Here is a 61,607-nt window from a genome sequence, read left to right as displayed (position 1 = left end):
TCTAATCCCCTCCCAAAGGCCTCGCCTCCCCGAACCATCACCTTGGGCATTAGCTTTCAACATACGAATTTTGGAGGGACGTGTTCGGTCAGTAACAACCCTGGACCAGAAAAATGGCCTCTACCTATTAGGTAATAGGATTGTACTGATGCTAATTTCCTGGCTTCATTAAGATTGCACCATGGTTACACAGTGATGTGAACGTTAGGGGAAGCTGGCTGAAGGGTATCCAGGAACTCTGTACTATTTCTGCAGCTTTTCTGTCAGCTCAAAATTATTTCAAAATAAGCTAAAAAGAAAATAATCCCTACTTCAGGGGGTTGTCAGAAAAACTGAGGAAATGCAGGTGAAATTTCTACAAATAAGAATTCTTAATACAAGCCCCCCCCCCTTTTTTTGGTCACAAATTGCTTAAATTTTCAAGAAAACACCAATGGTGAGGTCTGGAGTGTCCAGAATTAAGCTTGTTTTCCTAGTCCTTCCTGACTTGAAAGAACAGACTCCAACAAGAAAATGGCATAGGTAACCCCTAAGCTGGGCTCTATCGAAAAACCTTTCAGGGCCTCAAATCACTCTAACCCCCTCAGACACAGATGAAGGTCAATTTCAGAGAGGTCAGGAGGATCCTCCAGCAGGCGGAGGGCTCCATGGATAACCCTAACCCCAAAACTGATGTCCTGCTGGTATGGGCAGCCTGTCCTAAATTGGGATACCTGCTCGCATTAAGAAATTTCTTTCTCGTAGGGGCACCTGCGTGGCACAGCGGTTAAGCATCTGCCTTTGGCTCAGGGCGTGATCCCGGCGTTATGGGATCGAGCCCCACATCAGGCTCCTCCGCTATGAGCCTGCTTCTTCCTCTCCCACCCTCCTGCTTGTGTTCCCTCTCTCGCTGGCTGTCTCTATCTCTGTCGAATAAATAAATAAAATCTTAAAAAAAAAATTTCTTTCTCGGGGCTGCTGGGTGGCTTAGTTGACTAAGCATCTGCCTTCGGCTCAGGTCATGATCTTGGAGTCCTGGGATTGAGCCCCGCCTGGGGCTCCTTGCTCAGTGGGGAGCCTGCTTCTCCCTCTGCCTCTGCCTCTCCCCCCTGCCTCTCTCTCTCTGACAAATAAATAAAATCTTAAAAAAAAAATGTCTTTCTCCTTACAGCTGCCTGCTCTGGACCCATTAGAAATTGTCTCCATAAATGGTATGATCACAGTCTTATTCTGTGTTTCACACAGCATGGTCCTGTTGATGTCTTTCCCATTACCTCACCTGCTGTGTTTGACCTTCAGTCCATCACTCTGAAGGATTCAATTAGTGGCCAAGCGCTGCTGCTAACAAGATATTTCAGTTGTGAACTGTCTGAGTCTCCCACTGAAGATAGGTAGGTTGGTGTGTGCATGTTTTCTTTTCAGAAAGACTGAGCCCAAACCTCTTTTGTTTTTCCTTTTTGCCTCAAAAAAAAAAAAAATCATACTGGAGAGATTAAAAGTAAAAAAACCCCATCATTGTAAGATCCTGATTTTTAATCATGACATGAAATCTAGCAGTCCTTAAGGAAACCATTTGGTGACCCAGATATCAATGGACATCTCTCTCTGTTCAGGACACTGTAAGTGGGATGGGTGTGGATGTAACAGGATTGCATGGAGGAACTCCTTTTTTGAGAATAAACAGTTCTGTATTATGACTGTGGTCTTGGTTACAGGAATCTATACAGGTGACAAAATGGAATAGTCACACATACACTCACCAGCAAGTACATGTGAGCGCTGATAAAATCCATATAAGGTACAGTCTAGTTAATTGCATTGCACTCAGGTCAGTTTCCTGATATTGACAATGTACTGTGGTTAGGTAAGGTGTAAGATGGGTGAGGGGTACATGGGACTCTGTACTATTTTTGCAACTTCCTATGTGTCCATAGTTTTTGTTTGTGTTGAAATACCATAAACATGTTTGATAGACAAATGACAAACCGGGATGTCTCTACATCCAATATGACACAGGATTTTATGTCCATTGCATATGGGTTCTTTCCAATTAGGGAAGAAATGAGCTTTTCCAACAGGAAAGCCAGCAAGCATATGGACAGGCAGCCTCACACAGGGCTGGGGACCCCCCACTGACGGCTCGGATCCCCCAGCAGTGGTGTAGAAAAATGGCCCACGTAACAGCCTGGAAGAAACAAATGCCTCTACCTGCCACCTCGGAGACCTTGACCTTCTGCCAACAGACACTTGTCCTTTTGTAGCTGCCCATCATCCATCCTCCTTCCTGTTGGCACCCCACTTCCATTTCCGGGCCTCATTGTCGGGTAGGAATGTGCATGACTGAAGTTAGGCCAATAGATGCTGTTTCATGACAATCTGAGTACCAACTGAGTAAGGCAGGAGTAGAAGGTTCTGAGGAAGAGTTCCTGCTTGGAGACAAATGCAGGTTTCCAGCTGCCAAGGTTCCTGGAGCCCAGTGCCCTTTGCCACCAGTTTCTGTCCCATGACTTGTGACCAGTCCCCTCCTCCACTTTATTTCACAGAGGTTTAAGTGAAAGACATCTTATTCCCAAGACTGGGATTTTAAACATTCATTGGCTGAGCTTCCTACCTGTAAAACACATCGAGACTGACAACATCATTCAATTTGCAATATGGATGACAAGGACTGATTTCCTTCATAGGTAGACAGGGTCCACAAATCAATGAGGCCAACAGATCAAAAGAAAGGTGGGTCAATGATTACTAGTCAAAAGTGTCTTAAAACATGAAAATATTCCCATAAATAAAAGAAATGTGAGTTCAAATTAAAGTGAGATGCCGTGTTTCACCCCTAAGATTGGCAAAGATAAAAATATTTGATAGCAGTTAGTATGGCGGAGGAATGGGGAAACAGGCACACTTCACCCTTCTTGGAGCAGTTTTACATTGAGGTGTTCTCTTTGGAAGGCAATCTGGCAATACTCTGTGAAACTAAAAACAAGTATGCCTTTTGATAATTCTAGGAATTTACCCTATAAACTCAAACATATGCCCAAAATATGTGCAAGACTATTTGTTGCAGTGTGGCTTATACCGGGGGTTGGTCAATTACAGACTGTGGGTTAAATCTGGCTGGCTGCCTGGTTTTGTAAATAAAGTTTTATTGGCACCCAGCCAAACACTCATTTACATATCATCCGTGGCTGCTTTTGAACTAGGAGGGCAGAGTTGAGTAGCTGTACCCCAGGCTGTCTGGCCCACAATGCCTAAAATATTTACTCCGTGGCCTTTTACAAAGTAAGTCCGCGGACCCCTGATTTATACTGATTTAAACAAAAAAGCCCAGAATAACCGGTTATCCCTTGATAGGTGCCCGGCAAAATAAATGCTGGCACAGAGGGAGGAATAGACCCAGGTGTTTAAAAATGGACTGGGAGGGGATCACCTCTCTGGAACGAAGGCGTCTTTTCTCTTTGTCTCCTTCCGCACTACCGTTTTATTTGTTAAGCCATTAAAAATAAAAGCGAGACTCCCCCAAGTACGGAGAGGGTGAAGGTGCCAGGAGAGGCCATCCTGCTGTTCGGAACTCAAGTCACCGGAGCGCCGTCTGCTCGGGCAGCCTCCGGTGTCCCTAGGTCTCGGCCGCTGGGACAAACGGGAAGAGAGGCATGGCCCGCCCTCCTCAGTCGGCGATTCCTGATCCCCGAACCGAACCGCGGGGTCAAGCCTCTGCTCAAGCACAGAGACAAAACAAGCGAAGGCATCCTGGGCAGAGTAACGGGCCAGAAGGATGTGCCCCCTGGCGGATGCTGTTGCCCTGAAGAAGCCTGTGGGCTGCGCGTCCTGGCTGCATCAGGACCCGTCCCGGTCCTCCCTGGGGCCCGTCTGGTGAGGGGCGGGACATCTCCCAGCCCTGTAGCCTCTCAGGACCCCGCCCAGTCGGAGGAGCCCCCAGCCCCGGCCCCAGCCCCAGGCTTGGAAGGAACCTCAGGCAGGCGGCTGCGCTTCCATCTGGAATCGTTTACTGAGTCCACTTCTTACACGCATAATTATAAAAGAATAAGAATCGACAAAAATATTTTCTTTCCATAATATGTAGAGGTGGTTCGTTTCTGGTGGGGTGTTTTGTTTTGTTTTTGCTTGTTTTTCTTTTTGCCCGCCGCCGGCAGAACGCTTGGCAGGGAGGAAGAGGAAGGAGTAAGGGTAACCCTGAGGCGGGGAAGGGTCCACTCGCAAGGCGGGAGCCCCGAGTCTGCCGGGCGGAGAGCGGGGCCGCACGCGCGCTTCAGAGCCGGCCTGAGAGCTCCGGGGAGGGCGGGAGGCTCGCGGCCCGCGGCGCACCACGGCCCCGCGGGCTCAGAAGAAGCCCCCCCGCCCCCCGCCCACGCCCCGGGTGCTGGCTGGGTGGAACTCCGCGGCCCGGCGGCGGACCCCATTCTAGGTTTAGGCACCCTTCGCTTTGTCTCTTAAATAATCATCAAAAACGCCCCCTAAAAAAACACACTCTGAAGCGGGCGGGTCTGGAAGGAAAGGCAAACGCATGCTTCCGTGCTGCCGGTGCGCTGCGGGGCGGGCCCGGGCGCGGAGGCCCGGGCCGCCCAGGGTCCTCGGCACCGCGCCCCCCGCCCCCCCCCCCCCGCCAGCTGGAGCGGAGGCTCCAGCTCCCGGACAACGTGAGGGGAGGGGATGGCTTGAGGAAGTGCCTCTTGGATGTGGGCCTCGTCTCTCCGTCCTGGCAACCGAGAAGCAGCAGGCAAAAAACCCAGGAGCATTACAAAAACGAGAAAAGGCGTGGGGGCAGCGAAGCCGGAGGCTCGGGGGCCGGGGGTGGTCTGTCCAGCGGGGGCGGTGGGAGGAGGCGCCGGGGTCTGCGGGGGCCACTCGGGCCCTCCCGCCTGTTCCCCCAGTGGCGGCGGGGGCGGCGAAGCCACTTGTGCTCTGAATGTGCAGGCCCCCCACGGCGGGGGCTCAGAGGTATTCCTGTAGAAAGTGCAGCAGCGTGACTTCATAGTGCTCGCCGGACTCGGGGCAGCGGATACTGTGTCTCTCGTTGGGGTAGATCTGGGTAGACAGAGAAGGCAGGGCTGGTGACACAGAGGGACCCTGCCCCCAGCCGATCGCCGGCCGGCATCCTGCCCCTCCCCCCCCCAGCTCAGGGCGCCTCCTGGGGGGAGCAGGCACCCTGGACTGATGGACCTGGGTTCCAAACCCCCTCTGCCCCTGACCGGCTTGCTGTGCACTCTGGGCAAGTGACACCCTTCCTGACCGCAGCCACCCGCCTCCAAAACCGGATGAAGAATCTGGACCTCTCCAGGTCTTTTCGGGGTCTGGCCAAGCTAGTCTCTCAAACACAGAGCACATGCACATTCAGAATGGCACATTCGAGAGACTGCCTCTCTATCCCCAAGCTAGGAGCTGTCCCCCAAACCTGGGGAGGTGCAATGAACGCACCTCAGGGGAGGGGGCGGCGCATCACATCTTCGGGATGTGTGGTACAGTTCACTGGAGGCACTTGCATTTGACCAAAAGGCCACGTTAGGACTGCACGTGCCATGGCTCCCATGACAGGCCTCCCACCCCAGGCTCGGAGGGGGCGTTATCCCCAGACAGGAGCAGTGACTTGTCCGTGCCAAGGGCCACACCCAAGGAATCACCCAGTCCCTGAGACCTGGCTGAGCTGACGTCCAGGCCCTTGCGTGACCGTCACAGGAGCTTAGGTGTTGCCTCTGACCATGAAATGAGGGTTCTGGCACCCTAGCAGGTCTCAGAGAGATCCTCGGGGCTCGTGGGACAGGCTTGAAACCTGCTCCACACTCTCCCAAAGTACCCCACTGTAGTCCCAAGCTGGGTGGAGCCGGCTGGTACCAGGGCCAGGGGACCCATTCCTCACCTCTCCCTGCCAGCGAGGGACATGGCCACTGCCCCAGTTCACTACTCTAGAATACATCCAAATGCCCAGAGGTCTCTCCGCCATCCCTGGATGAAGCACAAGTCTAATCATACTGTCCCGCCTCAGAACTCTGCAAGGACTTGCCAGTCTGGCATCAAGACCCCATCTCCTGCCCTGCAGCCCCCCAGACCTCACTCCTACCCACTTTGGGCACCAGCACTGCCTGGGACAGACCTTTCACACCACCCTGGGTCTGGCTGCCTGGTTACTTTCTCCTCTACAACAAGTGTGATGTGTGAACAAGGAGGACCCGGGACCACCAGCCTCCCAGTCCATCCGTTCCAGGGTGCCTGAAACAAAAGGTGGGGTCCGCCCCACCTCCCTCACACGCTGCCCTGCTCCCACCCCCAAAGCAGTGTCTCATCTCACCTCCAACTTCTCATAGGGAGGCAGGGGCACAGGACTCCCGGCCCACCCTGTGGGCTAAATGCTCTCCCAAGAGAAGCCATTTGGCCCTCGAAGCCTCCCTGGCAGGCAGGAGTTATCCTGCCCATTTCCCAGAGGAACAGGAAAGGCCTGAGGTTAATGGACCTACTGCCTAAGGCCACCGGCGAGCAGGATTTCACGGAGGTGTGAGGTTCCATCCTGCCCCGCCTCACGCTGATCTGCAGCTGCCGCTGCCTATTTGGGAGGAGCATGTGCGGCTGGGGGTCTCCCTCCTGCCCTGTCTGGAAAGGCGTGCCCAGCCACAGGTTCCCGAGGCCTGTCCCTCCTGCCCTGCGACCCTCAGTTTCTCCATCTGTTGAATGGCAACATGGCGCCCCCCTGAGGACAGAGCCAGTGCAGACTTCTGCGAGGCAGAAACACTGAGGGTGGCAGCACGTGATAAAATCTGCCCCTCTCGCCTCTCTCGCTTAGCCGGCCCCCTTCTTGCTAGGACGACTGACTATGGCTCACATCCCACTGGCTCCCGTGGGCCCCTGTCTAGAGGGGGTCTCAAGGGAGGTGGGCCCAGACACCTCACACGTTGAAGGAAATCCTGCCGAGGCCCCGCCCCTCACCCCAGCCACGCCCCCACCGCTGAAGCCCTGCCCTTCGCCGCCAACGCCCCACCCCTCACCTCCAACCCCTGCCCCTCTTCGAAGACTGGCTCATCACCAAGGCCCCACTTCTCACTGACAAGACCGCCCCCTTATGGCAGAAGCCACGCCCCTTGCCCAACGCCCCACCCCTCGCCCGAGGCGGTGCCCAGGGGGCCCCGCCCATCACCACACCTTGGCCCCCAACTCCCTTCCCGCTTACTCCATCCACTCTGGTCTCCTGTCCCAGGCTGCTGTCTCCGACACTTTCCTGTGCCTGGTGTCTAACCCCTGGCCTCCCACACCTGGGCTGAGCTGGGTACCCCCCCCTACTCTCCAGCATCCTTAAATGTCACCTCCTAGGGAACTCTTCTCTGATCCCAGTCACCCTGAGATGCTGTCAGCGCCCTGCACCGTTCCTTCGAGGCAAATTTCTTGGTTTAAAGTAAAATGGTGTGGGCATGATAATTTCCCTAACACTGACCTCCTTCCACCAGGCTGAGCTGGGGTGGGGGTGCTGGCCTGTCCCCTCAGTGTGCCCGGCCTTGAGGGCACTACCAGTGATCAGTACATGATTGCTGACTGGATGTGGGGACCCGGGGGGGGGGCGCTGGGGAGGGGTGGACGCAGCTGGTGGGGGGAGCCCTGCCTTGGGGCCAGTGCAGCGGCAGATGACTCCACCCGCCCACCCTGCGGGCTCCTGGGGAAGCGCCACCCACCTGGAGCTGGTAAGGTTTTCCGGCTCGGATCAGCTGGGAGACGAGGAAGTTTGTGTGGAAAAAGTGCACATTCTCATCCAGGAAGCCGTGCAGGATGAGCAGGCGATTGGGCCTGGAAGACAAGGCTGGGTGAGGGTCTGAGGTGGGACCCTCTGCTCCCGCCCAGCCCCAGCGGCAGCCAGGACTGAGCAGCAGCTCAGCAGCCCGCGGCGGCGGAACCGAAAGCCTGAAAGCCGGGGTTGCCACAAGCAGGTCTGGAGCCTCCCTCACTTCCTTGCAGGCAAGGGGGGGAGCAGCGTGTGGGCGCGCTGTGCGTGGTACGCCCTGAGCTCCAGGGAAGCTTCTAGAGCAGTGCTGCCCCGTGGCCCTGTGGGATGATGGAATGTTCTAGACCTGCCCCACCCAATGAAGTCATCAGCATCACCACCACATGTGGCTACTGAGCACTTAAAATGTGGGAAGAGTGGCTTAGGAATTGTAGTTTTTAAGAATTAAGTGTTTTTTTTCAAGAGAGAGTGCACACGCCGGGGAGGGGAAGAGGGGAAGGGAGAGAGTCTTGAGTAGGCTCTATGCCCAGTGCGGAGCCCCACGCGGGGCTCAATCCCATGACCCTGAGAATCATGACCTGACCTGAAATCAAGAGTCGGACACTTCACCGACTGAACCACCCAGGCACCCCTAAAAGTTTGTTTTTTAAAAATAATTTGTTGAGGTGAAATTCACATAACCTTAAAAAAAAAAAACCCTCATTTTAAACTGAATGATTCAGGGGCTTCTGGTGGATTCACAATGTTGTGGACCGCCATGTCTATGCAGTTCCAGCAGAGCTCCCTGCCATTAGCAGTCTCCCCCAGCCCCTGATAACCACCACACAGTCTGTGTCTGTCTCAATGTGGTTATTCTGTCAGCAGCTCAACATGAACTGAAATTGAGGGGCCACATATGGCTCCTGGCTCCCGTACTGGACGGCACAGGCCCAGAGCACTGGGTTTCGAGCGTGGCTGTCCCCAGGCATCCCCAAGGAGCCCCCGCCACACTCCAGACCACGGAGAGCAGCCTCACCAGGAGAGGGGCCCAGGCGGGGCCAGCCTGCATTGAGAGTCCAGCAAGAAAGGCGTGGGCCCAGGGGGTATGTCTAAGCTGGTCCCACAGCCCCGGATGTCACAACCATGCGGACCTGAGACCCGACCACTGCATGTCAAATCCCACAAAACAGAGGCTGATGAGGTTCAAGACCAACTGATGGCCCCACAGCTGGACACGTGCTTGGGGAGGGAGGGAGGCCTGCGTGTGCAAAGCAGCGTGACTCTAGAGCCTTCCTTCCATCATTCTGAGGGCAGGGCCAAGGCCTCCTCCCTCCAAGAGCACCCTGGGTGCCGGCCTGCTTCCGTGAGGAGCAGTGAGAAGGGAAGGCCTCAAGGGGGTGCAAGGTGGCCGCAGAGAGGGAGTCGCACATTCGGGAGGTGCCGTGGACGCCCAGCCTCACAGACAGGCCAGGGAGGGGTGGCAGGAGAGAAATGGGGGCCTCGACGACCCAGAAGGCTGGGGTGGGTGGGGGCCTTACTCATTGGGGAGCTTCTCCACGTGCAGAGCTACAGAACCCGCCTCGTAGCCGAGCTGGTTGTTCTCCGGGACATCCATGTAGCGCTCAGTGTACCCTGTGTCGTAGGCCATCCAGACCGTGACCGGGGCGCCCGCGATGGCCACCTGAGGGCCACAGTGGACAGAGCGGGGGTCAGGGAGACAGACAGAGACAGAGAGAGAGGGAGAGGGAGAAGCAGAAGGAGAGGAGGAGAGGAGAGAAGGGGAGAGGAGAGGAGGGGAGAGGAGAGGAGGGGAGAGGAGAGGACAGAAGAGGAGAGAGAGACACACGGGTCAGGTCTCAGGAGCCCTCACTTGCCTGCCGGCTGTCCCGGGGCCTCCCCCGAAGGACGTGAGGAGCGGGCATGCACACGGGGGCTGGCAGGGGAGGGGCCCTCAGACCGTGTGTCCCCCGTGGATCGTGCGTTGTTGAGGGAGGGCGGGTGAGCTGAACGAGTGCGTTCAGGCCAGGATCGGCCCCTCCCTGGTCCCATTGCCTTCCTGCCTCCTCCTCCTCATCGCCGCCCCGCGGTGCCCTGACAGTGCCGCCGGCCTGGGGGCCCCTCCCCCGACGCTCTTCACACCATGCCCCACCTCTGCCCATCCGAGGCCGGGGTCCCGGGCTCAGCCTCCCACAGAGAGCTGCTGGCGGGGTTTTGTGCAGCCGGATGCCATCCTGGGGTCAGCAGTGGCGGGCAATGAGGAGGGGGGCTCGGCCCCATGGGGCTGCTGCGGGGAGAAACAGCCACGTGGCAAGGCCCCTGCCGAGATGCCTCTCCGGGGGGGCGGGCTCTGAGGGGCACAGGCGGGTGCCCGCAAACAGGGGCGGGGACGGGGTGGGACCCACCTTGAACACTTGGGGCTTATGGATCAGCCCCATAAGCGAGAGGAAGCCTCCGTAAGACCACCCGTGGATGGCAACTCGGCTCAGGTCGATGAAGCCGTACTTCTCGGCCACAAACTGCAAGCCCTCCACCTGGTCCTCGATCTCCACCTGGCCCTGAGGAATGAGGCCGGGCACCTCTCAGAGGCCTCCTTCCGTGTGTGCACCCCGCTGTCCCACCTCCGTCCCTCGTGGACCAGAAGCAGCTCTCTGGAAGCTACCCCTCTCTCCAGACCCTGTTCCAACCTGCTCTTGGGGGTGGTGGTCAGACAGGCCCGGCACCAAACCCGCCCTGCCACCTCCTGGCTGACTCGGAGAAAGCCATATCCCCTCTTCTGGACCTGTTTCCCCATCCCTAAAATAGGACATCAGCATGAACAGGACCACTTTAGAGTGGGTGTGAGGGGGAAACGAGGTAGTCAGTGTCCTGCACTCAGAGGCCTGGCCCATGCTAAGGCTTGATGAACAGCGGGTGTCATCACCGTCATTATCCTCATCACTACCACCACCATCCTCACCACTATCACCGCCCTCCACCACCGTCTCCATGCTCACCACCGCCACCACCATTGCCCTCCACCACCACCACCATCGTCTCCATGCTTACTGCCACCACCATCGCCCTCCTCCATCACCACCATCACCACCGTCTCCATGCTCACCACTGCCACCACCATCGCCCTCCACCACCACCACCATCGTCTCCATGCTCACTGCCACCACCATCGCCCTCCTCCATCACCACCATCATCGTCGTCTCCATGCTCACCACCGCCACCACCATCATTCCCATCATCACCATCGTCTCCATGCTCACCACCACCACCACTACCACCACTTCTACAACCACCAGTCCCTGTCTGTTCCAGCCATTGGGACTTCCTGCTGACGGGGCCTATACTGAAATGTTTCACTCATCGGGGTCTCAGGCACCAGGTGGGATGTGTGGATACCTGTCTCCCCATGGGTTGTGGCTCAGAGCAGAGAATCAAAGTGGACACTCTCCTCGGTTCCAAAAGGCTGCCCTATTTATGCCCGGCATCCTGGCCAGGACGGCCCTTGAGGAGGTGTTCCAGAGCTGCCCCCAAGCCCAGGGCTCCCCCCACCACACAGAGAAGACCCAGAGAAACTGTAAAGAGATGTTACCATTTGGTTTTTCAGGGCCCCTTCGAACCGGAGCCCTCGCTGACATGAGCCCCTGCCATCGATCACGACCACGGCGTAGCCCAGGGACGCCAGCGTGTTGAGCCGCAAATACTTGATTCCTTTGAAGGAGTTATTCACCAGCTGCACCTGTGAGGGGAGAGCAAGGAGGGGACACGGAGCTTTAGGGTGAGTGGTGAGGAATCCAGTGTGAGATACCAGGGAGGGACAGGGCCGGGGGTCTTACAGCCTCATCAAAGCTCCTGCACTTTACTGTGAAGGCTGTGGATGATCCTGGAAGGGGTCTAGCCACGGGGGAGTAGAAGGTCAGGCAGGGGCCCACTCTGCACCAGGCTGTGCTTAGGGCGGGCTCCCTCCTCAGCCAGGGCCTCTGCCGCGGCCCTTCCCTGGAATTACTCCCTGATTTTTTCAGCCACATTCTGTCTCCTTTCTACCTGCAGTTTTCTCTGAAAACAGACAAAAACTGGTGGTGTTCTTGGAGTAACTTGATTTAAACTAGTTCTTCACTTTGCCTCTACTGATGTTTGGAGCCTTATCAGTCTCCGCTGGGGGGGGGGGGTCATGTCAGATACTGCAGGGTGTTGACTGTCCCAGGCTCCCACCACAGCTGTGATGACTACAAATGTCCCTGGACATCACCAAGTGTTCCCTGGGGGACAGAATATCCCCAGGTGAGAAACTGCCATCTTAGATGAACCCAAATGCCAATCTGCCTGCCTGGACCCATCTTGTCCCCTTCTTAGAGAACTAGGCCCAGGGCTCATGGCCACCTCTGTCCCCAAGTAGGTGACCAGGGGTGGCAGTGGGTCACTGCTGGGCAGGTGGGCCAGACAGACACCTGGGGGTTAGGAGGGTTTCCCAGAGGGACAAGGGAGCATCAGCAGGTGAAAAGCGAAGGGAGTTGTCGGAGAGGGTGGGGTGTACAGGACCCAGAGGCAGGGAAGCAAGGGCCCCCAAGAACCCTGTGTGGTCAGCGGGGTTGGGGCCCCCTTGCACGAACCCTTCTTCTGGCCTGGCTGGCACCCAAGTCCTGGCAGGAAGGACGGGGGTGTGGGGCGCAGGGCTGGCACCTACCTGGGGGCCTCCATACACAAAGAGGACAGTGGGGTGCTTCTTCCCTGGCTGCACAGCGTGGGGCTTGTAGAGCATGCCGTAGAGCCGCACGTCTGAGCGCGTGTGGAAATGGAAGATTTCCGGGGGCACGTAGTCCGGGGGGCAGCCTGCACAGACAGAGCGGCTGTGGCTTTTCGGGCTGGAGCGTGCCAGGGAAGCCCATCTGGCTGAAACCCGTGTTCCACTGCCCGGCCCTCAGCTGTGGAGGCTGGACGGGAGGCACCCTGTCTTCTGTGCTTCCTGAGAGTTTAAATCAGGATCCAAGGGCAGCGGAGGACTCTGGTCCCACGAGTGTGTGCATGGCAGGCTGCGGTCCCGGCAGCCCCCCGACACTTGCTGATCTGATCTCCTATGGGGGTGGCCACGCCTCTGGGATTTGAGTAACGGCCAGTGCCATTGTCTGCTTCTCACTGATTTTCACCTTTATTTCTGACAAGCGACACTGGTTTTCCAATCATGACAATGAGGCAAACACCTTTCTTTAAGATTACCTTGAAAGTTTGTTTAGATAAATAGAGGAAGTCAATTTAAAAAGAAAATAAGCCAATTGTCACAGAGGTTGGGAGTCAGCAGATGCTTTCTGTAAAGGGTCAGACGGTGAGTACTTTTGTCCCTGTGTCTTAACTACATGGCTTGACTGTTGTGGCCCCAGTGTGGCCATAGACAACCCCTAATGACCGGGAGTGGTCAGGCTTGGCGCGTAGGCTGTGTCTGCCCACTTTTCATGAAGGTGGGCTACAAACCTGGCCAGACTGGGAATTTCCAGACAGGGTGCCTCAGTCCACCTGCCTGCAAGCCCGGGGCTGGGCACCAGGACCTGGGACTTCTCACTGCTGTCCCCCTTGCTGGGCTGGGTGTCTTGGTAAGACCCACCCTTCCCTCAGTTTCATCTGCAACACTGGGCCCAGGGTTCCTGCTGTCAGGTCCAGCGGTGATCTGGGGAAAGTCACAGACTGAGTGAGCTATTGGCTGGAGACTTCTACTGGGTCCCAGAGGGTGATGATGTAACAAGATGCTTTCCAGCCCACAAAACACCCTACAAACGCCAGGGATTCTTATTTCCTAGAATGTTCTGGAAATCTAGCCAAGTGGCAAATCTGGGGTCTGGGAAGGGCGTCCTTTTTAGTGCATGATTCCCGTGTGCTAGGTGCTGTCCGGACTGTTCGGCTGTCATCCTATGGAGCGCCTGCCGTGGGACTGTTTCATAGAGAAGGACACATTTGAGGGAGACTGACTGACTTGCCTACGATTCTGCAGCCAGCAATGCAATCTGGGATCACCTAAGCAGAGTCCTGGCTACCCTTCAGGCTCCTGGACAAACTGGCAAGTTACCTCCTGTTCCCTGAGACTGCGCTCATGCCCGACCCCCCAGCTCCTTCCACAAAAAGGCATCAAGATCTGTGCCCTGCGCAGATGCCCTTGGAGACAGCCGCCCAAGTATGAGGACGCCCCACACAGGGACTCCCCATGTCTGGCAACTGGCCACAAACAGCATCTGTGCTCTGTGCCATGTTGTTCTTAACCGCTGCGCAGAAATTAGAGACTGGCCCAGGTGGCAGGGCCCATAGGACAGGTAGGGCCACTGATAATGCTCAGTGATGAGCTCTCGGGGCCCTTGGACCACTGCTGCCTCGAAGCTGCCAGAACAGCCCCCTCTCACCGGTGTTATTTCACAGGGCCGCATCCCATTTTACAGATAGGCAAGCCGAGGCTCCCAGGGATTGTTGGGTGGGGGGGAGGCTTGGTCAAGGTCCCAGGGATGTGGGGCTACTCACTGGCCGCCTCCATCATGCTGGCCCAGAAGTGGGGCTGCTTGTGCAGAGGGTCGTCGTCGGGGCCGCTCAGCTTATAGACGTGAACGCAGGGTGGGGTGCCCACGCTGCTGTAGTGGCTGATGAACATGTCGAAGTTCTGTAGGCAGGACGGGGCACTGAGCACGCATGACGCATGTGCTTCCCGACCTCCCAGTCTGCTTTGGCGCCCCCTGCCCCCATCACCCGCCAACCCATTTATTGTCTTTGCCCCGTGTGGTCACTTGTTTAAACTTCAACACTCTTCCACTCACCTCAGGTTGATGCTATTACCGTCACCCCCATTTCTCAGATAAGCAGACTGAGGCCAAGAGGAATCTGTCCCCTGGCCAGGGACCTGCCCCCACCCCACCCCCACCCCAGTGGACTGACCGACCCAGGGTCATACCCAGATCCTTCTGATGCCACAGCCTGCTCAAGTTGCTGGTTCTACGGCCCACAGGCTGCTACCAAATGCCTGCCCTGGACTGAAGTAGCCCTGGGCACGTTCACTGCCTGACATTCTAGAACATTCTGACAGGCTAAGAGTGGGTGCCAGAACGGTGCCATCAGGCCCATCGAGGGAGTGCCCACCTGGCTCATGGAGCAGCTGTGGGAGAAGCCGGGTGTGGTGAGGCGCACGATCTCGCCCGCTGACTCGTAGCTGACCACATAGAGGTGGTGCTCCAGGGGCGTGTCCTTCGTACCTTGGAAGTACACCAGCTTCGTCGCCTCATTGACCCAGATCTGTGGGGGCACAGGGGCTCCTCGTGAAGCAGCCCCAGGCCGGGCCTTGGACTTCCCATGCCTTTGCTCCCATGGTAGCTGGGGGACAGCGCTGACGTCCAGCAGAGGGACCTACGCCCTTCTCCTCACCCCCACAGGGAACGCCCAGAGTTCTGTGGCCAGGACATTTGTTCCCTCCCCGCTGGCTTTAGCCCGCCAGCTGGAGGAGAGCTAGCTGGGAGAGAAGCGCCTCTCAGACCTGGTGGGGGTCTGATCTAGCTGAGCTCACCACATGTCCCCTGGTAGGACTTGAAATCGGAACGCCAACCCCAGACAGCCCCTTCTGGGCATGCCCAGAGCTGTGAGTGCGGAGCAGAGGGCACAGTGCCCGGGACAGAGGCTGAGGGAGGGGCTAGCCTGTGCCCAAGGGCCCATGAGCCCCCAGCCCTGGTCCCCAAGGGGTCGGCCCACCCCTCTGACCCAGGTCCTCAGGGCTAAGAGGCGGCACCTGCTTCCTGGGTGAACCCCATCAGACCCCAGTGTGATGTTCAGGTGATGAGACCTCAGGAAGAACAGGAAGGAACCCTGCTCTGGGGGTCAGAAGAGCCACTGTCTGGGGCCAAAATGGCAACGTGGAGGTAAAACACTTAAAGAAAGCGTGTTCTCTGATGCAGCATTAAGCTCCAGGAACTGCTCCTGAGGGCTTCGCTCGAGGGCTGACTTCAAGTAGGACAAACACGCTGTGTTCTTAATATTTAAAAAAAGGCGATGGCTTGAATGTCCAAAAAGATCGGTTTCAAAATTAGGGCACACTTCTCTGTGGCTACATAAAGCCGTATTTTCTAAAAAAAACCAAAACCAAAACCAAAACCCAGCCCCTCCAAATCCCCTAAAATAATGTCCTATGGAGGGGTGCCTCCTGGCTCAGCTGGAGGAGCATGCAACTCTTGATCTTGGGGTTGTGGGTTCGAGCCCCATGCTGGGTGCAGAAATGACTTAAGTAAATAAACAAATCTTTAGAGAACAAAACAAAAAACCCAAAGTCCTATACAGATGTGTGCACACAGAAATGCTCTGCTGGGGTTTTCACTGCAGTTGGCCACTTCCGAGGGGATGAGGCTTCGGGAGCCCGGTGGGGTGAGGAGTGAGGGGATCCCTAATGTGGGGTTACTTAGAACGGTTCAGTGTGATGTATCCTTTGTTGCCATCCTTTTAAAATAAATGCAGGTTTTCTAGAAACAGAGAATGTCGCTGGAAAACCCCCAGCCACAGGCAGTCCCTTGCTAGTCTTGTCACCAGGACCACGTGAGAAGATGCACACATGGAGGAGCCGCCCCCAGGCACCTGGACCCCCGGGGTCCCCAAAAAAGGCACATACAGCCTCCGGAGGGGATGTGAGAGGCCAGTCTTTTCCTTTGTAACTTTTAACATGCTGCTGTGCTGTCAATGAGACTTCAGTTAAGAATAAAAATAAAAATAAAAATAAAATGAAATAAAATGTTGCTGTGGCTTTTTAACATCTGGGTAAAAACCCAGGCATGCAAACGCCGCAAGGCCCACAGTGGTGGAGAAAGGGGAGAATTCTGGCTGGCAGGTACACCAGACGCTATGCTGGGGGCTCAGGGCAGTCCTGCCCCCTCGCCCTCCCGGGGACATCTGTGGTTGTCACACCTGGGGTGGGTGGGGCTGAGGAGGCTGCTGATGCCCCACAGTGCCCGGGGCGCCCTGATATGGGCAGTGCTGAGGGGAAGAGACCCTGCCGTAAAGAGGAGCAGATCAGAGCTCCCTGACGGTCGCGTTTTACAGATGGGGAACGGGAGCGTGAGCACCCAGCTACTTAGGGGCAGGGCTAGGCTGGGAGCCCAGGGGCGCCTCTTAGCAAAAATCAACCACAGCAGAGCAAACGAAGAGGCAAACTTTAACCTTTTGGTACCCGACCCTCTGACTGGCCTCACAAACAGGAGGTGAATGTAAAAGCTTACACCTTGCTTCTGTTCCAACAACTCACAGGAACATCCTTCCAAGGCAGTGACAAGGCATTCCGTCAGGCTGGTTACGCTATCAGCACCCGTATCTGTGCCAACTGGACCTACCAAGGTCCCTCCTCGCGGGCTCACTCAAGTGTGTATTGACCACTATTTCCCATTGCATGAACAGCTCTGTGATGCACGCACACGTGCTAACATCTCTAACGTCTGTCTTTGGTCCAGGAGACATTTATGCTGGTGTGAGACAGGGACCAGGAAGTCTGATTAAGAGCTCTCTCCATAAAATTTGGAACTTTGTAGAACTGGACCCTGGTGAAGAAGCTTTGGTCAGAGGCAAGTCTTGCCACATTTTTATGATGGTGCATTTGGGTGAGTGGAAGGTACACCACTTGTCTCTGCAGCTGCATCTTTGTCCCCAAACCTCCCAGGGACAGATGTCAGGGCAGGCCCTGCTTGGAAGCTGCAGGACAATCCCACAGTAGGCCAAGTGTCCCATAAACTGCTCTCCCAGGGAGAGATGGTTTCATGGAGCAGGAGAAGGCTCACAGAATGCAACAGGTGCACAGAGCAGCACCCCCCCTCCCAGACTGGGGTTGTCTGCAGCTGGCCAGAACCAGAGCCCTGTGGCCCTGGGTACGCTGAAGCAGTGGACGAAGCTGAGTGGAGCAGAGCAGGAGGAAGGCGCAGCCAGGAGGGAAGAGAAAAGCCACGGGCACATGGGGTCTGCAGGGAAGCTGCAGCGAGCGTACACAAGTATCTGGGCATGTGTGTGCACATAAGCGTGCGTGCAGGGCGGGTGGGGAGGGTTGCAAAGAGATTCTGGTACCTTGGAGCCGTGCCTTGCCAAAACCTCCCATTCACCGCTAGTCAGCGCGATCTCCTCCTTGATGGGGCATTTAAATTCATCTGGAAGTAAGGAAAGGAAGAGGTGAAGGGGGCCCCAGGCAGCCATGAGGGGGACTCAAAGGCCCTGAGGCCAATTCCACCTGAGTGAACTTGTCACAGAGCTCCGTGCAAGCTGGGCCAGGTGGGAGATGAGAGCGAGCTGGCTGAGCCTCAGACACAGGACGGAGCAGGGACCCACCACACTGGCCACGGGGGCTGTGCGCAGGTTCCAGCAACTCCCAGGGAAAACCAGACAGCGGTGTTTGTACTGGAAGCACCGATCTTAGAACCCTGCAGAGGCCAAACCGTCAACTTCCGGGCTCGCGCCCTGTGACCTCTCAGCACGTTTTCGGATTCTAGAGAACCAGATCTGGGTTAGAATGCATTGGCTGAGCAAAGCCGCGGCTGAGTCCTTATGACAGATTTTTCAGGTTTTTTGGGGGGCAGATCTTACTTTTGAATTTCCGCCAGGTAAATAACTACAGGATGCCTGCTGGCACGTATTACAAATTTACTGAGACAGTCTGTGAGTGTTCCGTTCTGGGCACAGCTGGGATCTGTGAGGGAGGCGCCTCCTGTGTCCCTCACTCCCACAGAGGCTGGACACGGCCGACCGGTTGCTCATTCAGATTTTTTTTTTTAAACACAGAATGCTTCGCGACTTTGCACGTCATCCTTGACAGAGGCCACGCTAACCTTCTCCGTATCGTTCCAGTCCTAGTGTGTGTGCTGCTGAGAAGAGCACTCATCCGAACTCTTACTGGTGCCGTTCTCGGTGGCGCCTACAGAAGGAGCAGGGTGGGGAGCACAACTGCACGCGGCCAGCGTGAAGAGCCCTGCCTCTGCTCCGTTCTCCTGCCCATGGGAGGAGCCGGTGCGCCCAGAGGCTAGCTGGCCACGCACTCCCCCCTTGCAGCCACGTCCCCTCAGCCTTCCGGGTGCAAGCCCGCACTTCTCAGTGGGGGGGCTGCCACCCCCGCCCACTCGGCCCTCTCTCTCTCGAGTCCTCTGCTGCGAAGGACACCTCGCGTGGCCTGGACACACCGCTCCTGCCAGTGCCGTCCCCACTTCTTGCTGGTCCTCCAGGCTCCTGACCCTCCTCCTTCTTCCCCAGCCCCACTGATGGTGCCTTTAAGGAACTCATGCCTTTTGGTCCAAAGTGACCAAGGTCTCGCCTTTTCGACCGTCCAACTGCCGCCTACGAGGCCTCAGCCACATGACGGTAAGTGCGAGCTGGGAGTGCAGGTGGGCCCACGCAGCATGGATGGGAAACCTGGTGTGCCCACCACAGAGGCCGGAGGGCCCCGAGGGGCACCCGCTGCGAGCTCCACCCAGCGACCACCAGAGGCTGGAATGAGGATGCGCAATGCGCCAAGTGAGGTCTCCCAAGGTGAGATTAGGTGGTGGTGGCTAAGTCAGACAGACAGACAAACAAGAAGGCACAACACCAGACAGCCACAGAAAACTCCCCTTAGAGATGGCCTAGCCAGCCTGTGCTGACTGCGTTACACCCCAGGTGACAGCAGTGACAACCCCAAGACAGCAGTCACTCCTCTGTCCCCATCTTACTCGACCCCAATCAGCTTGTGGTTTGCCTGTTCCTGACTCCTGGCTTGGCTCCCCCAGACACCTTGCACTCTCCGGTCTCCATGCCCCATGTGGCACTGCCTCAGGCTTGTTTGTGGGCTGCCTCTGAACTGTGGGGCTCCCCTGGGGTTGCGCCAGGGGATACTGGGCCACGTCTGGGGACATTTGGGGCTTTAACAATCATGCGTGCCCCTGGCACTGAGTGGGTGAGGGGTCAGGGGCACTGCTCAGCCCCACAGAGCCTGGGACACCCCCACTGAGGACAAGCTGGCTTGGGATCTACAGCACTGGCGGGGAGAGCTTGAGGGGCCCTGGGGTGGCTCTCAGCCCACACTGCTTCCCTGCCCAGACCTGTCCCGAGGCTGAGAGAGGACACCCACAGCCCACTGCAGATGCATTCTGCTCCTTGGAACTCCGAGCACACGGACCTGCCCACGCAGCATAGCCACTACCGGGCACTGCAATATGAACACGTCCAAACCCCAACTGGACGTTTCTCTCCTCAAACTGTCCCTCCCAGAGTATTTCTGTCTCACACTGACCCTCGAAAAACCCTCCAGGCAATTGTGCCTTTCCTTTCTCTCTCAGACCCTATATCCAATCCACCAGCACACCATGGTGACTCGGAGGTCGAAGTTCAACCAGAATCAAATCCACCTGCGTTAGCCCAGCATGCTGCCATGACCCATCCCTGTCACCTTTCCTTGCCCCTCAGGCTGTATTCCACACAGCAACCCTAGGAATAGCTTTAAACTGATATAAGATCAATGGTAAAAGCCCAAGCCCCCAACGCCCCACACGACCTGCCCCATCCTCTCTCTGTCCTCCCCTCCTCTGTCTCTCCCCCTCACTCTGCTCAAGCCACAAGGGCTTCCTCGCTGCTCTTCCAACATGCCAGGCAGCTATTGCCCCCAGCACCTTTGCACAGGCTGTGCCCTCAACTTGGAATGTGTGGGGTTGCCTCTGCCACCTGTTCCAGGTCTCTGCTTCATAACATGCTATCCAAGATGTCCCCTGACCTCCCATGCTAGAAAGAAGACCCCTCACTCTCTAGCTACCATGCACATTACTCTCGTTTGTCTTTGAATTATTGCCCATCTCTTCCACTAGAGAGTTCCATAAGAGCAGGGATTTTTCTTTCTCTTTTTATAATTATACCCCTGGCACCTAGAGCAGGGGTTGCACTTTTCCTATAAAGGGCCAGACAGCCAATATTTTCGGCTTTGCAAGATACATGTCACACTACTATCACACTACTCAACTCTGTCATCGTGGCATGAAATCAGCCACAGACACTCTGTAAATGAATGAGCGTGACCCTGTGCCAATAAAACTTTATTTACAAAAATAGGTGGTGGGCCGGATTTGATCTGTGGCCATGGTGTGCCAACCCCTGGTGTGAGACGGGCCTGGTGCACAGTCGGTACTACACAGATACCACTGACCGAACGAACGGTTGGCTCTAAGAACCCCCGCCAGGCCCTGAAGGGTGTTTGGGAAAGGCTGGCTTTTTCCTCATCCTGCCCCTCCCTCATGGGACTGGTCACAGGGCGGGGCCAGTGAGTAAGCAGCGCACTGAACCACAGACAGCCGACTGGGTGAGCGGTGGTGTTAGTCAGGCTTTGCTCACCTTCCCCAGGGCTGAGAGGCTCACTCCAGTCGTAGCCACTGGGCTTTAAGATGGCGGTGACTTTGTACAAGTGGCAGAAGCCAGTCTTGCACTCGTTGGCACGGATGAAGCAGAGCTCATCCTCTCCCTCTGATTGGGGGAAGGGATAGAAGATGTCATGAACCTGTCCGGGAAGAAGAGAGGAGGCATCAGAAGGTGGGGCTCTGGCAGGTGGCTGGACTCATGTGGAGGACAAACCCAGCCCCCTGGGGACTCCCACCTTCCCTGGCCCCGCCCTGCTGGGGATTTGGGGGCCCAGGTAGGGGGCACACCCAGCAGCTCTCCACCCTTACGTTGATCCACACATCGGTGACCTCCTCATACACGACGTGCGGCTGGACGTTCCTGGGCACTGTTCTGGCGAAGGCCATCCGCTCCTCCTCATTCTCGGTGGTGGGGATGAACAGGGCTGGAGGGAGCAGGACGAGCTGGAGCCGCTGCTGGGGCCGATCCAGGAACATAGCCCAGGCGCTGAGAGAGCAAGAGGAGAGAGAAGCCGAAGGCCTCAGGGCCCAGCGGGGGGAAGCCGGGTGACAGACACCTCCCTCCCCAAACTTATGTGGGACCAGAACCATTCTTCCTTTGCCAACACTTAACCAAGTAAGCCCCTAGCACACAAAGGTTTCCTGGCCAGCACATGCCCTCAGGGGAGCTCAGAGGGGTGACAGAACTCTATAACCTGACTATTCTGGAAACATCTCGTGTCATTAGACCTTAGAGCATTTCAAAAATGTTTGCAATTTCTGCCACATACACGATTCTTTACTTCCTGTTTTGTTCTGAACGAACAATGTTCTTTCCTTATTTTTGGGGGATATAAATTGTTTATTCTGTTGAACAACATGAATCCTTAAGGACTTGGGATGGAAGCAAACATCAACTTAAAAAAACAATCCCGTTGGTTGGTGGAGGCGCCTGACCGGGTCAGTCGGCGGTGAAGAGTGTGACTCTTGGTCTCAGGGTCATGAGTTCAAGCCCCACGCTAGTGTAGAGATGACTTAAAAAAAGAAAAAATCCTGTTTGGGAGCTACTTTGCCATTATGTTCTATCCTCAAAACAACTGCTTTGGAACAGAAATTTTAAAAAACTGAAAAAAAAAAAAGTTTTCTGTATCTTTTCCAACTGTAAGTGGACGTGTCTGAAAAAAAAAAAAACGGTTTCTGTATCTTTTCCAACTGTAAGTGGACATGTCTGAAAGGGAGACCTGTCAATACTGTAGGTGGGAAAGCTGGATCTCGGCACAACGAGACCACGGAGCCCAAACCAGCGAGGGCGGCCACAGTGCCGCGCGGAGCCTCCATCCAGGCTGTGTCTGGGACGCGCGTGCGGAGCACTCTATCAAAGGGCCAGCAGGTGAACAGCTCCGCTTTGTGGGCCCTGCGGTTTCTCTGGCAACAGCCAGTCCTGCCGACGTAGCGTGAAAGCTGCAACAGACCATCCGTACACAGAGGAGTGTGGCCATAAATCAGGTTTTATGGGCACTGAAACGTGGAGTTGGTATCACTTTCACGTGTGATGAAATACTCTCCTCCTTTAGATTTTTTTGTTTAACCCTGATCATCGGAAACACAAAAGCTGTTCTCGGCTCGTGGGCTGAACGAACATGGGTATCAGGCTGCATCCGGCCTGTGGGCAGCAGTCTGGGGCCCCATTTGGAGAGGTCTGTCCTCGCCGTGGCAGGAGGGTTACCACGTGACAAGGAGAGCCCTCCATGTCCTGCCGGCGACACTCACTACTTGCCGTCCCGGGTCCACCCGGCCCTGGCGATGTACTCCACCTTGGGGAAGAGCGCACTGAAGGGCTGCACCAGCTCCTTTTCCTGCGTCGCCACGATCTAAAGGGAAAGCAGACTCGGGTCACACTCCAGCCTGAACACACGCTGCCCAGGAGGAGACGGGCGCTTCTGGAGCGGACGCGGTGTCCCCCACGCTGCCTGGTGCCTCCGAATGGGGCTGGATTCGGAAACAGGGTGGTTGCCAGTGTCATCAGTTAAGGTGGTACTGGAATAGGGTGGCCCCAATCTAAAAAAAGGGGTGGTCCCCCTTTCATAAAGGAGGGGTTTGGTTAGGGCCTCATCATTCCAAAACCAAGACCTAAGCCCCAAATCATGAAAGTAGTGTATCTTATGCTTTTTTTTTTTGAAACCTCACACAAAAAGTCATTCTGACAAAAATGCACAAGAGTGTCCTCAGCTTGTCTAAGCGCTTGAACCTCTGGCGTGTGGGTGTTTCCCTTCCGAGGCCTGGCATCCATCTCGGGCATAGCCTCTTTCGCCCTCCTGGCTGTGGGGTCCTGAGCTCCCCAGGTGATGAGGACACTTGTCCTGACCCCAGGTGACAGAGAAAAGTGTCTGGAGCACTGACAGTTCCAATGAAATTATATATGAGGATCTGCCCAAATGCTGGGGAGGGGGAATGGCCAGGTCGGAGGTCAAGTCCCCCAGACGACTACCCGACGAGCTCTCTGTTCTGGAAACCTTTATGGGACCTTCTGCTCAAAGGTGCTCATCAGCACCGCCTCCTCATGCAGAGGCAGGGGAGGCCGGGTTCACTGCTCATTTTTGAGACTGAGGCTCAGAGTGATGAGGCTACTGAGGCAATGCCTTTTCGGGTTCAGTTGGCCAAGGAGAGCACCTGCCCTTGGAAAGGGGGCAAGTGGACTGCTGATGCTGCCCAACTGTCCACTGTTTTCAGCACCTCCCCAGCCCCTCCTCTCCTCCATCCAGAAGCTTCTCCTGGGCACCCTGGCCACTCTCACCTTGCCCTGACTATCAGTCTGAAACTCGGCCAGCTTCAAGGCGATCTTAGGATTCTTGCTGCCTGCAGAAATGAGAGGAAGGTGAGTCCAGCAGGTGTCGCCCACGAGGGCTCAGAGCAGGTGTATGGGGTGGAGTATGGGGCGATGCCCCAGCAAAGGACAAAGCCAGTGTGGGAGGGAGGGGGAGGAAGGGACCAGGTGTCCAAAGGTCTCTCCATGGGTGTGTCGTCACCCCTCTGGTCCAGGCACAAAGTCCCTCAAGCAGGCCTTTCTGACTTTGGACCTGGACCTTGCTCCTGACAGTGCTGTGATAACCGTCTTTACCATTTAAGAACACGACCCTGTGCCAGGGAGGGGAAGACAGGTTGTGCAGGGACACAAACATAAGGAACACGCCTCCCTGCCTCAGAGAGCTTGAAAGCTGGTGGTAGAGACAGGACACATCCACAATAGAACCATCAAGGTCACAGAAAGGTGGCCACCTGTCCCACATGACTCAGCCGGGTCTTGAGCTGTCGGGAGGCAGGCGGCTGATTGGTTGGGATGACCAAATGGCACTTTCCAGAAGTGGGCTGGGGTCAGGTGCCAGCTATTTCTGCGGTCAATCCCAACTCTGGCATGCACGGCTGTAGCACCTGGGCAGGTCGCATCTGAGTGTCAGCTCTCCCGTCGGTCCCACGGTGGGAGGGGGTGGGAGGGAAGCTGGCGTTTCCCACTTACACCAAGGGTTGGAGACATCACTGGAAGGCTCAATCGGGCACAGCATGTAACAGGTGCTTACCACATGCTTCCAAGGACGTCAAAACCAAGCTGAATCTGGCCCACGTGTGTACTGTGTGCAAATCGCTAAGTATTTTTAAATAATTCAAAGAATGTTTAAGAAGCAGGCTGCTTCCTGGAGAAATCTGGATTTCTGCTCTCTTGAGAAATGGGGCAAACTTGAGTCTGTGTTCTCACGACGTGACAAGTGTCTGACATGCCCTTGGATGGGGCCTGTACCCCCTCACCCCTGCCCGCCCCCCACCGTCTCCTGGGCCCTGCGGCAGAGAGTGGGTACCACCCATCGTGGCCCTGGTCCTGCTATAGTTCTCGAGCCCAGTGGGCTTCTCTGGGTCCTGTGGGGTATCCTAGCTGGTGCATGCCTCCTCTGTGAGGCCCAGACCGCTGCCCTGCGCCCTCACCTGTCCTGGGGTACCGGTAGGAGTCTGTCTTCCTTTCTTCTAGCGCAGGAGAGGGCACGTGGATGATCTCCACCTCGGACTCATCGACTTCCTCATACAGGATCCGGAGCGTCTTGCAGCCTTCTGAACCTGGGAGGGGGCAAGGGACGTTGCTGGGGGTGCCAAGCGTCCCTGCTGCCAACCAATCCCTCTCCTGCATGCTCAGGGCACTCCGCTCTACCATGGCAGGGCCCCGAGAGCATGAGCCTCAGGGCTAGAACCCCCAGCTCTGCTACTTACTAGACCACGACCCTGTCACATCTCACCCTAGGGCCCGTTTCCTTACCCTGACAATGGGAATAAGAACTGAGCTAGTCCCAGCACAGAATGGCATGGGAGGTGGCCCTACGGGGTGTTACGGGCTGAACTACGTCCTCACTGAACTCCTGTGCTGGGAGCCCCCAGAACCTCAGAATGGGGCTGAATTTGGGGAGAGGGCTTCAGAGAGTTAAGATGAGGTCATTAGAATGGCCCCGATCCAATGTGACTGGTGACCTTATGACAAGAGACGAGGACACAGACGCAAAGGGACAAGCATGTGAGGATGCGGGGAGAAGACAGCCATGTGCACGCCAAGGTCGTGCACGTAAAGGAGAGCGGCCTCGGGCGGAACCGGCGCCCTGACCTCAAACTCCCCACCTCCAGGACTGGCACAGTAAATGCCTGCTGTTGAGCCACCCCATCCGTGTGGAGCTTTGTTCTGGCGGCCCACACAGAGGAACACGTGGGGGACGGCTCAACAAGGCTGAGGGTAAAAAGCATTATGAGAAGTGCATGAATCACCGGGTGGTGACAGTTTAGTCTGGAATGCGGGGCTGGCGGACGTCATGGGGAAGGAGCCCGGGGCCATTCCTTCCGAGGCTTCTGAAAAGGGTCCCTGTCTCTGCAGTTTCCTGTACTCTAACCTATAACTCCCCACGGATGGACCAGGGATGGCTCCAGGACCAGCAGCCCAGCCCTGCCCAGTGGAACACCAGAGGGGCTGAGGGGCTGGCCTGAGGCCATGTGGTTTGAGACTGGCCGCGCAAAACCAGTGCCTAGGACTTCTGTGCCCGTGCATTCCACATGGAGGATTCCTGGGCCTCAAACGTGGGCACTCTTAGGTTGCCGTGGTCTAAGAAAAGCCCTGTTCCTCCATGCAGGACAGCACAGGAGGTGACCATGGCCGTGGGGTCTGGGAGAGGGCCACAGTAGGTGGGGGGTGGCTGTGGCATTCGGAAGCCTTCCTTAAAGGGGTTTTTCAGCCATGCCGGCATAGCAGAGAAAGGACCTGTGAGATCATCTAGGCCAGCGGATCTCAACCAGGGGCCATTCTGTGTGGTTGTCAGAATTCGAGTAACACATCAAGCAGAGGTCAGGGACGCTGCTCAACAGCCCCCACCGCCCCGGATGGCCCCCAGCAGAGAAGGATCCGGTCCCGATGACCAGAGCACTGAGGGAGAGACATCCTGCTCTTGGCCACTGACCCTGTTTTACGGACCAGGATAAAGTGGTCTCACGCTTCAGGCCCGCAGGGAGCCACAGGCTGAATGACCTGACCCAGGGCCCTAGTTCCAGAGGCACAGACTACAGGGGCGCATGATGACCCTGGGCCAGGTGGAAGGAGAGGGCGCGGCGGCCTGCCCTGTAACTGGCGAGCCCGACCGGCTCCCAGCAGTATCCGCACGCCTCAGGTGCCTCTCTGGGTGGGCGACCCCTCCTTTTCCCGGGAGCCGACGTCAGTGTGTGCTGCCGGCTGCTTTCCAACACAGCATTTAATGTCTCGCTTCTGCTGATGGTTAGGACCGTAAAGACTTCCCTTTCAGTCAATTTAAGGACGAGGTGAGCTGAACTCGAGGCAGCAGTGCACGGCAGACAGGGCTCTGACGGCGCAGGCCGGGGTCCGGCGCCCGGGAAGCACAGCTGTCATGGCCGTGCGCCCCCCTGAAGCTCCCCGAGGCTTGAAGGCCACGGAGAAATCAATTAGCAGGACAAGAGGGTCTGACGCTACCGGCACATATGCCAGAAACAAGTCCCCCACCCTTAGAAGACGTATCTTGCTTAACTAAGTACCAGAAGGGACGAGACAGCCCCACGGTACGTGGGCAGAGAAAGAGATACAGAAGGACCCATGATCGGCTTCCTACATAAGCTGCTGGCAAACCCCATCGAGACTGAAGCCATGTGCAGCTTCAGCTCAGCTCTCTCACAGCCGGAACTTTCTCAATGGCAGGGCTTCTGATCCTCGGCGCTGCTGACATTTGGGGCCAGATCATTCTTTGTGAGCTGGGCCAACCCGGCCACAGTTGGACACTGAGCAGCAGCTCTGGCTCCGCTACTCAATACCTGTACCCCCAGGCGTGACAACGACAAATGTTCCCAGACGTCACCCAGTGTCTCCTGTGAACAGAACTGTCCCTGGTTAAGAACCACTGAGAACTCCAAGAAGGTCAGGATATATATACAAAGATGTTCCTTGTGGCATTGTTTATGACACAAAGCAAAAGCAAAAACAAAATCTGGAAACAACCGAAGTGTCCGTCCGTGTGCAACTAATTTGAACCAGCTGTGGTCCATCCACGCCCCAGGGACAGCTACTCTCACCAGAGTGCCCTGTGTGCGGACTGCAATGCACTGAAGGTTCCTGCCCCTCAAATTCAAACGTCAAATCCTATCCCAAGGTGGTCAGCCTCTCGGGGCTGTGGGGTCCGGTAACAGCAGCCTGAATGGCTTGGGACACGAGTATTGACAGAAAGGATGCCGAGGTTTAAGTGAAAAGAGCGAAGAGCAGAAAAGCAGGTAGACTGTGGCTCTGGTAATAAAAGGACCGCGCGCGAAAGTGCTTTTATAAGCGCAAAGGCCTACCCTCCCAGGAGGCCGCAGGGCACCACCAGTAGCCGGTGAAGCGGTCGAATTCTTCCTGGATGACGAAGGTGGCCACGCCTGCAGACCTGGGGTCATCGAGGACACTGGGTGAGCCTGGACGGAGAGGGAGCCGGGTGGGGTGAGGAACACAGTGCAGAGCAGGCCTTTGCCCCCGAGCACTGCGGACACTCGAGGCCGGAACACCCTATGGGTGAGGGCGTCGGGCACACTGAGGGGTTGACCTGCATCCCTGGCCCCCGCCCACTCGATGCCAGAAGCATCCTCAACCAGCTATGACAGCTAACAACGTCTCTGGACGTGGCCAGTGTCCAAGCTGCCTGGGCTGAGCAGCTTTGGTTTAGAGAGAGGACGCAGGGGCTATGGGGCAGGATGAGGGCCACGTGACCACAGGCCACGGCTGGGGCAGAGCTCCACACACATATGCTGGAGGATGAGGTCACTTCTGGGGAGCAGGGGGTGAGGGAAAACCCAGGGAGCACGTGAGGTCCGAGCCTGATCGGAGTCAAACAGGAGGGCAGAGGTGGGAGGGCTCGCATGAGCAGAGAGGCAGAACGAGCGCCTGGTGGGGAAGACAGGGCACCGTGGCCGACTGCCATAGAGAAAGCCACGAACCAGGCAGCTGGGCTTCCTATGGGGCCGGTGCGGGCCATGGTAGGACCACACGGGAGGGCGAACCATGCCAGCAGGGTCCAAAAAGCTGCTTGGGGCTCAGGGGTAATGCAGCAGGAATGGGGGCCACTCCAGGAGCTGTGCCAGTGGCCATGACGGCTATCCACACGAGTGCCGCAGGTCTCCACCCCCAGCCCCCGGGCCAGAAGCGCAGCCCCCCACCTGGCCTCACCTCTGTGGCAGAAGGTCAGCCGCCGCTCCTCGCCTGTCTCAATGTTGGCTACCCACAGGTCATTGCTGTTGATGAAGGAGAAGAAGGTGGGGTCGGCAGGGCAGATCTTGGGGTCCATCCGGGGCCCAGTGCACTGGGTCTTGATTTCCAGGGGCTTCATGGGGGACACCTGGGGACACAGAGGCCTGGCTCAGGGGGACAGGAGGCAACCCAGGCCCCACCCCAACCCCGGCCAGTGACCAGGGCTCACCATGAAGCCATTCTTGCCCCCGTCCCGACAGTGGAAGAGGCTGTTGCTGGCCTGGAAGAGGAAGAGGCCGCTCTCGCTGTGGAAGTCGTAGGAGGTGATGCCGAAGACCCCCAAGCGCTTCCGCTCCCGAAGGAGCTCCTCCTCCCGAGAGTAGACCCCATGGTGGGGTGTGGCCTAGGGACACATGGGGACGGTGCCATGTCAGCAGTGCAGCCAGGGACCCCGGCACCCTGGGTGTGGATCCTCTGGTCTGGGCATTCCTGGGAGGAGTCTGCCAATCTGCCTGCAGTCCACGCCAGAGAGAACCTTCTGCTGAGCGGAGCGGTTCAGGGCAGCTCCCAGGGGGCCAGAGCAGGCCCAAGCCCGGAAGCCATGAGGGTGCTCAGCAGGCTGGGGAGAACAGGGCAGGCTGACAGGTTCTGGGCTCACCGGAGACTTCCTCCTCTCTTGACCCATCTCTGGGCTTACTCGCACCCACGTCTGTCCACAGAGCCTCTCCAAGACAGACAGAGCTCTCCCCTACCCACCGGCATGGAGGGCCACCCAAGGGGTACTATCTCCTGGTCCCTAGCACCAATCCCACAGACCCCTCCCTCTTGACCTGATCACCATCCCGTCCAGCCAGAACTTTCGGTGAACCCACCCACTGGCAACCATTCCTGCTGTCTGCATAGGGGGAGCAGGACAAATTCAGGACCACCTGACCACCCACACACCTAACCGTGCAGGATCTAGGCAGGCAGACTACCGTGGACACCACGCAGCCTCCCTGAGGAGAATTTGGAACACGACGTGGAGATGCAAGGAATGTTAACGGCCAGAAATGCATTTGCGAAAAGCAGAATCCAAAGCACAACGAACCCCATGCCTGGTCAGCTTGGGGCCTACCAGGGACGGCAGAAGCGAGAGCTGTCATATCGGCACGGACAAATCCAGAATGTGCCCCCACCAACACACAACCCCATTCGGTCACACTGCTTTTACAACCAGAAAGAAGTCAACCTCAACAGACACAAAGGCACCCTTGGCCCTCCCCAGGCATCTTCTTCTGGGGTGAGCTGACTTTGGATGACGTTAATTATTAGCCCAGTCCCCACTAAAGGGCCTTGCGGGGTTGGTTCCAAGTCTTTGGTGAGGCATCGAAAAGGAAGAGATGCTTCTGATAAGAGCTCTTATCAGAGTGCCCACTCTGGGGCTTGAGGAGAGTGGGGAGGAGGGAGGCCCACCCTCTCCACAGGCTCTGCACTAGCTGCCAGGCTGGGGCCGCTCGGAGGCCCAGGGCCCACGGAAATGCGTGCAGCCTCCCTCACCCATGGGTGGGGCCCAGGGCGGCTCCTGCTTGAGCCCTGCAACTGTGCGGCTCACCTGGAAATGATCCAGCATCTGCTTCCAGGACAGGAGCAGCAGGGCCTCTTTCCGGACCTTCCTGGGAATCTCCGAGTAGAGGAGGGAGTTCTCGCGGCTGCCATAAGGCATCCCTTGGGGAGAAGAGAGAAAAACCAAAATGGGGGACCTTGCCCAGGACAGGGAGGAGGTCTTGGGCCAGGGCCATCTCCGGCCAAGACCCTGGCTCCCTGTGGCTGGTTCCGCTTCGACCTCTTCCTCCCGGTGTGTCCTGGCGGCACACCCCTCCCCACGGATGCTCCGACCCTGGGTGCAAGTACGTTAGCAACAGTAACAGGGTTTCCTCCCTCTGCGACGTTTGCATGAGTACCTTGACCGAAGTTACTGAAGGAAGAGCATGCAAGAGAACAAAAGGGAGGCCAGTGAAACCCGCCTCTCCACAGGCGAGGCTCGGTCTCGGGCGTCCTTCTCCGTTAGAGGCTTCTGCAGAGGCCAAGAACTAACGCAGGGTTAGAGTAAGTGCAAACGTATGCAAGGCAGCTGGGAAACGTGCACCTGACCAGCACCTCTCCTGTCAGCACTACGGATGCGGGGCTGGCGCTCTCTGGGGGTCGCTGAGCGGCCCTCCAGCCCCCACCCGCTCCATGTCAGCAGCACCTCAGTGGTGACAACCACAGACGTCCCCAGACGCCACCCACTGATCTAACCTGACCTCGTAGAAGAGGACAGGAGCTACCTAGCAAGGACTGTGTGTGAATGCAGCGAGCAGGAAACAACGTCCATCACACGATGCCCGAGACGTGTCACTCGGAGAGATGTGGGCCTATTTCGGCAGTAAGTCACCGCATCTCACGTTCCTCCCTCTCTCAGGCTGTGTCTTATTGTCAAAGGTGCTGTGGTATTCTTAGTGGCAAATAAAGTAATGCCTATTTCCCAGCTGGTAGTGTCTTCAACTCAACAGATGACAGCAGGTCACGGGCAAACAATGGACTGCAGGAAGCACGAGCCCCCTCGGGCCTGAGTTTCTCCAGGAGGAAGACTCCATGTGATGCTGGCCTCTCTTCAGGACCGCCTCCCCCATGCTCCCGCTCTTGTGAGTGGGGGACGGGGACGCCCCAAGCTCGCTGCCTCCAGGGCTAGAGCCTGACAGATAACGTCTGTCCCTTTCCAGTTAGCGTGACAGGCAGCTTCTCCACAGCAATCCACGTGGTGTTTCCACTCATGAGACAAATGGCATGTGAAGTATAGTTAGTAAAAGAACATATTTAAGGGAAAATACGAGGTTCATAAGATTTCCTTTGGAAATCAATTTAGGGAAAATGCAGAGGTCACGTAGATGTGCGGGTTAGCAACACTCACGGTCCCATGTCTAGGGACCCTGGACGCTGTGCGGTTGCCTCCCTCATCCCCAGCTGGAGCCACAGGCGCGTGACGCTACCCACCCAGGCCGCCCACAGGGCGTCCTTCCTCCTCAAGTTCACACGACTGGTGGGGACAAGAACCATGTGGTGCATGATCCCATCTGTGCGCAATGTCCTGAACAGGCAACTCCAGGGAGACAGGACGTGGACTCATGATTGCCAGGAGCTGGGGGCACGGGGAGGAGAGCAATGCCTAACGGGTCCTGAGTTTCTTTCTGGGGTGACGGAATGTTCTGCAATTAGTGGTGACGGTATGAGAAACCACTGAGTTGTCCACTTTTAAAAGAGTGAGCTTTAGGCTCTGTGAATTAGACCTCGTGAAAGAGAATGGTCACAGAGCAGCGTGCAAGGCTGAGAGGCAGCAGCTGGCGGTCTGCAACCCAGCAGCAGGAGCTCTGGACAGCCCCTGTCCTCGGGGCTCTCAGGGAGAGCCAGAGCTTTCCAAACAGGAAGTCAACAGTGCGGCCTTGCCAAGGACATCGGAGCCACCTCCTCTGCCCAGCAGCTTAATAAGTGATGGCACCAAATGGCACAAGCTAGCACATTCCCTGTGTTGTAATGGTGACACAGGGCGTGTTAGCCTAGGGTCTGACTTCTGCTGTCCCTGCCCCTCCCCTGCCTAGCTCCACCCCAGCCCCCAACAACCACTGGGATGGCAGGTGGCCCAGGTCTGCACAAGCACCATTTCTGTCACCGTGCACTGCGGCCTCGGGAACCAGCCTGATGGACACGTGACTCGCGCTGGGCCCGGGCTCTCCTCTAGGTCATGAGGACACAAGAGGCCTCTCTTCCTTCTCAGGGACTCCCTGAGTTGTCCCACAGTCCTCTGTCCTACATGAGACACCCATTTGCAGGGGGACCAGCTGACCCACATGGAGCAGGGGAGCCACCCCTGTCCCATCTTCCTGGCAACAGAAGTCCTGCTCTGTTCATTCCTTTACACTGGACTTCATCGTGCACACCTGAAGGACCCTTCCCTGAGCCTGGGGTGATTGGCTCCACATGCACAAAACGGCAAGCCTCGTGCCCACTGAGAAGGCAGGGGCTCCCAGGAGAAGCAGAGGGGGCAGGGTGCACGCTGGGCCTGGCCCGTGGAGGCCCTTTCTGTTCCAACCATAGACACCAGCTGGCTGCCAGCATTCCTCTGGGGGCTGCGCCAGCATAAAGACTATCGTAAATACATGGGGGCTTCAGGGAGGTTTGCCTGAAGAACTTAGACATGAGGTGGAAGTTAAGAGTACCCCAAAGGTACTGAGTGATACACACAGATCAGCTCAAGGGTGAGCAATGTCACCCCGAAAGAGGCAGGATGGCTCTGACATGTCCTAGGAAGGTTCTGGGGTCTCAGACAAATCCACAGGCCTTGTCTGGAGCTGCCCCCTACCCACGGTGGTAGGCCTCCTGTAGTCCGCAGGAACCTGCTCATGCCAACCCCAGACACAAGCACAGACTGCAGACAAGCAGACATGTGATCTACATTGAGCCCATCCAGTTCCCTCTCCCAGAGGTTCAGAGAGAGCTCATCCATTTCTGCTGGTGGCCGGAACCTGAGATGGGTAACCCTGGGAACATGGCAGCGGGAGGCAGGTGGACAGTGAGGGGTTATGTGTGGAGAAGAGCACATGCCAAGCAGACGCCCGGGCCCCATGCAGCTCCAGGTTCCAGGGCCATGACACGAGGCCTGAGGGGGGCTCCCTGGCACACCCCTGTGTCCTTCCTGTGAGGTGGCCCTGGTGGCTCGAACTAGCTCAGAGGGTTTCTGTCCCTTTCAGCAGCTCTGTGGTTGGCGAACCAATGGCCCCCAAATACTCAGGTCCTAATCCCCAGAGCTTGTGACTACATTGCCTTCTGCAGCAAGACGGACTTGCAGATGGGATGAAGTTCAGGATCTGGAGGTGGGGAGAGTAGCCTGAAGCACCCAGGTGGGCCTGAAATGGAATCATGTGTCCCTATGAGGGAGGCGGAACTTTCAGACCCTCGGCGGCCAAGATGGCAGTGACTTGTAGCCACAACCCAAGGAGCGCCGGGAGCCTCCAGAACTCAGAAGAGGCGAGGGACCAATTCTCCCCCAGAGCCTCTGGAGGGAGCAAGGTGCAACCTTGCTGACACCTTGATTTTGGCCCAGAGAAACTGATTCTGGACACCCGGTCTCCAGAACTGTGACAGACGACATTTCTGGTGTTGTAAGCCACCAAAGCCGGTGGTGATTTGTGACAGCAGGGGCCCCAGGAAACTCTTCCAAGCACCCTACCCGGGACACCAGCCTGAGCTTGAGTTGGCGAGGGGGGGAAACTATGCTGGGAGTCACGGGATCATGGGGAAGACAGAAGCAGCAGCTACTACAGCCCACGTGTCCTGGCCGTGTGTGACCCCAGGAGCCACGCCCCCTCAGGTGAAGGACACGTGAAGCATGCCCTGTCCTCACTGTTCCCAGGCCAGAGCTGGCAAACTCTTTCCTGTACCATGCGTATTTTCAGCTTTGGGGGCCACACGGCCTCTGCTCCAACGACACCTGGAAGCGGCGCTAGATGGTACAGAAACGAACGGGTGCGGCTGGACGCCGGTGAGACTGCATGTGCAAAACAGACGGCCATCGCTCACGGAGCCCTGTGCTAGACCATCCCTCTTCTAACTCCGCGTCCGCCAGACCACTGTGCAGCTTCCATGTGCCTCTCTACGAAGAGGGGCTGGGTCGACTCTGGGAAGGGGAGAGCCATGCAGCACCCACGGCGGCGTCAGCCCTGGGCAGAGGACAACCTGCGTCCACGGGTGTGCACCACCCCTCACCCCAACCCTGACAGAGGGCCCGGCCGGCACCGGCATCGTCCCCGGGGCTGTGGGTCCTCAGAGGCCAGTGGGGCCCTCGATGTTGAGTGGCGAGGCGAGGTTGCAAACCTGCCCAGGTCACCAGTCGTGTGTCGTGCTGCTTCCAAAGGAATGTGCTCAGCACGGTTCCTGTGGGCCCTGTCAGACCTTCGGGCAAAGCAAGGCAACGTTCACTTGCTCAATAAGATATTCACTGCCCACCTACCAGGAGCCAGGCCTGCCTGAGGCCTCACCGGTGCCAAGTACCTCTCACCTGGCCGGCGGGGAACACAAACCCGTCAACAATCACAGGTGGTGTACCCAGTGCTGCTTACCGGGCACACGTCGGAGAAGGAAGTTACTAGCCATTCACGCGCTTATCCAGGTATTTAGGGCGGGGATGGCAATCCCGTGGCCAGCCACCCTGTGGTTAGCTCACAACACGCATGGTACACAATCGTGGCACCTTTCCTTGAGCCTCAGGGTCCTTCTTAGCACACCGGCCCATGGTGAGCACTGGACTTACCAGTGACTCCCACTGCTAGCAGTCATTCACTAGACTGGCCTGGGCGGCTGGGAAATGACTGAGGGGGGCAGGCCCAGCCACCTGGGACTGGAGACGACCTCAGGGGCTCAGAGCTATGTCCAAGGCCCAACCACAGCAGTGCTGCAACAGCAGGCCCCCCTCTGCTTTGCTCCCCTGCACACCTGACCCCCATGGGCACCATGCACCAAAGCTTCACTGTAAACAGATGTCACCGTGGGTGGGGTAGGCTTGTGGGGCATTTTTCCCAGGGCCGGGCCCATTTTTTTGGACCTTCTAATAGGACCAGCTGGCCTCTGGAGATGAGAGAATTTAGTGTCCCAGAAACCCTGCCACGGTCAAGGGGGCCTGCAGGGCCTGAGGGCAGCTGGAGGGCTTACCTAGGTAGTAGAGGCGGTGGGAGTGGGGGCTCGACTCGTCCGTCTTCTGCACGAACTGGAAGTCGTGTGGAGCCTTATTGACGATCAGGCCCGAGTTCTTGCGGCTGCCATGGATGATGTTCCGGAGCCCGTCCCACGAGTGCTTCTGCACCTGGAAGCGGGATGCCGGGTCCTCCATCTCGACCGCATCGCCCCGGTCGGACACTGGCACCCCGGTGGCCATCCTCTCTGTCCCCTCAGAATTCAGCGAGAAACTATGAGCAGGAGAGGACAGGGTGGGAAGAGGATGATACTCAAGCTTCACTTACAGGCTGCCCCCTCGTCAGACACTCCCAACCTCCCCCAGACGAGCCCCACCCCCATGCCACTTTCCCAGTCCCCCTAAATATGTCCCAAATTATTCTCTTTCCAGCAACCACAAACGCTTCTGAAATCCAAGCCACTGCCACCTCTGATTCCAACAGTCTCACAACGGAACCTACACATCCACTGCAAATATGATTGCACTGCTTAAAGCTCTTCCTTGGTTTTCCACAGCCCCTGGGGTAAAAACCAGTCCTTATCATGGCCTTCAAGGCTCTCTGTCCTCTGATCCCTGCCAGCCTCTTGAACTTAACTCCCCTTTATCAGTCCTCCAGCCAAAATGCCCTTTTCTCTGCTCCTCAAACAGGCCAGACTCCTTCCTGCCCCAGGGCCTTTGCATGTGCTACTTCTGCCCAAAACACTCTTCCCCTCTCTTTGCTTGACTAACTTATCAAATCTCTATCTGTCAGGTCCTCAGAAACCTTCCATGACGTTCTGTACTGAAGCCAGTCTCTCCAATAGTCTTTCACATGCTGCCCACCCCACCATTGTCCCTGCCTTCAGAGCATTAGTCACAATGGTCGATTTGTTGATCTCCTGTCCCATTCACAGCAGTGTCCCCAAAACCTCATGAGGTCCCTGGCTCCCAGCAGGTATTCCACAGAGGGCCATGGAATGACTATCTTGCATTAAGCCCACTGGGAGACACTCACGTGCAAAGAACTGAGCATAAAGAATTGATTGGCAAAGCTCATCACTCATGCCATCCAGCTGCGGGTCCAGCACAGCAAACTCTCGTGTCTCACAAGAGGGGCTCAGAGAAACAGGCAGCTATGTTCAGGCAATGTGAGAACCCCAGATTAGGGGATGGATGCCCCTCAAGACAGCCCCTCTCCTCTCTCCTCCAGTTCCCTGAACAGCTGTGGCCAAGGCGCCCTCCCTCCCTCCTCCCACCCTTGCTGTTGAGCACATTTCTTGACCGGACTGGACTGGCCAGGCAAATATTTGTCTTAGGGAAATCTAAACACAGCCACAATGACCCGGTTCTGGAAGAGCCGGGGTCTCGAGTGAGGCCAGCCAAAGTGAGCAGGGCGGCCTCCCTTTCATCCGTGGGCATCGAATGGACTAAGGCCTTGCTGGATGCTGGCACTCCTCCGGCTCCAGGATTAGTGGCTTTGCTCCAGGTTTACTGGCTTTGCTTTGCGGGTGGAGTTCGCGGTTCACTGGTCAGAAGTGGGAGTTGCTACTGTTAGACCCATGGGCAGGGACAGCACAGGCCAAGGGCTTTAGAGAAGCACCTGGCAGAGCTGTGCCCTCCCTTCACACGGGTGCCCTCCAATTCCCAGAAGGCCTTGCCCCTGCCAGTAAGAGAGTCCACCATCCCCCACCCAGGCCCAGAGTCACCATCACAGGAGAAAGACCCCTGCCTGCTGCTTCAAGAGGCAACGGGAGAGAAACACTTCTGAGTATGGCCCCTGTGGGCCAACTTTCAGAGTCCCCTTTCCCACCCAACCCTGTGTCAGATGAGAGGCAGAAATGCCTCCCTTGCTCGATCCTACGTGACCCAGCCAGGGCTGGGGCGGGGGAGGGGAGAGCACAGCAAGCCAGGGCTTCTTGCCCCCCAGCCACAAAAAGCACACTCAGTCCAGTACTTCCTATGGTGGCTTTGAAGACACAGATCACAGGCCATCGGAACTTTCAGGGCCCTCGGGTCAAATAAGTCGAACCAGAGAAGACAGGAGACTCCCCGAGGATCACATGCAGCGTGTCCTGGCCCACGGCAGAGCTGTGGTTTACCTCTAGGGCAGCGCAGGGCATGGCAGTGCTAGGCAGGGGCCAGGGCCCAGGCGAGGACAGGCTGAGTGCTCCAGAACCCACATGGCCCAGAGCACCTGGCAACAAGCCCAGAAAACCAGGCCAGGGGACTCCTCTAACCGGCCCAGCCCCCTCCCACTCCCGAAACTGCTGCCACAATTGAAGCCTTGCTCAGAGCAGAAAAACAGATCACGACCTCCAGGGCTCCCAAAGGGGACCCCATAAGCTAAGAGCCTGGTAGAAGCACTCACAAAATCACACGGCTAATTTCCATAGCAAAGAACAATAAAAAAGATCTTGCCTCCGATCACTGCAGAGAGCCCAAGGAGCAAAAACATGATCCAGGAGATGAGAAATGAAATGCGACATCGGGAGAAACTTCTAGGAATCTTCTAGACGCAGCCAGGCGGCCTGAGCTCCCAGACAGGCCAAGGCTTGGTGCTACGTCCTGGTCCTCCACTCACCTCTCTCCTCCCCAGAAGCGGAGAGAGACTGCAGAGGAGGTGAGGGACGGGGAAGAGGTTAAGTCAATGCCGCCCTTCCCATCCTATGCCAGCCTGTGCTGGGCTTCTCCACTCAAGAGTTTACACAACTGGGGAAATGAAAGTGGATTCCAAGCCACTTAAGCCAGGTCCACCTCCAGTTTCCTTCTGCCAGTCAACAGGACACCTCACAGACCACGAGGCCACCAGCACGTAGCCCGGGAGCTCCGGTACAGTCACCATCAAGGCCCCAGGGGACTTCTGCGATCTGTAAGCCAGTGCTCCAAGAGCCATGACTACTGACCCACACGCACACACACACCCCCCGGGAGCATCCACCAGAGACCCAAGCAGGGCCTGGGACGAGGGAAGCAGACAGAAAGCAAGAAGGAACTGCAGATTCTCGGTGCTGGCTGCCCGTCTAGGAGCGTTCAGCCGACCACAGAGTGATAAATAGGAAGGAAGGCAGGCGCTAGGGAGGTGAGGGGCGGGGTCCTACCGAGCTCCAGGGAGGAAATGCCTGAGTAGCCCTGGGGACACAAGCCGAGTCCCCACAGGTGGGGGTTCCCTGGAAACAGCAGGCCATCCTCTGCCTTACGAGGGCTGCCCCTGGCATCACGTCGGCCTTCTGCGGTCACAACCAGCCTCCACAGACTCAGCATGCAGCCCAGCCTGTGCCCACCGGGGAGCTGATGCACGTGGGAAGGGGGGACTCGGGTCTCCATCGCTAACCGACCTCCTAACATGTCTACGCACCGGACACTGGGAGCTGTGTCTGGGGAACGAATCACTGTGCTCAGCATCACACCTGTCTTCCAGAACCTCTTAAATTCCCTTCCTGCCTCATGACTTGTACTTGCTAAAAGCAAATGAACCCAGGAGCGGTAGAAACTGACAGTGAGGCAGGTCCGCTGAGCGGAGGACTTGCTATGATCTTCATCTCACGCAAGGCCCCAGACACGGGATTCACCGAGTGCCCATGCCTTGTGTGTACAATTATGATTACTTCTCACTGCAAGCTTGACAGCGGTGTCAGCCGCATTTGGGAGGCTGGAAAGTAGGCTCAGGTCAAATGACCTGCTCAACATCACCCTCACAAGGAAGCAGAGGGGAGCCCATGTCTGCCGGACCCAAAACCCACATCCTAACCACCAGGCCAGTGCTTCTCAGCTGGGGCTGATCCTGCCTGATGGAGCGCCAGGCAATGTCTAGGAGGGCCCCCACAGAGAATGACTTGGCCCCATGTCAGCAGTGACCAGGCTGAGAAACCCCGCACTAGCCCACATTGCCTCCTCATGCAAAACAGCCAGAGTCTTGGGGAAACGCAGAAAGGTAGGGGGTGGCAGGGGGTGGCAGGTATCTTCCCAGACCTATGACATTGTCGGAAATTTGGGAACCTCTGCAACAACCCCACAGATCAGGGCTCCTAAGGCCACATCCCTTACCTTCTCCAACCTTCTGTGTTCTCGTGGTCCAGGCGGAGCTTCTTAACCTTCCGCATTAACCACTCGGCTGACCTCAAGAGGGTGGGGAAGCCTGTGAGCAGAGAGACCCCAGGGCTGCAACTCCCAGCAGTCTGGGAGTGCCCGCTCTCGGCCCTCCTCCCCTTCCCATTTCTCCAGGGACACCCAATGCCAAGGGCATTCTGATGAGGCCCTGCCCAGAAATTCGAGAGTGTGCCTGGCCTTTGCCAGAATACAGCATCTTTTTTGTCATGTAGGTGCAGTCCTCCCAAGGCGAGAAGTCCCTGAGAAGAGGGCAGTTTCAAATAACGCCAAGGACCCCATCCTTGGTGCTCACCAGAAACTGAATAATCCCTAGTTTCCCACTGTGGCCACTCCCTGATGGCCTTCCTGACCTCACCTTCTCCCCTTGCCCTTGACCATGATCTCCAGCCACGCTGGCCTTACTCTCCCCTACACACACCAACTCTTTCTCACCTCAGAGCCTTTGCTCTCGCCAGTCCTGCTGCTTGGGATGCCCTCCCCTGCTTTCTGTATGACCTGCCCCCTCTTCTCCTCCATGTCCCAGTACCATCTCTTTAGAGGTCTTTCCTGGCACCCAGTCCAAAGTCGCTGCTTTGTCACCCCCACACAACACCTGGTCCTCCTGTAGAGCACTGAGTCTGGGACAGTGGTTCTCAAGGGGGATGACTCTGCCCCCCCCCGGCAATGTCTGGGGACATCTGTGGTCATCACAACTGCGGGTGCTCCAGGCACTGAGTGTGCAGATGAGGAGGAATTCTGCGCTCTTTATTTGGGGGAACAATTGAGTAAGATCCTTAGGCCGTCCCTAGGCACTAGAATAAATCTCTGATGGGTCAGACAGTATAACCCCAGCATCTGTGAGTCACCTCCTCTCTCCCTCCCACTTAGTTCACATATTTAAATGGTGCAACATCCTAGGACCTCAGTAGGTCAAATGATTATGGAATATAGAGTCTCTTGGGGGTCAACTGAATCCCCTAAACCAGTGGGTCTCAGCCAGGGCCAATGCTGCTCCCAGGAGCCATTTCTGGTTGTCACGACTGGAAGGCATGGTGCTGGCTTGCAGACCAGGAAGGCTGCTAGGCATCCCACAGTGCACAGGACACCCACCTCCACTCCCCACTGCAAAGAATGATCTGGGTGTTGAAGCTGAACACCCCAGCTCTGGGTGAGTGAGCACTCTTCCCTGGGATGTCAGCTCCAGGGGGTCAGGCCTACATCTGTCCTGTTCCTTCTGTATCCACGAGCCCAGAACCATGCCTGGCACACACGAAGTGTTTTTGGTCGAATTAATGAGTCCCTGTGCTCCCTTGAATGCTGTCTAAAGTCAAAGGGAGCCCTCGTTTGGTCAGCAACCAAACACCTTTTTGAGGAGCCAGGCCCCTGGGTGGGCAGGTACCCAGATGCTTCAAGAAAAAGAAAGCAGCGCGAGGCCCCAGGACTGAGATTGTAGGAGAGAGATGAAGCAAAATGTCACCATAAGCAGCACTGGTCTCACGCTCCGTCCTGTGGTGAAAAGAGGGGCCGCTGTTGTCAGAGATACGGGGTTCAAAGCCCGGCTCTACAACTTCTGGTCTCTGGGACCTTGAGAAGCCACCTAACCTCTCAGTGAGGTTGAGTTAGGTTAAGTTTAACCTCTCGGTTAAATTGTGCCTCAATTTCCCAGGCTACTTAAGACGGTACCTACATCAAGGGCTGCTGTCAGAATTAAGTGCTCAAGTAAAATCCCAGATGTGGCAGAACCTACATGACAGCTAATACTATCAACTAAACGAGTTGCTGAAAATCATCCTGCCATGGGGAGAATTGGACCAAAGCTCCTTTTAGAGTCAGGATCCCCATCAAATGCTGACTGAGCGCCAGGCATCGTGTTTAGGTGCGTGGGGCGGATGCAGCCACACCTTCGCCAGATCCAGCTACAGTCAACATTCCCCGTTTCTCCCACAATCTTCCAGGGGGTTCTTACTGGGGCAGCTGGAGGGAGATGCTGGATGGAAAGAAAAGTCTCCAACAAAGGCGCATAAAGCCACAGACACTGGCCTGGGTCTCAGCCAACCACCCGAGAGGGCACTGACCTCAGGGTTGTAGAAAACCACTTCCTGCAGACTTCTGTATCCTGGAGCATGCAAATGAATCCCACCAGCCCACACACCAGCCACCATGGTCACCCCACCCCAGCACAACTGACCTTCTAGAGGGTCCAGAAAGCCTCCATTCCGGCTGCAGCTGTGGGACACAGACCTGGACAGAACGAACGTGTCATTAATGTAGCAGGTTAATGGAGGGACTGGCTAACAACTTGCTCTCCTTCCATGCGGGAGTCCTGATTGTCCAGGCTGATTCGCTCTACCTGAACGGGTTCTAGAGCTACCTCACAGCCCTGCAGTGCTGTCTACATGCCCTGAGCTGCAGCCGGGAGAAAAGACCTCCCATCTGGCCTAATTCTCCCAGGAACCAGTCAAGAACTACACCACAGCGCAGACCTCCAGGGCTTCAGTCCCAGCTCCTGGAAAGCACGTTGGTTCTTGCCACTGAGACAAGTGACTTCCTCACGGTGGGGGGCGGGAGAACGGCAGTGGTGGGGAGGGGAGGGAATGGGGCACTTCTGATGGCTCAGCTGCAGCATGGATGGGGAAGTGTCAAGGCTGGTCTAAAGCTGCGTGGGAAGAAGGTGGGCGGCTGGACCGGGCCAGGAGGGAGGCTGAGAGAAGGGGCTGGCTCTTGTGGGGGTGTGGGCTGGGGGAGGCCAAGCGCTGGGGAGGGGTATGGAGGTGGCCTCCGCTCTCAAACAGAGAGCTTGTGTTTGCATGGGGAGAGGACCTCCAGAGCCTGCGGGGAAGGAGAGCGTTGTGGGTGCGGCCACTCCCGGAAGGGACCACAGCCAGGTGGCTTGGGCAGCGACGGGACGAGCGGGAGGCTGGACCGGGGAGAGGCGGGGAGGTGGCCAGGCCACCGCAGGAGGCGGGAGGGGCAGAAGGGCTGACGAGGGCCCAGGGACTGAGGGGAAACCAAGGCGGGAGCCCGCAACAGGGCCGGGGTGCGGGGAGGCCGGGGCAGAGGGCACCCGAGAAGCCGGTCAATGGAGGGTCCAGAGTCAGGGCTGAGGTGGGGCCAGTCAATGGCGGGCTCGGGGTCGCGGCCGAGGCGGGACAGGGCGCGCGGGCGCTGCTCACCGGGCTCCGGGCCGGCGCGGAGTGGCGGCCGGGCTGGGCAGGGCGTCCCGGGGCCGAAGGGGCCTCACACTAGAGGCTCCATGCCCGGGACTACGGCCCCGGAAGTGGCGGGCGCGGGGGACAGCAGCAGCGGCGGACACGGGGGAGCCGGCGGCTCGGGCCCCTTTGACCCGGAAGCTGAGCGGCCCAGGCGGCGGACTACGATTGGCCACCGCCCGGGCGGTACCAAGGGGCCTACGGCGCTTGGGGGGAACGCGCTGGTGCGGCTCTTGCGGCCAGAGGCTCGGAATTTCCCTGGGGCGGCATCTTCCGGTGCAGGGAGGGACGCTGGGGAGAAACACCCCCATACAATTTGGTATCATCCAGCCAGATCCATAATACTTCTACTAATGGTGGGCCGGGAAGCCAAGTTCCAGCGGAGCGTTGGTGGTATAGTGGTTAGCATAGCTGCCTTCCAAGCAGTTGACCCGGGTTCGATTCCCGGCCAACGCAAGCAAGGGTATTGATTTTTGAAGTTATCCCATTTAAATTTTCCTGATTAAAATCTCCCAACTGGAATTTTTTATTACCTTGAAGTAACTTTTAAAACGACAGGCGAGATCTAAAAACCACGGAACAAGAATCTGTATGGTATTTACTCCGGAGTAAGCTTCACTATTCTCCAATGAGGGAAAACTCAAGTGTGTTTCCGCTCGGGATCGAACCGAGGACCTTTCGCGTGTGAGGCGAACGTGATAACCGCTACACTACGGAAACCAACAGAAGGCTTGGCTTGGGGGCCCCTATAGAGCGCGCGGTGTTGGGGATTCCCGCGCTTCCGGAGCCGGTGGCCCTCCAAGAAGCGCCACCGGCGCACGCATGTCCTTGTTACGCCGCCTCAATACAGAGCTAACTTGTCAGCATTTTAAACCAGGCTTTTCTTTTCTTTTTTTTTTTTTTAGAGCTAGGAGGAGGACAGGAAGGTAATGGCAAGAATTTAGGGCCACATTCCTGTATAATCTGCCCCCTCCAAGACCAAGATTAGAGTAAGGAGAGCGAGGCAGTGGCCTCAGCTTCAGACATTGAGGGGGTGCCAAAAACGCAATAATCAAGGTAAATGTATTTTAATGCAATATTCCAAAATATCCTAGCAGTGACTCCATAATGAACAATATATCAAAACTACAAATCGAGACAGGTTTGGGCAGTGCCTTGCCATGTCGTAGTGGGGTCCGAGACAAGATCAGGAATGTGGGCCCCTCTATACCTGTTTTAGTGTATTTTTGAAAGGCCGTTTCGCCACACAGCATCTTCGAGAAAATACTGAAACTTAAAAGCAAATGTATTATGATTCAAAGCATTAAGAACTTACCGTAATGTCACTTTTCTGCGTTTAATGGAAACAGACGTCAATCACATTTTCAACATTTACTTCTGGGGAAAAATTAACCATGGGAAATTACGTAAAACACGTGTGGAGAAGGCACACATTTTTCCTTCTGCCTCAGAGCCCGATAGGGCTCAGCGGTGCACTGTCACGGCCACAAAGCATGAAGACCTTCTATATTTGTTTGCCCCTGCTACTGTGACAAAGGACCACAGACAGTGGCTGCAAAAAACCACAAGCTTACTGTATACAGCTTTGGAGACAGGAGTCTAAACATTGGTCCAGAGTGGCTAAAACCCAGGTGTGGGCAGGGCTCGCTGCTGGAGGCTCTGGGGAGAACCGCTTGCCCTGCCTTTCCCATCACCCCCGCCTCTGGTTCTTTTGGTGCCTCTCCTGCTTTGATTTGGACCTTCCAGCCTCTCTCTTGTGACTACATGAAGCCCACCCAGATATGCAAAATAGGCTCTCCATCTTGAGATCCTTATTGCATGTGCAAGGTCTCGTTTGCCATGTGGGAGAGCAGAGTCACAGGTTCTGGGGGTTAGGATGTGGACTTTGGAGGAGGGCATTATTCTTCTCCCCTTATTGGACATCATTCCCTAACATCCTTTTTGACAGCAGTATAGTATTTCGTTCATTCATTCATTCATTCATTCATTCACTGAACAATGATTTACTGACCACCTACTCTACAAAGCGGGACAGGGCAGCAGTCCAGCTGTCCTGGGGGTGGTGATGAGTGGGCTAATTTGAGGGAGACTTAGAAGCTCCTCATGCTGCTCTGGCCAAAGCTTCCAAACCACCTCTCCAGACACCTCCTCCACCTCCCCTTCCCTCCCTCGTTGCCCAGGCGTGGCCCTCGGGCCTCTTCCCTCCACACATGCACCCCTCCCTGGCGGCCTAGTCCTCTTTCAGGGTTCAAACCCCATCTACATCTGGTGGACACCCACGGTCCTGACTGCACCTGGGCCTCCCCTGAGCTCTAGATGGGGGTCTGGCTGACCCTCAATGTGTCCACGCAGGGTGTGGGGGGTGTCATGGCCATCCCAAACTTATCCATGGTCCCAACGAGCTCCCTACTTTTCCAGAACCTGCTCGCTATGGACTGAGTATTTGTGTCCCCCCCAAATCCATATGTTGAAACCTACCCCCTAAGGCGATAGTATGGGGGGGGTCTTTGAGAAGAGCTTAGGTCATGAGGGTGGAGCCCCCATGAATAGCATGAGTGCCCTTATGAGAGAGGCCCCAGAGGGCTCCCTGTCCTTTCTGCCCTGTGAGCCCCTGGGGAGAGGACAGTGGTCAGTGACCCGGGAAGAGGCCCTCACCCGACACGGAACCTGCCAGCGCCTTGAACTTGGACTCCCAGCCTCCAGAACCGTGAGAAATAAATGTTTGCTGTTTATAAAACACAGTCTGTGGTAGTTTGTAGTAGGAGCCTGGCCAGACTAAGATATTGCTCCTTCCTCCATCCCCCCGACCGAGGTGAGGACAGCTCCTTTCTTCCAAATGCTCAGCCAGAACCTGGGAGCTGCCCAGGACTCCTTGCTCCCCCACCCACATCCAATCACTCAACAAATCCAATGAGCACTGCTTTCAAAACACATCCAAAATCTGATGGCTTCTTCCCCACTGCATGGCCATCTCCCTGGTCCATCCCATCACCACCATGCTGTGCCTGTGCCCTCTGCCCTGTGCCCTGGCTCATGTCCTTGCCTTCACAGTCCGTCCTCTCTGCAGTGGCCACCAGAGGGTACCTGTGAGCCCTTGCGTCAGATCCAGGCCTCCTCTGCCCAAAGCCCTTCAGGGCTCCCACCTTCCTGGGTAAAAGCCCGCATCATCCCTGAGGGCCGCACAGCCCTGCAAGATGATCCATGCTGGTCCCCTCCCTGCCCTCACTTCTCTCCCCTTCACCCAGCCTGCTCCAGACACACAGCGCCCCCCCCCCCGTTCCTCCAATTGCCAGGCAGGGCCCTGCCCCAGGACCTTTGCATGGGCTGTGCCCTCTGGCACAGGCATTTTCAGGGCTCATTACCTCTCCTCCTCTAATTCTTGAGTTCAATGTTACCTCCTCAGAGGAAACTTCCCTGAGTTCCCCCCACCTTGGCATTCACAAATTCAGTTTTGATCACTTTACCATGTTCTTTCAGTGGCTTATTAGTCTCTGAAACCATCCCATTTGTAGCTTTATTTCCTTGTCTCTCTTCTGTCTCCTCCACTGGAGTAAGGACTCCACCAGTGCAGGGTTTGCTTGCTTGTTTGTTTGAATCTATTTTGTTACCTATGTGTCACTATGGGGTCAGTAAACATTTCTTGAAATTATGAACAAATGAGAGTTGGCCAGAGTAGAAAAGGCCTAGGAATGGGAACGGAGTAATACGGGTGGGCTTCCTGATGGAGGAGGAGTAGCTCAGAAAACATGTCATCTTGGGGCGCCTGGGTGGCACAGTGGTTAAGCGTCTGCCTTCGGCTCAGGGCGTGATCCCGGTGTTCTGGGATCGAGCCCCACATCAGGCTCCTCCACTAGGAGCCTGCTTCTTCCTCTCCCACTCCCCCTGCTTGTGTTCCCTCTCTCGCTGGCTGTCTCTATCTCTGTCGAATAAAACAAAATAAAATCTTAAAAAAAAAAATGTCATCTCCCCCGTGAACCCCATCAAGGCCTGAGAGCTCATTCATCTGCCAAAACCAAACCAAACACAAACAGACAAAAACTCCTTTAAAATGATTGGGGGCAGCCGATGCGCTGGGTGACACCCCGTTGCTCCCCCTCTCAGCCTGGGTTTGCCAGCAAGGTCCTGCAGGTGAACTGGGGGAGTCTCAGAGGTGGCCCAGGCTGAAAGGACGATACTTCCTTCTCTCCACCAGGTGTCAGCAGGAACACGACCACCAGGAGTCATGCATTGTCCCGTGCCTCCCAAAACCTGCCGCCCCTCCCGCTGTCCTAACCACTCTCCCTTCCAGTCCCACTCTGAGCCCCAGACCTCAGCATCTCAAAGTCAGACACTCCACTCCCTCAACACACACCCCAGCATTTGCAGGAGTGTCCATGTCCCCAAGCAGGCCACCACGGCAGGCAGGATTGCTGACCTGTCCTACCAGGTGTCTACCCATTCCAGGAGTTGGAGGGAGGAAGTGGAAAGAGAAAAGAAAGAAGGGAAGCAGAGAGGGATTCAGTATTTCAGTCTGGGAAATGTCTGTTGCAAAGGCTGGCTGCATCAGATCCCTTTGGATGTCTGAGAATAACATGCAGGAGATAATGGAAATTCGTGCTGGGAAACATTCTAAGGAAATGTCACACTTTAAACTCATTTACTCCGCCCAACACCCCCACGATACGGGCACTATCAGCAGCAGCTTCCCCCTTTTAATGATGAGGAAACCGAGGCACAAAGAGGTTAAGTAACTTGCCCGAGGTCACACAGCTTATAGTAATGAGAGTCGAGATCCGAAGGCCAGGGCATGAAAAGGCCGTTGAAACTGAACCAGCCATTAGAAGATCCGCCCTGAGCCTTATCAGGGTCATGAGTATATTAAGACATGTGGGTCTGATGGGTTTCCAGGCAAAAGAACAGAGACAGCCCAAATGTGCCCCCACAGTTTGGGGGAGCCATGAAATGAATAAGGAGGCCCTCCATCTTCTGACCTGGGGCAATTTGGGTAGTCGTATGTCCTACCCCACCATTTATAGAGATCACCATCCGAAAAGGATACAAACAGATATAAATATGTCTGGGTGTATGCACAGAGTATCCCTGGAAGGGATTGGTGAAATGGGTCGCAAAAATGGCTGGCTATGGCCTTTGGGTGAGCACGGGGGGGGGGGGGGGGGGGCTGAATTTCCACTCACACACTTCTATTCAAGTTGAGTTTCTATTTCGTACAGAAAAGCATGTAGGGCAATAGAATAATGGCTTTAATACAACACCCTCTTTTTTTTTTTTTTTTTTACAACACATTTGGATAAAGAATGCCCTCCCCGCATTTGGCAGCACTAGGGAGAGAGCAAAGGGAGTGTGCCCATGGAAAGCCCCCGCTCTGAAGCATTACAGTTAAAAAGGGCTAATGAGGGGCGCCTGGGTGGCGCAGTCGTTAAGTATCTGACTTCGGCTCAGGGTGTGATCCCAGAGTCCTGGGATCGAGTCCCACATCAGGCTCCTCCACTGGGATCCTGCTTCTTCCTCTCCCACTCCCCCTGCTTGTGTTCCCTCTCTCGCTGGCTGTCTCTCTCTGTCAAATAAATAAATAATCTTAAAAAAAAAAAAAAGGCTAACGACACATGGGTCTGGCTGTTCTCCCTCGCATGGGCAAAGACGGGGTAGGACTCACACTTGGAGAAGTGCCGGAATCCAGTAGGAGACACCCCTGCGGGTAGCCTCTGGCAATCCCTGGACCAGACTGCCTTGCACAGAAGTGAAGTTCAAGGGAACCAAGATAAGATAAAGGCCACTGGACCTTTCCAAATGGGTGGGAGAAAAGCTTCGCTTACACCCTTTTGCCCTGTCGAATTTTTGATGAACCAAGTGTTAATTTCATAATTAAAACCCATTAAAAAATGCCAAGAATATAGAGTATTTGCTTCGAATTGTTTGAAAGATATATTGAGACATTTGTGATAGAATCCATATCCTCTGTGAGCTGGCACTTTCTCGATGAAAGATTAGTAAAGAAATAATGATAGTTAACAGATTAGATAGTGATGGTTAAGGTGCTGGGTCTTGAACTAGGTGTTTTAATCACTTCTTTATCATAACTGACCCTATGGGAGTCGAGATTCTCATTATCCCCATTTTACAGATGGGGAGAGTAAGGCTGAGAGGTCCAAGTGACTTAAGGAGCTGTTCACGAACAGTCTCACTCATTTCACCCCCACACCCGCCCCATGCAATAGTGCTATTTCCATAAGAGGAATTTTTGCTATTGACAAACACTTAAAAATTAAATTGTTTGTTTCTTCAGTGTCAGAACGGCAATACTCCTGTTTATTCTCAAAACCACGTCGGCACTACTTTGACTCCCCCAGAAGGTTTGCAGTAGCTGGGAATTTCCACTCCATGTTACCGTTGCAAATTTCATTGATTTATGAAATGATGCCTTTTGTCTGCAACCCCTCACAATTCCTGCCACCTGGGGGGGTCCCTTAAATTCTGTCTCGCACACCATCATAATAGGTAATACCTACCGAAGACCCTCTGGGCACTGGGCACTCTTCCAATGGATCTCGTCCTCTCAACAGCGCTGTAAGGTGGAATTGCTGATCCCCTCTGTGTGGTTGGCAGGGGCTGCAGAAGGGAGAGACTGGCGGACTTGCATGGAGGAGACTTTCCCCTGCCTCCTTCCTTCCATCACTGCCCCTCACCTCCTTGCATCTCGAGGCCACTGCATTGTTCGGGGATATTCTTAGCTCTGTACAATCAAACCAGCGCAGTCTGAAGGCTAAATGTAGGGACAGATGGGAAGTCAGAACGGGAGTGATGGAGAGACTGGAGAAAACTCCTCTTGGTCCCTATGTCTGTCTCTCCACATCCCCACCCCCGAGAACCTGCTGGAATTTCCCCAAGACTGGGTTTCTCGCTCATGCTCTCGTGGTGAGCCTGGTAAACTGAACCTCACTGTGTGATGCTGGGCAGGTGGCTTTCCCTCCCTGAGCCTCAACGTCCTCATCTGTGAAATGGGGATGATAATAGTGCTATCTCCTGGAGGGTAATGGCGGGGGTGGGGGGAATGACATAAACAAAGGGCAAACCGTGGGACTTGGCACATAGTAGGTGCTCAATCCAGAGTGTCTGTGGCCATTTTTATTTGGCCCCAGGCTCCTCCAGGTGGGGCCACTGGTATGAGTTCTGCCATCGATGGGAAGTGTCATCACACAGACACTTCTCAGTGCCTCAGATGCAACGTGAGGATTCTCTCCCTGACGCTCACCCCGAGCCCACCATGAAGAAGAATCTGCTATCCGGCCGTCCACACGGCCAGATCACCGGGACACAACTCCCACTAAACATCTTCCACCGAGTTATCCAGTTCCTCCACTGCATGCTCTCCATGCACCAGATCTACTTGCCCAACTCACTCCTGCAGGGTCCATAACAAATAAAGAGCACCGAGGTGCCAACAAGCACAGTCTGTCTGCAGCCACCTGTGATATTAGGCAAGACGGGTCCTGCCCTGAACTTGGTTTTCTCATCTGAATAAAGGGGTTCACAGCAGCACCTGCCTCCTGCATGCTAAATGTGCAGTGATGCTGGGAAGGGCTTCCTGCGTCCAGCAGCTGGCACCAAGCAAGTCAGTGGGGCTGAGGGCCTTGCTGTTTCCCTGTTGTTCAGCCAGCCCCCCCCTCAAACTGCCCCTTGGCCATGTCCCATCTCCCTTCAGGGGTCTTCTCCCCAGAGAAGGGTTTCAGTTTCTCCCCAGCATGGCCCAGGTGGCTCACTTGTTGCTCTGTCTGCAATGCACAGCCTGTGGTGTGCAGGAAAGACATTAATTCTATGAATGAATGGACTCCTTCTAGAAATTTCTCTCCTTTGAGGAAGTAAGGCCGACTTTCCCAAGAGACCACTGCCTTCACTCCATATCAGTAAGGCTTCACAGCTTGGCTGTGAGAAGCTCACGCGCTGGAGCCAGAGGGTCCCGGTTCATGTCTCAGCCTTGCCACTTAACTGTGCTGTGACAGTAGACCAGCTACCGTCCCTCTCTGTGCTTCAGGGAGGTCTGGCAGGTGGGAAGGGTTTAAGGAGTTCATCTTCATAAAGAGCAGGCTTACTAAGCCTCAGTCTCATGTGCCAGCTTGGCTGGGCCATGGGATGCCCAGATATCTGGTAGACCCTTAGCTCCTTCCTACATCCTCTCTTCTCCCTCTGCTCACCCCAGTGACAACCCTCTTGTTGGTCCCTTGACAACCCCCCACAGCTCTGTGAACCAAGGAGCCCTGCGTGTTATTCCCTTCGGGTCCCCCTTTCAGAGCAGGCCAGCTCTGTCAGCAGGACGCTGACCCACCTGCAACACACCCCCAAACCCCACCACAAAATGACCTTGAATTTGGGGTGGAGTAAAGAGACAGAGTGCAAGAGGGAGGCAGGGCGACTAGAGGGAGGGATCCACCGGTTAGTGTCTCGGGCATTGAGGAGGGGTCGGTTTGAGCAGGCCACACAGGCGGACAGCAGTTCCTGCGGCCCAGTGCTATATAAGCTTTTCCTAGATGGCAAAACTGAGGCTCACGGGCCTTTCTGCTCTTTCGTGGTGCCCTCTGCTGGCAGGGGGAAGGGAGGTCTCTGGAGCAGACATGGGGCGGGGGGGGGGGGGGGGTGCTGCTGGGCGGAGGGGAAAGGTGGAAGCAGGGGTGGGGGCAGCTGAGACAAAGCAGGGTAGGGGTCTGTTTATCAGCTCTCGCCCCTGTCTCCAGGCTGAATTAGACCAAATGACAGCAGCCTGCTCTTAAAGACAGTGGGCTCCGGGCATTGTCTCCAGAGCGAGCTGGCGGCAGCAGGGAGGGGGCCGAGGGCTGGGGGGGGGGGCTCTCAACAAAGGGAACCCCCCCCCCAGCTAGCCAGGGAGGCAGGGGAGCTGTGGCCCAGGCTGAGCAGAGCTCCAATGAATTCAGCTCCAGGAAAGCCAATTAAAGCTGGTAGGGGGCCCAGGGGGAGATCCAGGAGGAAGAGGGGAAGGAGGCCCCCACTGAGCCTGGTTGGGGGCACATGGAGAAAGACCTGTGTGCAGAGACACATGATGGGGGCATCTGGGCCCCCCAAATGCAGAAGGGTCAAAGTTCTGTCCTTGCCTCCTCCCCCTGCCCCTGCTCCCACCAACTCCTGATTAGGAAGACAGGGAAGCCAAGGATACCCAGAGGGTGACAGGGTCCCTTGGGGATAAAAATCTCAAGGGACAGCCTGGGAAACACCCCCTCATCCCGTACCCCTTGGCCACCCAGGAGAATGCTGAACAGGTGGCTGGATCTCCTTGATCAACAAGGGTCAGCTGGTCTGTCTCTTGGTCAGCCACTCCTCATGGGGTCCACTCCTCCAGGCAGGGAGGTGGGGAGTGGGAAGGACCCTCCCCGGGGAAAGCAGGCCATGCCTCCTGGAAGCCTTCCAGGAATGCTGCAGGGGATTCCCCAATGCCCAGGTGCCTCCCCCAACTCCCCCAGCCCCTTTTGGAGCTTCCTCCCCTCCCTGACCCCCTCCTCTGAGACCTCCTCTCCTTTGGCCTCTTCTCTGAACCATACTCAGACTCCTCCTCTTTGTGAGCTCCCTCTCACCTGCTGAGTCCCCTTCCCCCTCCTCCTCTTGACTCCTCCTAGCCCCCCATCCCTGGGACTTGGGGCTGAAAGTCCCCAATAGGGCCTAGGTTGAGAGGCTCCACGATTCTTACCCTACCAGGTGTCTGGGATTTGGGGGGAAAGGGTCCCGTCCATCCCCCCTTCTCAGCAGCAGAGCAGGGGGTTTGTGGGTCCCTAGCAAACATTTTGTGGGTGACATGGGACGGGGGCTGCAATTTGGGACCACTCTGTGGCTGTCAGCTGTGGGTGGGTACACCTGGGGATTTGGTGCACGGAGGTGGGGAGCACAGCTTGTGAAAGAGTGTGCGTGAGCCCACTCACAGGAACCGCCATCTCCACACACACACACACACACACACACACACACACACACACCCTTTTGCCCACAGCATTGGTGGCTCAGGAGACCCAGAGACTCAATGATGAGAGACAGACAGATTTGGGGAAAAGTTGGGAGCAGACAGCTGTGTAACAAGAAACAGCCCTGTGAACACCCTGGAGGAGGGAGAAGCAGGTGCAAAGGCACTGAGGCAGAAACGAGCTGGCTGGTGGGACATGAGCCAAGTGACAGGGAATGCTGAGCAGGGAGGCCCGAGAGAGGAGCAGCGCCTGAGCTATGGGGTGGCCACAGGGCTTGAGAGAGCACACTCTGGAGCCATGCTCCGTGGCTTCAAAGTCAGCTGGCTAAATTTGGCTTCAAGAGACTTTTGTGCTCCATGCCTCATTTTCCCCGGCTATAAAATTGTTATAAAAGAGTATCTGCTTCCAAAGGATGTCAGGAGGGAAAAGGGGTCAATACAGACAAACTCCTCGGACCAGATCAGGTGCTTGGCTTGTAGTGAGTGCATTGGCTGCCAGGGCTATCCTCATTATTGTTATGGGCTTGATTTTCACCATGATGGGACTCATGAAAAGATTTTAGGTGAGGGAGGACAGGACCAGATTTAGCATTTGAAAGACCTCCTTGGAGCCCTCTGGGGAGCCCAGAACATTCCATGCGAGCAGCTGGGTGGTGTTGTTATGCTATCTACACATATGTATAAACCTCATCGAACTGAACACAGAAGACTGGTCTACTTTGTGCAAACAATGTCTCAATCAAAAATAAAGAAATACCAGAAAAGTCCCCCTCCGGGGTCTGCGTGAAGGAGGGCTGGGGTGGGGGAGGGGGCAGCACAGCAGGGAGGAGGTGGGACAGGTTTCTTTGAACTCCAATGTGATGCCCTTCTTGGCCATCTCTGTGTCCCCATCCTGAGCTTGGCGAGGGGTCCAAAGTGTCAGAAACCCACAGCACGGAGGCCTGGAAGCCTGAAGCCCTAAAGCCTGGCTCCTTCCCTGGCCGCGTTGCTGATGAGCCGAGGTCAGCTCTATGTCTCCGCTGGCTCTGCAGCTCTAGCCCGGGCGCTCGGCCTCATTGGGGCCAGAGGAGCCAGGCACGGGGCCCTCCAGGCCCAGGCTATGGAGGGTGTACAAGGGGGCCTCCTTCCTGCCTCTGTGAGTCTAAAAAGGTAACCTTATGTCGTGGGTACTTCGAGAGAAGAAATTCCTATGACTTTAACCCCCTGAGTTTGGAGTACCCTGTTACAGCATGCAGGAAGCAAATGCAGCCCGTGTTATTGTATCCCCCAAATCGAGATATCTGTAGAAGAAAGAGTAGAAAGTGTGCTCCGGACTTGGTAAGACAAGCCGCATAAAGGGCTTGGCACTTCGGCACTGAGAACACGCAGAAGCTCAGCTGGAAGCAGCTATACGTCATTTGACATCTTTTTTTTGTTTTTTTTTTTTTTAAGATTTTATTTACTTATTTGTCAGAGTGAGAGCACAAACAGGGGAGGGGGGAGTGGAAGGCAGAGGGAGAAGCAGGCTCCCCACTGTGCAATGAGCCTGCCATGGGGCTCAATCCTGGAACCCCGGGATCATGACCTGAGCCAAAAGCAAGACGCTTAACCCACTGAGCCACCCAGGCGTCCTGTCACCTGACCTCTTAAACATACATTTTAGCTATCATCATTATCATCAATAATCAGAAGAAAATAGCAGCCACTCATCATTCTGCTCCCCACTGGTAACTTTTGGGGGAACATCCTTTTAGATTAAAGAAAAGAAAAGAATAGAAAAATGTATTCAGGCCCCACGTATAGGCTATTCGAACAAACCTCTTGTGGAAAGACGTTGACCCCTGACGGGTTATTCATGCTATTAAGTGATTGCTGCTAGCTGGGTTTTTTTTTTGTTGTTTGTTTGTTTTTTTGGTTTTTTTTTTTTTTGCTTGTTTGTTTTTTGGGTTGTTTTTAAAGAGTAGTGATGATATTGTCATTTTACTTTTTAAGAAGAGTCCTTATCTTTGGAGACTATTAAAATATTTGTGAATGAGATGTCATGTCCCGGACAGGCCACAAAACAGGGCCTTGGGAATGGGTGAATGGGGGCTCGCTGCTCTGCTTTTTTCCCTTTGTGTATGTTTAAAAGTTCCCATAATCCATCGGTTATAAAACCCTATGACCCAGACATTCTACTGCTAGGTACTCGCCTCAGAGAAAAGGGAATTTATATTCATGTAAAGGCTTGTTTTGCGTGAATGTTCGTAGCAGCTTTGTTTGGCATCAACTGCCGTGTGTAATGAAGAATGTCTCTGGTCTTTGTCCCAGGTTCCTGAGACATAACCTCTAAATCCCTGATGTGTCCCCAGTGATAGGAGCGTCTAGTTCTCACCCCAGGGCTGGGCCACACCCGAGTTTATGGAAAGGAGACAAGTCAGGGTGGGGGCTACTCAGGCAGGAGGCACTGACCATTTGGTTCGATGTCAGCCTGACCTGGAGGGGGCGCTGCAGACCGAGCTCAACCTCATGGCCAACGACTGGAGCAGTCCGACATCTGACACGAAACACCAAGAAACACTCCGGATGTCAGCGCGCCTGGGGGGCTCCGTCGGTTAAGCGTCTGCCTTCAGCCCGGGTCAGGATCCCGGGGTCTTGGGATCAAGTCCTGCATTGTACTCCCTGCTCAACAGAGGGTCTGCTTCTCTCTCCTTCTGCCCCTCCTCCCGGCTTGTTCTCTCTCTCTGTCTCAAATCTTTAAAAAAAAGGAAAGAAAGAAAGAAAACTCTGGATGCCGAAACAAGTACTCTGTATGACAAAGCTCAGACGTGTCTGAATTGAGGACAGTCTAGTTGGAGACTGTGGCTTTAGTTTACGGGATCTGCAATAATTCCAGGTGGCTGGTGTCAGAATTTGTAGTATAACACATTGTAGAATCTCTCTCTCTCTCTCTCTCTCTCTCTCTCTCTCTCTCTCACACACACACACACACACACACACACACACACACACACGGAAATGACCCAGATGTTATTTCAGGTGATTGGATAAACTGTGGTATGTCGATACAGTGCAATACTACTAACCATACGGCCACACAGCAGCATGGATGAATGCCACATAGTTATGTTGAGGGATAGAAGACAGACAAAAAAAAAAAAAAAAAAAAGCTAAAACTCCATTTATAGAAAATCCTCCATGATCCCACTCCCAGGAGGTCCCCAGGGAAAATCCCGTCCCCAGAGGCAGAGGGGAGACGGTGGGAGCCAGGGCTGGCACAGGGGATGGGGAGTCCGTGCTTCCTGGGGACAGAGTCTCCGTGTGGGGAGATGGAAAGTTCTGGAGACGGAGGGTGGGAGTGATTGCACAACAGTGTGAGTGTGTTTCATGCCACTGAGCTGTGCACTTAGAAATGATCTAAATGGTTAATTTATGTTATATAAATGTTATATATATTTTGCCACAAGTTTTTAAAATGGAAAAGAAAAGCCAACATTTTGAACGGTCCAGAAAAACCGCCGTGGCGAAGACTGGCTTGGCTGTAAGGTGTCACCTGAAATATTGCACCCAAAGCAGTTGGCCTTTTTCTTCATGGTTAAGTTTCAGGACCTGGATGGATGATAAAATGATGATTGTTGGTCTCATCTCAGCAAAACTCCTGACTCCTCTAGAGGCCCCTGAACTTGGGCAGTCATGGCAATGGCTGGTTTTAAATTCTGCCCAGAAACAGTTAGTTCTTAAAAGGTGTTCCCCAGGCCCGACATGCAATCCCCAGGGGCTTGACTAGCACTCGAAAAAGACCTCGGAGTGGCCAAAGAGAACAGTGGCTCGGGGATTAGAAAGCCACTGTCCCCAGGACCCAGATGTCCCCTTCCGGGAACACCGTATTAACCATGCCTTTTAACTTCGGATCCTCAGACATCTGGGGTCTTGCCCACCCTGAAGATCGGCCCCTCCCAGGGCCGGCTCCTTCCCAGAGATAGTAAACAAGCAGCCCCGAGCAGACTTTTCAAAGACAAACCAGTCAGTCCAGAGCCCCTGCCCCCAACACCTCCCCTGCGGGACTCTCACACCCAGGGTCACTATCTCCTGTCTGATCCCCTCGGACCAGGTGCTGGACACCTCGGAACAGCTCCTCCATCCCAGAGCCTGCTGAAGTTATTCCAACTAGCCCGTCCTAAACCTGCTAACCCTGCCTTACCCTTTTCTTTCTGTGGAAACCACAATCCAGCCTCTTGCCCAGTCCTGCCCCCACAGCCTCCTGACTGCCCTGCTGCTTCCCTGGGTGGCCCCGCGCAGTGTGGCGAGCCTCCCCCTCTCGGAGACCTTACCAAACTCTTTTTTCAAGGGCAGTCCTCTCCTAATCTGTTGGCTTTAATATGCCTCGAATTTTTCTTTTAATTCACTATATTTTAAAACTCATTTACTTTTCAGCAAATTTTGGCAAAATACATGTAAAATCTATTTCTCACCATAACCGTTAAGCACGTTTGCACTGTCGCGTAACTATCCCCACCACCCACCACCAGATCTTTTTTCATCTTCCCAAACAGAAACTCTGTCCCCATGAAACGTGAACTCTCTGTTCCCACCCTCCCTCCGGCCCATACACTGTGTTTTAAAACACACACACTGCAGAATTCTCCCACGCGTGTGTGCAGCTGTGGTACGCCGGATGTCCTTATGGCATCATTCAAAAACCACCAAAATGTTCCCTAATAGGAAACTGGCTAAATCGAGGATACATCTGTATTCTAGGATGCTGAAGGAAAAAAAAAAGGATCTGTGAAATAGGGAGCTGGAGGTTCTCACTGAACGGGTCTGGAAAAATCTCCAAGATGGGTTGCTAAGTAAAAACAAAACCAAGGGGGCGCCTGGGTGGCACAGTGGTTGGGCGCCTGCCTTCAGCTCAGGGCGTGATCCCGGCGTTACGGGATCGAGCCCCACATCAGGCTCCTCCGCTATGAGCCTGCTTCTTCCTCTCCCGCTCCCCCTGCTTGTGTTCCCTCTCTCGCTGGCTGTCTCTATCTCTGTCAAATAAATAAATAAAATCTTTAAAAAAAAAAAAAACAAGAAAAACAAAAAAACAAGGCACCTGGGTGACTCAGTTGGTTAAGCATCTGCCTTCGGTTCAGGTCATGATCCCAGGGTCCTGGGATCGAGCCCCACGTCAGGCTCCCTGCTCAGCAGGGAACCTGCCTCTCCCTCTCCCTCTCACTCTGCCTGCAACTACTCCTTTGTGCCGTGTGTGTGTGTGTGTGTGTGTGTGTGTGTGTGTGTGTGTCTCTCTCTTTCTCTCTCTGTCAAGTAAATAAATAAATAAAATCTTAAAAAAAAAAAAAAAAGAAAAGGCTGGGCACAGCTCTCACAGAGGCGGAGAGCAAGCACAGAGCATGTTACCTTTTCTGTAAAAGGATGGAAATACTGTATCATATGTGTGAAACTTGCTAAGAGAGTAGACCTTAAGGGGCGCCTGGGTGGCGCAGTCGTTAAGCGTCTACCTTCAGCTCAGGGCGTGATCCCCGTGTTCTGGGATCGAGCCCCACATCGGGCTCCTGCACTGAGAGCCTGCTTCTTCCTCTCCCACTCCCCCTGCTTGTGTTCCCTCTCTCGCTGGCTGTCTCTCTCTGTCAAATAAATAAATAAAATCTTAAAAAAAAAAAAAAAGAGTAGACCTTAAAAGTTGTCATCACAGGGGAGAAACTTTGTAACTATGTGAGGGGAGGGCGGTTAGCTACAGTTACTGTGGTTATCATGTTGCAATATATACAAATATGGAATCCTTAGATTGTGTGCTTTACATTAATACAATGTTATATGTTAATTACACCTCAATAAGAGTGGGGGGAAGCAAAGGATATTACACATACCCACACCCCCAAAAAAGGATATGAGGAGTAAGAATACATTTTTCTAGGGGCGCCTGGCTGGCACTGTCTGTAGAGCACGTGACTCTTGGTCTTGGGGTCGCGCATTCAAGCTCCATGTTGGGCACAGAGCTTAGCAGAATCTCCTTCTTCCCGTGTCCCTCCCCACAATGTCTTGCTCTCTCTCGAATAAATAAATCAATCTTCAAAAAATGTTTTTCTAGGGCGCCTGGGTGGCGCAGTCATTAAGCGTCTGCCTTCGGCTCAGGGCGTGATCCCAGCGTTCTGGGATCGAGTCCCACATCGGGCTCCTGGGCTAGGAGCCTGCTTCTTCCTCTCCCACTCCCCTACTGTGTTCCCTCTCTCGCTGGCTGTCTCTCTGTCACATAAATAAATAAAATCTTTCTTAAAAAAAAATGTTTTTCTAAAAGAAAAAAAAGGCTCGTCTGTGGACCTGGGCAAACAGAGGACAGAGCTGCAAGGCTTGTCACACGTGGTACATCTCCTTACATTTTTCTGTGTATAGGTGAATTATACATTTTGTATAAAATTCTTTGTTATCTCTATATACATATAGAGCATGTATATATCACATAATCTGTATAAATAGTATAATATACAGTAAGTTGTATCTATATGTATCACATAATACACGCATACACCCCAAAAGTATATATTTGCCCCAATAAGCCTAACATCTCAGAAGACAGAAGAAACCAGTAGCCAAGGTCACCCTGAAAGAGGCATTTGGATGACCAGGGAGAGACTTTTCGCCAGAAACTCTTTTGAGCCTTTGGAATTTGGTTCCATATGCGTGGATAACTTATGCAAAAATGGATCCTATTTTTCAAAAGAAAGAGTGGTGGATTCGTATACACTGATTTGGAGTAATGTGGGAGATGGGCTCAATGAGAAATCAATGAAATGGTTTTCAGTAAATCCTTGTAAACTTAGTAAAGCAAATCTGGAGGAGGGAAGTGTGGGAAGAATGGAGAGACAGAGAGGGCCATCCAGCCTGAGTTCTCAGAAAGTGTCCGCCACACTGTTCACTGATGCTGGGATGTCTAGAAAGTTCGTGGCGGAGTTGGAGGGACTCTGGCTCCTTCAGAAGTGCTTTAAACAGGTGAGAGAATGTGATGACCTTATGGCTAATCGCTCCCCTGTGTGTTCCAAATCTTCGCCAATGAACATGAGTTGCTTCGGTAAACTATGTTTACAGGGCTTCTAGGGTCCCCTGTGAGTGTCCCCAGGTAACGCGATCACGCTGTCGTGAACACGCGTGTGTGGGTTTCCGCTCTCCTGAGTTGGTACCTACCATTTATTTGCAGTTTGTGCATCTTCCTTGGAGATACGTCTCTTCAAATTGTTGGCTTTTTAAACTCCTTTTAATCGCTCCTTTTTTTCATGCTTTTAAGAGTTCCCAATCACTCTGCCTGGCCAGGTGGGGTGGTTCTCCTCCCCACTTTACAGATGGGGAAGCAGGCTCAGCGTCTTGGCCAGAGTCACAAAGCAAGAACAAGTCACAGCCAGGTTGGCGTGGCCCTGGTGACAGGACGGGGGTGGAGGGGCTCCTGGGTGGGTGCCCCACCCACAGAGGAGGGCTGGAGGGGCTTCTATTCCAGTTCAGTGCAAAAGGAAGCCCCTGGGGCCTTGGAGAGAAATGGAGAGGGAAACGGGGAACACATCTCTCTGGGGAGGTAGAGGCTGGTCTAGAGGGCAGACCCCTCCCCAGACCAGCCTCACCCCCACCCACCCCCTAACATCCTCCCCGTGTGCCCACAGAGGCACGCACCCACGTGTTAACTCATGGGCCACACTGACACACGGGCGAGGGTACACATGCAAAGGCAGGCACACGCAGGCACGTACATGCACACGCAAACACGCCCAGCCACACACAAATACACACGCTCTGCTTCTGATTCTTCTAAATCAAAGCTTTGGTCAGGTTCCAGCTCAGGCAAGTGGCCTCCCTGCCTCCTCCTGGCTGGGCCTCCAGAGCACTAGTGTGAGAGAGTGTGTGTGTGTGTGTGTGTGTGTGTGTGTGTGTGTGTGACAGAAATGTGGCGATGGTGTAAGACCGCAAGTGGAGGACAGAGAATTCCAGGGACGGAGACAGACCGCAGCAGGCGGACAGGGGGAGATGGAGAGGACAGGAGGCCCTCCCTCTGCTCCCTGGTGAGCTGGCCTCCTACTGCGGTCCTCAAAATAGGCCCTTGAGATGAGGACTATTTTGATTGAATTTTCCAGAAGAGAAGGTGGAGGCTCAGAGAAGCCAAGCCCAACTATTAGTGGTTGTGACTGGGGTCCCTTTGGAAATCAGAGGCTGGGGTCTAGACCATTAGCTCTGCTGGGTTGGGCCGTACACTTTCATTTTGCTATCTTTTAAGTGGTTTCACATAAAATTCCAGATCGCCAGCTTCTCTGGAAAAAACTGGCGGATCAGGCCAGGCTGGGCTTGCTTTCCTGCCGTTGACCCGCTATGTGGCCGGCCGTTGTTGCGTGTGTCATTTGTGATTGTCACATCCGTTTCTTCGCGTGCCTATGTGTTTGTGACTCTGAGTCTGTGTGTGTTTCTATGATGGGTTGCACCTGACTGTGGCTGTGAGTGCGTGTGAGGGTGAATTCACAGCCCACATGTGTTGGTATGTGGAAGCCACGTCCTGGAGGGGCATTTCTGCAGCCCGTGTGCGTGCGCGGGATGGTTCGTTCATTTTGGGACTGCTCGCCCTCGCAGTTCCCCGTGTGTCCCTGTGTTGTGGTGGGGCAGTACGGTTTGCTTGCACTCTGGGGTGTCGGGATTGCTTGTGCCCGTGCGGTATGTGGGAGTGGGAGTGTGTGTGTGTGTGTGTGTGCTCTGATCCGTGTGTCCGTGGCTGCAGGTGAGGACCCTGAGCCTGTGTCCTGGTGTGTGGTTGTGTTGGAGGGATCTGTGATTATGTGCGTGTGTGCACGTGACTATGTGTGCCCATGTGTCCTTGAGTGTGGACACGTGGATCTGTGAGCATGTCCCCAGACGTGTACCCCCATGTGCATTTGCGATGTGTCTGTGAGCACGTGTGCGGA

The 61,607-nt window shown here is 55.3% G+C and overlaps 1 protein-coding gene and 3 non-coding genes across 6 annotated transcripts; 1 reads left to right on the top strand and 3 right to left on the bottom strand.

Moving 5' to 3' along the window:
* Positions 1 to 3,961: 3,961 nt before the first annotated feature.
* DPP9 (dipeptidyl peptidase 9) lies at positions 3,962 to 42,905 on the bottom strand. Of its 3 annotated transcripts, XM_045804330.2 has the most exons (22): positions 42,723 to 42,905; positions 41,738 to 41,790; positions 39,508 to 39,598; positions 35,463 to 35,716; positions 30,334 to 30,446; positions 28,969 to 29,142; positions 28,719 to 28,887; positions 27,857 to 27,970; positions 24,974 to 25,102; positions 23,793 to 23,854; positions 22,769 to 22,869; positions 21,329 to 21,506; positions 20,997 to 21,159; positions 17,721 to 17,800; positions 14,775 to 14,927; positions 14,166 to 14,301; positions 12,352 to 12,497; positions 11,260 to 11,406; positions 10,078 to 10,230; positions 9,214 to 9,356; positions 7,650 to 7,761; positions 3,962 to 5,022 (listed from the first exon to the last, which is right to left on the bottom strand). In XM_045804330.2, exons 3-22 carry the CDS (start codon positions 39,561 to 39,563, stop codon positions 4,930 to 4,932), a joined length of 2,676 nt encoding a protein of 891 aa, XP_045660286.1. In that variant the 5' UTR covers positions 39,564 to 39,598; positions 41,738 to 41,790; positions 42,723 to 42,905; the 3' UTR covers positions 3,962 to 4,929. The 3 variants fall into 3 exon arrangements, with proteins under 3 accessions (XP_045660286.1, XP_087723502.1, XP_045660285.1); XM_087867376.1 differs by lacking the exon at positions 39,508 to 39,598 and having other exon boundaries at positions 42,723 to 42,810; XM_045804329.2 differs by lacking the exons at positions 3,962 to 5,022; positions 7,650 to 7,761 and adding an exon at positions 9,825 to 9,959 and having other exon boundaries at positions 9,221 to 9,356; positions 42,723 to 42,803.
* LOC123796852 (U6 spliceosomal RNA) lies at positions 18,419 to 18,524 on the bottom strand. The gene has a single exon (XR_006780824.1). It is a non-coding gene; the product is annotated as a U6 spliceosomal RNA (small nuclear RNA).
* Positions 42,906 to 43,142: 237 nt separating the features above from the next.
* Positions 43,143 to 43,214, top strand: TRNAG-UCC (transfer RNA glycine (anticodon UCC)). Its single transcript has one exon. It is a non-coding gene; the product is annotated as a tRNA-Gly (tRNA).
* Positions 43,215 to 43,405: 191 nt separating this feature from the next.
* TRNAV-CAC (transfer RNA valine (anticodon CAC)) lies at positions 43,406 to 43,478 on the bottom strand. Its single transcript has one exon. It is a non-coding gene; the product is annotated as a tRNA-Val (tRNA).
* Positions 43,479 to 61,607: the final 18,129 nt, after the last annotated feature.

This window comes from Ursus americanus, chromosome 14 (assembly GCF_024610735.1).
Source record: "Ursus americanus isolate L20-20 chromosome 14, mUrsAme1.1.p, whole genome shotgun sequence".
Taxonomy (NCBI): Eukaryota; Metazoa; Chordata; class Mammalia; order Carnivora; family Ursidae; genus Ursus; species Ursus americanus.
The sequence above is the reverse complement of the archived record's forward strand: the minus strand, read 5'-3'. Positions and strand labels throughout refer to the sequence as shown.

Bases quoted from the DNA above. Each gene is read 5' to 3' on its own strand.
- DPP9 (XM_045804330.2), bottom strand. From the start codon at position 39,563: ATGCGGAAGGTTAAGAAGCTCCGCCTGGACCACGAGAACACAGAAGGT. The intron at 21,160-21,328 runs GTAAGGGTGGAG...CTTCCCGGACAG, and splicing joins TCACCGATGTGTGGATCAAC to GTTCATGACATCTTCTATCC. The intron at 14,302-14,774 runs GTGGGCACTCCC...TCCTGCCTACAG, and splicing joins ACAGCTGCTCCATGAGCCAG to AACTTCGACATGTTCATCAG.